The following is a 62,693-nucleotide window of genomic DNA, read 5'->3' as shown; positions in this document are numbered from 1 at the left end:
TAGATTTCTTTCTACTGGTTCTGCAGTGTCGTCTGATTTAAATATTCTGCTGTTAAAAGAAAATTTTGCCTATGCCTTCTTAGGTATTCTGATGGATATGATTTTGAATTTTTTATTTTTTATTGTTTTTATCCTTAGGAGCAGTGCATTAATGAGTATAATCATGTTTTGCCTTTTTTCTTTTCCTTTTTTTTTTTTTTTTTTTTTTTTTTGGTGCAGTACATTATCATCTTTTGCTGATAGCATGGTAAAAGTTACTGTTGACCTGCTTCAGCCTGTCATGCTAATCTCATATTCTAATTAATTGATTAGGTGGTGAAGCATGGCAGAATTATTGGATCTGAAGATGTTAAGCAAACACTGTTTTAGGAATATGCAGGTTATGGAGGAAGATGTCTATAGAGAGTGTGGCTGTAGCAGAATAAATCTGGACAATTATCAGAAGCCTAGGGAAGGACCACGGAAGATGATCTGTTGTGTTAGCAATTTTTTAATTTCTGATTGTGTAGGCTTTTTACAGGTTCATTTTTAAACCATTACTCATTAGATGTATAATGGTCATTATTAATTCCTATTTTATCATAGATAAATGGGAGTAAAAATAAAACATAAATGGATTTATAAGATCATGGGGAAATATATCCAATGCAATGATCTCATATACAGAAAAAAAAAAAAAAAAAAAAGATCCTTGGAACAATATACAGAAATTGACAGCTGCGATATGCTTACAAAACTAGTAAAATATAATGAGTTTATGCTTGGGGATGGTTTTGGTTTGCTGACCCTGTTTGGCATGAAGAATGCATCAAAATCAAGGAAGCAAGAAAAAGAACCAAAATTCCAGAATTACATTTTAGTGTTTACTTTATGTTTCCTTGTTCATTTGGTTTTTCTATGCAGAATCTTCAAGCCGGGTTAAAATATTTTACCTTGGATTTATTTGGCAGTATTTGATTAGTCCAAACAAAGTTAGCTCTTTCCAGTATGGTATACTGAACATAAACAAAGATTATCCAACAAGAAGCAGTCTAAACTTACAACCTTAGATTTATGGAGCTTCAAGTCAAATAACACAAACTACAAAGCAAATACAGCGAGGAATAGGAACACTCAACTATTTATACAAGACAATGAGTACATGTATACATATGTATGGGTCATAATGCAGATATAGACTACAAGGATCTTTGATGAGAAATCAGAAAATGGGTCAATTCCAATTGTCCAAGAAAATTAGAAAAAAGAATAGAGTCACCAAGTTTGTGACATGTACCCCTAGGCGTACGGCTTTACCTATGAGACAAAGGAGGAATCTGACACACTTCCCTGCAATCAAGAAGAATAATGAGAATTCTCAACTTTGATCTTCAAATTCATCTTCAGAACCATCTTCAAATTCATCGTCAAATTTGTTTGCCTGGCTGCTCTGTAGATGATGAAACTGCTTGTTAGGATCTCATGCACAAAAAACCAGAGCATTCTTTGCATCTTTTACCACCTCACTCTTCTGAAGGTTATCTTTTTTATGCCATCACTTTTGTCCTGCATGCAGTTTCTTTCCCTTAGGGACATTGCCTTTTTCCTGGCTTCCCTCAAATGCAGTTGATCAATATATTTCTCATGCACGGCTTTGTTTTTAATCTTCTTTAGAACAGGAGGACTAATAACGGTAGCTCCACGTGAGTCATTCGATAGTGAAAGAAGCTTTCCGCGGGCAGACGAAGAAATTTGTTTGCATCTTTTGTCCAACCCTAGTCCTTCTCTATTCAATTCAGGTGTGGAAAATAGTTTATTCTCCCGAATACCTTGAGCGGATGGATCCAATGTTGGCTCCAAAACAATAAAAAGATCTGCTTCATAATGTTGGTCTGCAGCATACTGTTTATGTAGGAGCTGTTGGACAGTTCTACGTGTAAGATGACTCTTCTGCTTGCTGTATCTCAACGTTTTCGTGTCAGACTCTGAAGCATTTAGCAATTTACTTGCTGAGAGTGACAGGGAGGCATTCGCCACTTTTGCACAGGATCGTGACTGTTGTTGAGCTGGGGTCAAAACCTCAGAATGGATTTTGTCAAAACATTCCTGGGCAGATTTTTCAGGCATCTGCAACAAACTTCCAAGAATTAAAGCCATATCAAGACAGCAGAAATGTAAGCTAGAAAAGGCTGGAGAGAATCTTTATCTATAAAACCTCAAAGTTGGAAATGTAGTTTAAACAATGGCTTCATGGTCTAGTGTGTGAATAATGAGTAGGATTATCAGACCAACATTGACTTGTATGTGAACTCAGGAAAAAAATTTGATACCACAAGGAGACTTAGAAAAGGTATCTGAATCTTAAACAAAATAAGAATAGTAGATTTAAGAATTAAAGGAGGTCAAGCATATTATAAGTTACCAGTCTATTTGTTCTTGCATTTGAATTTCATTTTCCTGCCTGCACTTCTAAGAAACAGAGCGATTGGGTTTATGAACTCAAGCAAGGGGAAAGAAAAACATATGAAATTTTGCGAAGTCCTACCTCCTCTTGGGCACAAATCAGTTCATCATAAGTTCCATCAAACTATAATTGTAGTTCCGTAAAATTTTATTCGGGGACCATATTTGACAATAAGTGCATATTTTCAAAAGAAACCAAAAGAATTAATTTAAACATGTATTTACGATTGCATGCAACTAATTTGACAATTATGAGAGCTATGAATGGAAAAAAGTATAGGCTAAAAGTTATTCTAGAACATTTTTTTCCCAATACAGTAACACAGATATCATTGAAAGAAACCAAATGTCTTTGTCAAAGTAATCAACTGGCAGCATATTGCCATTTTGGCAACTTTCTTCCAGAAATGGGGTGTTGGCTTTGCTGCAAAATAAGCTCTACCCGGCTCCAATTCTTTCTCTGCTGTCCATCCCTGAAACATCCTATGCTCTTCTTCAACTTGGATTTTCTTCCTTTTCGCAGGAGTCTGTTCTTTTTCAGCTTCAAAACCAACACTCCGACCTTCCCCTCCTATTAAATCTGCGGACAGAACATTAATGGTTGCATTTTCACTAATAGGCTTTCCAGGTAAATTTGCTCCTAGTTTGTCTTTTCCATCATCTGAAAGGACCTTTTTGTACAAACAACCAAAGAGAACATTCTAGATGGACTCATTACCCCCGACATTACCAATTCTTGCAGTGTGTTCATCTTTAATTCCTCGACCGGCACTTCTTGTATGCCTCTTTTCAATTTTATACATGTATTGCTCAGACAAATTAACATCCCCATTAGCTTTTCCATTATCATGTGATGGTACAGAACCAGATTACAGCAATGGCAGAAATATCACAACAACCAATATGAATTTAACTACAACAAAATTTAATGGAACAGAGAGTTTGAGAATTCAAAAGATGAACTTAGCTTTTCATTAGTGAACTTCAATAACAACTTACAAGAATAGAAATTATGGATTCAGAGGAGAAGGGGAAAGAGATGAAGGAAAACATGGGAAGGAGAAATGAGATTGGCAATGCCAAATATTCTTACAACCAAATCTGGAAAAATAACAAAAGATGAATCATTACAAAAGTTCCCCAGGCTTATATCATTTCCTAAGCTAACTAACTTCCAATGTGACCAACGAGCTTAAGACACGTGTCCCTCCCAGAATCTTCAACTGCAGTGGTCCTCAACTCCTGCAAAATTTGTAGATTTCTAGTAAAGGCGTGCTCCTGAAATCACGCCTTTTTTAGCTTCTCATTGTTTCACTCTCCACACCTTTGTTTCTGTTTCACGCTTTCTCATTTCTTCATGCTCCTGTAAACTAAAGCTGAGTATCAGTCCCTCCACTCCATCACATAGCTTTCCTCTTTAGAAAAATCTTGCCCTCAATATTGGAACTGAGGAAATTGCCTCTCAATTTCCTCAGCATCCTCCCAGGTTGCTTCAGCTGGATTAGTTCCCCACCAATGCACCAACCACTGTACTGCGGCAGCATTTCTTTTCTTAACTATTCTCCTATCCAACACTGCTACTGGTTCTAGTCTCAAGTGCCATTTTGCATCAACATCTGGCAGCTGCAGAACTGGAGTAATCTGGTTCCCTATCTTCCTCTTCAGTAATGAAACATGGAAGACTGGATGGATCTTAGAACTTGCTGGCAAATCCAACTTGTATGCGACTTTGCCAATCCTTTCCTCTACCATATAGGGCCCATAATATTTAGTTGATAGCTTGGTGTTGCTCCTTATGGCTACTGAACTTTGTATGTAAGGTTGTAACCTCAAGTACACCCAATCTCCCACTTCGAATTCTCTCTCAGTTCTCTTCTCATCAGCACATCTCTTCATCCTCTCCGCAGCTTGTTTCAAGTTCTGCTTTAGTGTAGTGTCAATCGTTTGCCTATCCCTCACGTAGTCTTCAACTGCAGCCACTCTAGCTTGAGTGTAAGGCCCCAAAGCTAGCTGTAGTGGTGGCCTGCCATATAATGCTTCAAAAGGGGTCATCTATATTGTTGTGTGGTAGGTGGTATTATACCACCATTCAGCTAGAGACAGCCAGTGATTCCACTTCCTTGGTTCTAAGTGTTGGAAACATCTAAGGTACATCTCCAAGACCTGGTTCACTCTTTCAATCTGGCCATCAGACTAAGGGTGGTAAGCTGTGCTGAGGTCCAGTTTAGCTCCCAGTAGTGAAAACAGCTCACTCCAAAATTGACTAATAAAAATTCTATCCCTGTTTGATAGCATACTCTAGGGGATTCCATGCAGTTTGGTTATATAATGAATGAACAGTCTAGCAATTTTGGGTGCATCAAAGGGGTGTGATAGGCTCAAGAAATGTGCATATTTTGTGTATCTATCAACTACTAGCATAATGGTATTCTTCCCTTCAGAGTTAGGTAGTCCCTTAATGAAATCCATAGTAACATGACTCCAGGGGTATTATAGGATTGACAGGGGTTGTAGCAGTCCAAGATATGCAACATGTTCATCCTTGCACTTCCTGCATACATCACATTCCAATACTGCTGTTTTTATTTGCTTATACATCCCTGGCCAGTAGAATAATTGCTTGGCCCTCATGTAACTTGCTTGTATCCCAGAATGTCCCCCCAACTGTAAATCATGGAGGGCGGTGATCAACATTTTCCTTATGCTTCCCTCTGAACCAACTGCCACCCTATTATGGTACTTCAACACTCCATTCTAGTAGCTAAAGTTTGGAATATTATCAGGGTTCAGCACTGTTTCCCTGATGAGGTTTTGTACCCTCTTATCCCCTTCATAGCTTTCTATCACTTCATTTACCTATTCAGGGATTACACTGATCATTGTAGCACACTCCAGGTCCTCCCCATCCCTTCTAGATAAAGCATCAACGACCACATTCTCCTTTTCTTTCTTGTAGTGAATTTCATAGCTTAATCTCATAAGCTTTGTTAGCCACTTCTACTGCAAAGGGGTTGTAATTCTCTGCTCCTGTAGGTACTTCAAGCTTAGATGGTTAGTATCAATAATGAAGTGATGGCTTTCTAAGTAGTGCTTCTACTTGGTGACTGCAGTAACTAAGGCCAGTAACTTTTCTCATAGACGGATAGCCCAAGGTTCTTAGGTCCCAGTCCTTGACTGATGAAAGCTAATGGGCTTCTGTTTTACATTAAGACTGCCCCTATTCCATGGTCACATGCATCAGTTTCTATCACAAATGGTTGAGTAAAATTAGGGAGAGCCAATACAGTTGTCCTACACATGGCCAGTTTGAACCTTTGAAATTCCTCTTTTGCTTCTACTCCCCACTTAAAGTTATCCTTCTTTAGCAATATAGTCAGTGGCCCAGCTATGCCCCCATAACCTTTGACAAATCTCCTATAATACCCTATCAGTCCTAGGAATCCCTTAAACTATTTCATATTCACTGATAGAGGCCAATTCATCATACTCTCAATTTTCTTAGGATCAGTCTTCACCTTATCAACTGAAATGATGTAACCAAGATACTCTACCTGCAACTAAGCAAAGGCACACTTGCTCTTCTTAGCATACAACTAGTGTTGGCTTAGAATGCTCAGCACCTCAGTGACATGCTTTACATGATCCTGCAAAGTTGGACTGTATACTAGTATATCATCAAAAAACACCAGTACAAACTTCCTCAGTTGATCCTTAAACACCTGATTCATCAAACTCTGAAATGTAGCAGGGACATTGGTCAAGTCAAATGGCATGACCTTGAATTCATAAAGCCCTGGACTCATGTAGTTTTGGGTACATCCTCAACCTTGACCCTGATATGAAAATATCCAGCCCTTAAATCTATTTTAGTGAAGAATTTGGAGCCATGCAACTCATCTAGGAGTTCATCAATGAGAGGTATGAGATATTTACTCTTAATTGTCTGCTCATTCAATTGTCTGTAATCTACACAGAACCTCCATGTCCCATCTTTCTTCTTTACATGCAACACAGGAGATGCAAAAGGGCTATTACTGAATTGAATGATCCCATTTTCAAGCATCTCCTGCACCGGCTTCTCTATTTCAGTCTTCTGTACATAGGGGCACCTGTAAGGCCTGATCTGGAAAGGTTGGCCTCCTCTTTAAGTATGATGGCATGATTCTAGCTCCTCTCAGGGGGCAGCCCCTGAGGTTCCATAAATACACTCTTAAACTTTTCCAGTACCACCTTAACTTCTGGAGGTATTGCCCCCTGTTCCTGCACTTTATCATCTACTGCACTCACCTATGCTATAACCCCATAGACTTGCTTCCTAGCCCATTTATGCAGCCTGCTAAACTTGATCAGCCTCAACTGTACTTGACTGTTTTCCTCCTTTCAATTTCACTTGTTGTCTACCTTTCCTAAACTTCATACTTAACCCTTTAAAGTCAAGCTCCATGGGGCTGTATCTAACAAGCCAATCCACCCTTAACATCATATCACAACCCCCTAATTTTAGTGTATTAAATTGATGCTGGAACTCATACCCGTGCATTTTCCAGGTTACAGGTTTAACTAGGCTCTTGGATTGCATCCTTTCCCCATTAGCTACCTTAACTACCAATGTATGTTCTCTACTCCCTAGTCCCAAGCTTTTGGCTACTTGTTCATCCAAGAAGCAGTGTGTTTTGCCACTGTCAATTAGTGCAGCGATACCGATTTCCTTTATTACTCCTTTTAATCTAATAGTTTTGTGCTCACTTCCTCCTGCCAGAGCATGAATTGAAATTTTCATATGTTCATCTTCTAGTCTCCCTTCAATACAATCACAGAAAACATTAGGCTCATTCCCTTCCTCCCCAGTTATAGTTTCCGTTTCCTCTTCATCCATTACTATGAAATGCATGTGTGATTGCTTACATACATGGCTAAGTGTGTATGGTTCAACACATTTATAGCACAGTCCCTTTTCTTTTTGAGATTAAATTCACTGGGAGTGATCCTTTTGAACTGGTTCTGGTTGCTGGTTATATTCTTATAATCTTTGGTAGGTAGTTTATTAGAGGTTCTAGGATTGGAGGGGCTCCATTTGGGGTTATTTTGAGATTTGAATGAGGTTTTTTGGAATTGGTGAGTAGTAGTAGGTGGGGATTTATGAATTTTTTGTAGGGTTTTTAGGTTTCTCTCTTGCAGTTTAGCTACTTCTATTGCATCTACTAGAGTTGAGGGTTTAGCCATCTTGACCATGTTTACTATTTCATCCTTTAAACCACTCAGAAAACAAGCTTTGTAATATGAATCAGTTAGATGAGGGAGAGAAGGCATTACCAATGCTTTGAGCATCTCAAATTTTTCCAGGTAATCAGCTATAGAGCTGGTCTGCATCAGCTTGTTGAACTCCTCAATGGCCTCCTCTGGGGTCCCATCACCAAATCTCTCACATAATGCGGTAGAGAGCTCATTCCATGGGATTGTTTCTCAGGTGCAAACGAGTCGAGTCGAGTTGAATTTTGGCCTAATCGAGTCGAGCCTCCAGTTAATTTTATGAAGTTCAAACTCGAGCTTGAGGTCGACAAGCTCAAAATGTCAAGCTCGATCTTAAAAAATAAAAAAATAAAAAAATTTTATTTTTAAAAATAAAAAATAATTATTATTTTATTTTTAAAAAATAAAAATAAAAATTTTATTTTTAAAAATGAATAAAATAATATTTTTTTAACAAATAATAAAATATTAAGGATATATATATGTAATTTTACTATTAAAATATAAAATAAAAAAATATATTCAATCGAGCTCGCGAACGCTTAATGTTTTTGAGTTCGAGCTCGAGTTGATTAGCTTGAACTTGACTCGAGCTCGATATTGACCGAACTCGAGTCGAGCTCGTATTCGAGCCGCTCGCATTCGTAAACAGCCCTAGTTTCTCTGCCACTAAGCACTCCATGGAACCAAGTGTCAGCTTTGTCCCTGAAGTAGAATTCTGCAATTTCAGACTTCATGTTCTCCTCTATACCATTGATTTTGAAGAATTTGTTAGCCTTCTTGACTGCACTTCCTAGTTCAGTTAAATCCTTCCTTAACATCTTATCTGGTGATTTCATCATCCCAATGGCTCGTAATTGAGCTCTGATACCACTATGATGGTACAGAACCAAATTACAGCAATAGCAGAAATATCACATCAAGCAATATGAATTTAACTACAACAGAAATTAATGGAACAGAGAGTTTGAGAATTCAAAAGATGAACTCAGCTTTTCATTAACGAACTTCAATAACGACTTACAAGAATAGAAATTATGGATTCAGAGAAGAAGAGGAAAGAGTTGAAGGAAAACGTGGGAAGGAGAAATGAGATTGACAATGCCAAATCTTCTTACAACCACATCTGAAAAAATGACAAAAGATGAATCATTACAAAAGTTCCCCAAATTTATATCATTTCCTAAGCTAACTAATTTCCAACGTGACCAACGAGCTTAAGACATGTGTCCCTTCTACAATCTTCAACTGCAGCTCATGCAGAATTTGCAGATTTCCAGTAAAGGCGTGCTCCTAAAATCACGCCTCCCTTCAGCTTCTGTTTCACTCTCCACGCCTTTGTTTCTGTTTCACGCCTTCTCATTTCTTCATGCTTTTGTAAACTAAAGCTAAGTATCAGTCCCTCCACTCCATCAAATATCATAAATGCATTTCAAAGTGACTTCATCACAGCCCTTTGGATTGCCACTCACACCTCCATTGTTACACACACCCCCTTAAAGAACATCCTAGTCACCCGCTTTTCTCTCTCAGATTTTTTATTCATGTTGACTCGCTTTCCTATCTTAGATGAGCCGTCCAGCTTAGATTCATCGGAAACAATCCTATTAATATTGCCATCTTGACAAAACCTAGGGGACCGTTGAACAAAACGAGAGCTGTCAACTACTCCACCATTCAATCTTGTCAATCTTCTAGGCTCGCTGCACACATTTGTGGAACTTCTACACCGGGGATTGCTTTCTTTTGCCTTAATCTGAAAGATGGCCTCTTTCTAAAGAATTCCCGTTTGGATTTGAGCAAAGAACTTCTACACACATTTCCACTTTTCCGCACTTACCAAACATAGGAATTCCTTTTCCTTTCCTCGCTGGTTTCCTGGAGGCTGGAACGAAACTGGGCCTAAAAGAACCCAAAAAGAAAGAAGAGGGAATATAAAATTTTTTGGGAATAAATTTTTTAATGCAAAAGAAAATTTTTACAGGATTTTTAAAAATGTTTTGAAAATATTGTCTTCATATTTTAATTTCTAAATTATTTAGTAAGTTGTCTAATATATGTAACCTAGACACACATACTATATAATACATTAGACATCCATAGGAGTTGTCAACATAGCTTATATTTAGTATTACACTAAATTATGAAGTTGACAATCGAAAATATAAATCTTTGTTTTCCTAGTAAACCTAATCTAGCAGATATCAATATATGTACATGCATAAAAATAAAAAATTTACAAAATGAAAAATATATTTCCAGCAAAACCAAAAATATTATAAGAAGCATCTAAGATTTTTTTTATTATTTATTATACTTTAAGATGGTGAAAAAAAAATCTAAAAACTAAAAATTTAAGTTATTAACAGTCCACATTAGTTACTTGGTACAACCTAGAATTAAGTAAATCATATATATATATATATATATATATATAGCAAACACATATATTACTTAGATTTTGACTTCCAATTAATAAATCCTTCCTTTCATAAAGATAATAGAGTACATGGTAACTTTAAAAAGAAGGAAAAAAAAGAGCACATGGTATGTAATCAAGTTGAGTAAAAATTTAGAAACTATTTTAACAAGTTCATACCTTATTCATGTGATATAGTTTACTAAATACAAAAGACGAATTTTTGTAGAAAGACATATATGGAGCAGCAATCTGTATTAAGATTAGATAATTTGTAGTATTTGCATTTCTATCAATACAGTTAGTCTACTTTCATCCATATATATGTGAGCTATGTATTTTTTTGGATCATTCAGGTGCTAAAAGCTCATTACACATGATAAGATGATTATTGATTACTGGATTTCATTCACCAAAGTTAACATTTAATCATTTTGATAATCCTACACTTATTATTAGACCACACCACATGAAAATTGCTTTAAAACGCTTTTGATTTTTTCATATATTGGACAAACCGTGGTAAAAAGTAACTATTTACCACAATAATTAGCCAACCGTAGTAAATAGTTGCAAAATTGGCACGGTATTTTGTTGTGACAAAAGAAACTGTGGTAAAAAATTTCTAATATCACACTTGCCAAAAATAGTGTCAAAAAACGACTTGACTTTTGTTGTCACGCTTTTAGCAACCGTGTCAAAAGAAATGTTCCTTTTAGGTGTTGGGTTAAAAAAAAAAAACTTTTGCTTTTGTCCTAGATAATTGGTTGAATTCAATATATGCATTTGTGTGCCCCCCATAAGTAATTTGATTAGAATTATTAATAAATGAACGGGTAATAAATGCAATATATCACTATAATTTAGTGGCGGAGCCAGAAAAAATTTTCAGTGGGGCAAAAGCAACACTAAAATTTTTTCCTACTCTTTTGTTAGTTTTTTAAGTAAAAAAAATATTCATCAATAAGTTAAAATGAAAAAAAAATTTGAATTTATTTCAAATGGAATTTTGTGACCCACATATCCTTTTAGAATATTAGTTCATGAACCAATTTAAAAAATCACGTAATTCTTTCACTTATTTCATAAAAAAATTTTGGAGGCACACTTAAGATAATATCAAAATTTTATGCAGGAATTTAAGGGGAGCAGTGGGCCCGTACTCCCAGTGCCCCACCTTAAATCCGCCAGTGCTATAATTGATGGTGCAACTATGGATTTCATCCCGATACTTAGGTAGTCTAATTCAATGGTTAGTTTTTTTCTATACAAAAAAAAAAAAAAAAAAATTCATACTTTAATGATTGGTGGGACATTGGTGGTTTCTTGTATCCTACCTTTTGTTCATTAAATATATATTTTGGTACGTATTATTGAGACTGAGAGATTTTTAATGTCCCTTGCGGTATTATATTTTTAAGTTGAATTCACTGTTGGATGGTGAAATAAGTATTTTTTATCTTTAGATTGTAATAGTTTCAAATTTTAAAATATGAACCACAATTATCATTGAGAGGTACAGATTGAGGCACCATTTGGATTGATAGAAAATGAAAAGGGAAGGAAGGGAAAGGGAGGGACTCTAGTAAAAAAAAAAAAGAAAGAAAGAAAAGGAAAGTAGAGAAAAAAAAATTACATCCATCTTGTTTGGCTAAAAAAGGAAGGAAATGAAAGGAAACACCCGGTATGTTGTTTAGATTACAGAAGGAGAAAAATAAAGAAAAACATCATGTGTTAATTATGTTTATGATTGTAATTTAACAAAATCTAATTTATAAACATATTTTATTACTTTACGCTGCTTTTAATTTTTATTTACTAAAATTCATCCTTTTATTCTCGGGAAAACCTATAAAATAATAGTATTTCAAAATGAATCAAATACATTTTATTTTGCTCTTTTTTTTAGGAAAGAGGAAATTATAACAACTACAAGATATAAAAAGAAAATTTGTAAAGTTTCAAATACTATTAAAAGAATAAAGTAGGGTTTAGGTGATTGGGTGGTGTGGAGCTAAAGTATTAGTTCCTCCCGATGCTATATAAACGTCCACAAGAAAGTTTTGAGCTGAAAAAATAAGTCAACTTGAAGTCTTGATAATTACACTTATTATAAAAATTTCTGAAATAATAAAACATAACGTAAAATGTACTTAACAATCACACCTTTTTAATACATTTTGCAGTTGCAACAAAGTTAAAAAATGTAGTAGTCATAAGCTAATATATATTAAAATAAACTTGAATTATGATAATAAACCAAAACTTGAACAAAATTATGACATTTAGCAACATGGGGATAACAAGTGCTCCATTTGAATTAACTGTTTTTGGGAATATTTTTGAAAAATTTTACTATAGCAGAGTTTTTATAGTATATATTGAGACATTTTTAGAATATATTTTGGGATATTTAAAAGTAACAGAGTTTTTAGAATATATTTTGGGATATTTTTTAAACATTAAAAAAAATTTAGACTATTTTTTAAAGTACCTTCTAGAGCACTTTTTAAAATTTTTTTTATAGAATTTGAAAAACTAATTTTTGAAAAATTGATGGATCCAAACAAAGCCAAGATTTTTTGAGAAAAATTTTCATCAATAGTAAGTAATTAGTAAACTTTGATAATTAAGAACTTTGGTAATTTGGCCACTCCGCAAAACCATATGCCCAGCACATGATCATAGATTCAGCTAGAAATTTGGCTTCCAGATCTAATTCCAACTGATTGAAAAATTTCTAACAGCATAGGGAGTGAATTAGACAAATTAAACATTTAACGTGACAATATGAGGAAAAAGCATTTTTTTTTTTTGAAGGGGTTCATTTAAATTAACCCTTAAATTAAATCTTAAACATTAAAGTAGAAATAAAATAAAATTGTCAGCTACTTTATTGATTTCAGTTTCAGCCACAAATTTTTCTACCAATAATTCTAAAATAGTCCAATTTTTTGGATGGGTTTCCTTATCCACAAAATCTCCCTCTCCTAGATTTCCCACCCACACACACTCACACACTTGACAGTACTCCCAACCCAAGCACCAAAATCGAAAAAGGTCCCAATTAACAAACCACCTAAACACCAAAAATGGACGCTCTCTTCCTTAACTCACCCGTCCCAACCCTCAAACTCTCCAGTAAACTCGCCATTTTCAGACCCACCATTTCCGTCTCCGTTTCCAAGCTTCCCATTTCCTCTTCCTTCTCAGCCTCAGCCACGCTTCAAAACCAACAACGGCAGCAAGAAGACGAAAAACAGGTCCTTCCGGCGGTGCAAGAATTCGAGGACTACAACCAAGATGAAACCTACGGGGAAGTTAACAAGATCCTGGGCAGCAGGAAAACCTCTCTCCCAAACGGGGCCCAAGTCATGGAATACTTAATTGAGTGGAAAGACGATCATACCCTCACGTGGGTCCCATCCGAATTCATAGCTAAAGACGTCATAGCCGAATTCGAGACCCCGTGGTGGACGGCGGCTAAGAAAGCCGACGAAGCAGCGCTCAAGAGCCTCATCGAAGCCGGCGACGGACGTGACGTCGATGCTGTCGACGAGGACGAAAGAACGGCTCTGTTGTTCGTGTCGGGGCTCGGCTCGGAGGATTGCGTCAAGTTGTTAGCTGGAGCCGGAGCCGACTTGGATTATCAGGATAAGAACGGCTTCACGGCTTTACATATTGCGGCTGGGTATGTGAAGCCGGGGGCCGTTAAGGTGCTGGTCGGATTGGGTGCGCATCCCGAGGAGGAAGACGATAGAGGACGGACGCCGTTGGATTTGGCGCGAGAGATTTTAAAAGTGACGCCGAGATTGCAATTTGCGAGAAGATTAGGGTTAGAGAGTGTAATTAATATTTTGGAAGGGGAAATATTCGAGTACGCGGAGGTGCAGGAGATATTGGAGAGGAGAGGGAAAGGTGATAAAGTGGAGTATTTGGTCAAATGGAAGGACGGCGAGGATAATGAGTGGGTCAAAGCTGGATTAGTGGCAGAGGATTTGATTAAAGATTTTGAGGCTGGGTTGGAATATGCTGTGGCCGAGTGTATTCTTGATAGGAGAGAATCAGCAGATGAGGGTGGGAAGAAAGAGTTTTTAGTTAAGTGGACGGATACAGATGAGCCCACGTGGGAGCCTGAGGAAAATGTGGACCCTCTTTTGATTCAAGCCTATGAGAAGATTGATCAAAATGGCAATGGAATGAGTTCATAATTCAGACTTACTAATTTCTACTCCACTTATGATCCAATCTGCTTCATTTTCTTTTGTAAGATCTAATTAGTTTTTGTCCACAAGTTTTGGGCTAGGAAATTAGTGATCAATTCAGGACAATATTGTTGTACACGATGAACATGTTATTGTACATTAATTGTTGTTGTTGAGATGAAAGTTGCTGAAACTCGAATGAATTTCTTCAATAGTCAATTTCCAAATTCCCATATGAATTTTAACTGCTTGTTGTGTCCATTTGTTTTCTTTTTCTTCTTTTTTTTTGTTGAATTTGATCAAATGCAGCAAATGGTCACCTGAAATCTTTTGTCGCATGAATTGCTATTTTTTGAAATTTTTGTAAAAAAATATACTATAATAATTTAATATATATATAAAGTAAAAAAAAAATTAGAAAATATATTCATACAAAATATAAAAAATTTTCCTTGAAAACCTACCTTCCAAACAAGGTCATAGGATGTACATGTGATTGTGTCAAAATTGAGCAAACACTAAGAGCACAGGAATCTTACAAAAGAATGCATCATTGTGATCATGGATTTCCCACTAACTAGCTACTAGTGGACCACTAGTGAAAGCATTTGCATTCAAGTCTTCTTTGCAGCATTTTACTGGCTTTGCAGGTTTTGACTTCTGAGAGTTCTAAAACAGATATAGCCAGTTTGAGGAGAAAAAAATTTTAAACATGACCAAGAGCTTAGTAGCTGTTGGCATATGGAAAGGTAAATAATGTTCCGCAATTCGTCTTCCTTTTTCTGCATTTCCCTTATTTATTGTTACATATCTTTATATAGGTTCTTTCAATTTCTAGGAACCTTGATTAATTGAGGGTTAGGTTGTATAATGGAGCACATACAATGCTTAATGTGATAGCTAATAGATTCATGACATCTTCAAAATTGTGGACACCTCGACCGGTTCGGCCAAGATTCAACTTCACATCGACATATCCTATGTATCTGAGGTTAACATAAGTTTCGACTTATTGACATTTAGTTGATATTTGACATGATTGATGTGAGTCAACACATAGTGTAGATCTATTTTTGGTACTACTGCTCTACTCTACTCTATGAGATTAGACTACACAACTAGACCTCATCATCTAGTCCCCTATTTCCACTAATATAAATACTAGTCATTTGTTAAATTACAAGACATGCACTCTAGCCTATCCAAGCTTATACAAGCCAAATACATATCTGACTTAGGTATTGGAGTGATCTCAAGGCGAAAGCCCCGACCTCCATTTTCCAGCGTTGTAGGTGAGCTTTTATCGCACACCGGTTCGGCTCGGCCTCGCGGAACCTCGGTTGCACAAAAACGACGTACAGCTGAGACATTGCTTATGTACTACCAAACTGTGATTGTTTTGTTGGCTATTATATGTTTCTTTTGCCCTTTATGATGGGTGCTGAGAATGCTTACCTCGATCATCGTCAAGGCCGAGATCATCTCACTTCGTCCGTCAAACCATCGGCTGATTGAAGCGAGCATTTGTACTCTCATCAAGTTGGGGAAAGACCGAACTCCTCGCAAGTTGGATATGGTCAAAGCTGGCATCATTGATAGTTGTCTTGTGCTACTCCCTACTGCACCTAGTACCCTGTGCTCAACAATAGCAGAACTTTTCCGTATACTGACAAATAGTAGTGCAATTTCAAAAAGCTCAGCTGCCGCAAAAATTGTAGAACCTCTGTTCTTGTTGTTGCTTCGGGCAGACTTCAACCTTTGGGGACAACACAATGCGCTGCAAGCACTGGTTAATATAATAGAGAAGCCGCAAAGCCTTGCAACCTTAAAACTTACCCCCAGCCAAATCATCGAGCCTCTGATTACATTTCTGGAATCCCCATCTCAAGCTATCCAGCAGCTTGGGACAGAATTGCTCTCCCATCTGCTTGAACAAGAGCATTTTAAGCAAGATATAACAACAAAAAATGCTATTGTGCCCCTTGTACAACTTGCAGGGATCGGAATATTAAGCTTGCAGCAAACTGCAATAAAGGCCTTGGAAAGTATCTCTTTAAGCTGGCCAGAGGCTGTTGCTGATGCTGGTGGTATTTTTGAGCTTGCGAGGGTTATTATTCAAGATGAACCCGAACCATCTGACACATTACTGGAATCAGCAGCTCTGGTTCTCTCTAATGTTCTGCGCTCTAATCCAGACTATTACTTCAAAGTTCCACTGGTGGTTCTTGTGAAAATGTTGCACTCGGTACAAGAGGGCACAGTTAAACTTGCTCTTGATGCACTGATTGTTCAAGAAAAGACTGATGCTGCAAGTGCTGAACTGATGGTCGAAGCTGGTGCTGTAGATCCTCTACTAGATCTGTTAAGATCTCATCAATGTGAAGAAGCCTCAGGAAAACTGATTGAAGCTTTATTTAATAATGCACGAGTACGAGAGATGAAGGTATCTAAATACGCTATAGCACCCCTAGCACAGTATTTACTGGATCCACAAACTCGGTCACAGTCTGGTAGGCTTCTTGCAGCTCTTGCTCTTGGTGATCTCTCCCAGCATGAAGGACTTGCCAGAGCCAGTAGTTCTGTATCAGCCTGTCAAGCACTAATAAGCTTGCTTGAGGATCAACCAACAGAAGAGATGATTATGGTGGCGATTTGTGCATTACAAAACTTTGTCATGCATAGTCGTACCAATAGAAGAGCTGTTGCTGAAGCAGGAGGTATATTGGTAATTCAGGAAATGCTATTGTCTGCAAATTCAGACATTGCAGTGCAGGCAGCTCTGCTGATCAAGTTTTTATTTTCAAATCATACACTCCAGGAATATGTATCAAATGACCTTATTAGGTCATTGACAGGTGACGTCTGTTCTTTTTCTGTTCTAAAAAACCTAGTCCTCTTCCAATATGTCTTCATGATTGATTTTCCTAAATCTAGCTTCAAAAAAAACTTTCTGGGTTGCACTAGGTTCAATCACTTGAAAAACTAGTATTGCAGTTATTCAATTAAGAAACCAGTGGTGACTTGTCAGTTTGACTTGGGAGCAAGAGATGATTTAAAAAGATGACACAAGATCTGGAGTTTTTTTAAGTTTTATAAGTGAACCTTGTTGTTTGAATATGAATCTGCTTTGACTGGCATCTTTTACTTTAAAAGTCCTGGTCTCTTGAAACACTGAATCTTTTTTTGCCTCAAATTTTTTTCATGTATCTGGCTGAAATTAATATCTACTACATGTCAATATGCAGCTGCATTGGAGAAAGAACTGTGGGCTAGTGCAAGTACTAATGAAGAGGTTTTAAGGACCATGCATGTCATATTCACCAACTTCCCAAAGCTCCATATTTCTGAAGCAGCTACACTTAGTATTCCTCATTTGGTAGCAGCATTAAAATCTGATAATGAGGCTGCACAAGATTCTGCTCTAAACACCTTGTGTTTGCTGAAACATTCCTGGTCAACCATGCCAATAGATGTCTCAAAATCCCAAGCAATCATTGCTGCAGAAGCGATACCAATCCTGCAAAGTCTCATGAAAACTTGCCCGCCAAGTTTCCATGATAGAGCTGATAGCCTGTTGCATAGATTGCCAGGTTGTTTAACTGTTACTATTAACCGTGCAAAAAACCTAAAGCAAGTCATGGGAGGTACAAATGCCTTTTGTCGATTAACCATTGGTAATGGTCCTGCAAGGCAAACAAAGGTAACAAGTTTTTCTTTAATAGGTTTGATTAAAAAGGAATAGCTGGCTTTCTGACATATCTTCGAATCCTTATTTTCTGTTGTATGTGATACAGGGGATTATTTAATTGTCTTTTCTTTTTCAATCAAACGAGAGTACTATATAGCTTGCAATAGCTTTCTGAGTTTAATCATGAGTTGTTACTTATGCTGTATGATTCTTTTGTAAATTTCATAGATTAATTTATGCACAGAGTTTTATGACCCTTGTCATGTTATGGGTAATACAGCAATTTTATTGTTTTTATGGGCATAGCAGGGTTTCTTAGTATTTTAGGAATTTTACATAACATCTGTATACAAAAATGCAATTTATAGGAATATAAATTATTGATAAACTTTAAAGGGGTTAAACATATGTCCACATACCACTTTTATTTGCATTCAGCTGTCAGTGATTTATAAAATGCCAAATAGCAAAATGTTTTAGTTCTTCTTACGATGAGTGAGCTATCATTTGTCCTAATGGTGTTACTATTGGTATTTCAGGTTGTGAGCCACAACATGTGTCCAGAATGGAAAGAAAGTTTTACCTGGGCCTTTGATATACCACCGAAGGGCCAGAAGTTGCACATAATATGCAAAAGCAAAAGTGCATTTGGAAAGGTAATTGTCTTCAGTTCTGATTCATATCTAAAATTGTGCATCCCACGTAAGCTGGATGCTCCTCTGTATGGCTTTGTAATAAACAAATCTTAGAAAATAAAAAAGAGCACTTGTAAAGAATAAGAAAGGTGACAGATAATGCAATGACTGCATGATATTTGCTTGGAATGGACAGTAACTAATTTTCACTTGAAAAGGGCAGTGAGAGTTAATTTCTGAGGCAAACTTCCATACTTCTTGCAGTTGTGCTGCAGTTACCCATTTGAAATGTGCTATAGCTGCCAGCAGATTGTAATCAGCCTTTTAGACACAATCCTTTCTTTTAATTGTGTTGTGATGGTTTTTGATATGAATATTGTGTGTATTTCTCAGACAACTCTAGGGAGGGTGACAATCCAAATTGACAAAGTTGTGAGTGAAGGGACATACAGTGGTGAATTCAGCCTGAGACATGATAGCAACAAAGATGGCTCCTCGCGAACAATTGAAATTGAGATTACTTGGTCGAATAGGTTATCAGATGAAACTGTGTGAAAGAAGTTAAATCATCCTCACATGACTAAACACAAAATAGCTCCTGAAAAGCTTTTCAACCATGTTTTGGAGAAACTGCTATATTGCAACCTTTCATGATGCAAATGGATGTTCGCTGGTCAGTAACTGAGTATGCATATTGGCAGAATGATCACTTTGGTAGCTCTGGTAAATTTCTGACCTTGAAAAATGCAAATGGTTGAAATATTTTTAGAGGCAAAGAAAACGGAGAGACTTTATTATGTTGGGGTGGAGGGAGAGAGAGAGAAGGGGGGGGGGGGGTGGAGGCGAAATCATCGCTGGATATTGCAGTAAGTTTTGTTGTACAGTTAACCCTGTAAATGCTGCTATATGTATGTTCACAGAAGAATAGCATAATTGCAAGGGGAATGAACTTTGACCTCAACAGCTCTTTTTCATGGCCAAAGGGGTCGCAGCTGTTTGCTTCACTTTTGTATACTCCAAGATATGTTTCCAATTAAAAGCAGCAGTAGTTGCAAATGTAATTATGCAAGAAATGAGGTGTCAAATTTCTATACCACCTGTATATGGTCTCCAGTTTGTTCTAAACTGCATTATTTTCTCTTCAAGGCTAATGTTGTGTCATGAACTCTCTTAGATGGTTTTTCAAAAAAAAAAAAACTCTCTTACATGCTAATGTTGTTGAAGTCTTTCTTTTGGGTTCTAACCTTAGCCTGATAAAAACTCTGAGGAAGGTCATTTCGATCAAGATACAAGTGTAGCACTGATTTTGCACTTTTTTTAAAATTATTTTTCTTAATCTCATACTCCTCTCAGAACCAGATCAAGCTAACAAAAGTGATAGAGGCCTAATAATAATTTTAAAAAATGATAAGAGGCCTAACGATAATGACCAACCCTGGATTATTTGCTCAACATTCAAGTAGAAAGTTTGACTTGGCTAACTAATTGCGATAGCAGTACATCTAATTTAGCATACACTCCATTTTTGGTTTAAAACTAAGAACATAAAAGCAAGTAGTTTGAACTTCGTAGTAGTTATGTGCCAGTGACAAGGGGTTAGTATTTCGAAATATTTCGATGTTCAGGTGATGAAATCGGTTCTATTCTCAACCAATAGAAACAAGAAAAAAGAAACTATTTAGGGTCTGCCAGCTGATGGTATATGACGCATTTTTTAAGAAGAAACAGAAATTGGTATTCAAGGCATCGTCATCCATTCCCCATTAAAATTGTGCTGGAATCAGTATAAGAGACGTTGAATGCACCACTAAATGGTTCTGGATTGCATGGTCTAAGAAAAGCATAATTCACGTACTTGCATTACAGATACACGAGAACCAGACGAGCAATTGTAGCACCTGAAAGACATTCTATGAGATGAAAATTTCCTTCATTGCAAATATCCAAGGAGGAAGCTTAACTATATATCCCTGACTATACATGTTCATTGCATTCAGCGCCTATGCAACAAAATCACAAGAAGCAGTTGAGGTTTAGCCTCACTTGGATGCAGAATTGGAGGGTGTGATGCACAAGATATCTATTTTGCAGCGGCAACCACAGCAGATCGTGCTTGAGCAAAAGCAGATATAAGTGATCCAAGCTGCAGTTTATCATTACAGCCAAAGCTCAACCTGTACCTGCACAATGAACGAAAATGCAATTTGAGTAACAATATTTGCATCAGTTCAACAGCCACGGTCAATCCATCAAAAGATTCAGTAAAAGAGGCTGAATACATAATCTGTTCTCGAGAATGAGATGACCCACTTAATGTGAAGCCCATTTTCTATTTTTTTGACTCCCAGAAATCATGGCAAGGATGTTTGCCTGGTAAGATAGCAGGGCACAACAGTGCCAATTTAAGCAGTCTACTTCAAGCCAGGTCTCCAGCCCACTCAAGGAATTTGTTATAAAGCCACATCATGCCTATCCTTGGTGACAGACACTACCTGCTAGTCGCATCTGAAATCTCTGTCCTACCCTCCCCACCACCATCTCTTTTGTAAGATAAAAGCTAGGATATAATAGTTCAAAGGATGGGGAAAGTTCAATGTTTGAAGAAGACCGTAGTCTAGAGCATCAAAAGACCATTTGAAGAAATAACCAAAATAATAGATAGTGATGCATCTATGTTAATAAAATTTCTATTTCAATGTCTAAACCAAAATAGCATGAATTGATTCTGCAAGACAAGGTTGCTTAAAGACATACTACAACAAAAGTCAAAGGCAAGCAGCATAGAAACCAATTAATATTTGCTGCTATTGTACCTAGGTAGCATCCAAGACACTTCTAACATAGCTTAGGACGATTCATTCATTCCGAAGTTGCATTAAGACTACTCAACCAATGAACTTCATCTGCAAGTGGATATAGTCTAGTTTGAAGTTATATTGTATGGTAAGATACTTTGAACCCTATCAATTGATCAGCAGAACTTGTTTTCTCAACAATTTATGCCTTGAACTTTCTAAGAGAGATTTCCAGTCTTAAATTGGGGGCTAATATACCAGTAAAATCAGTATTCTAACACCGAGTACCACCAACCTATTCCTTCCTAGCTTAGCTTTTGGCAAATACAGTATCCTGATTGTTTAGCTTTCTCTTTTCTTATTATTTGTTTAATTTTTCCACACGGCTCAAATTTTAGGTAAAAGAATGCACATTATTGACGTTGAATGAGTACCAGTTTAGGATCATTTAACTCTAGTTTTGTGCTTTCTTCAGAAATTAGCATGTGATTGCTTCAAGGACCAGAAGAAACTGAAGTCGTGAACTTGAAATTTATTTTTATTGGGACTTGAAACATGAAGTTGCTAATTCACGCAGGACTCATGAGATGAAGACTATTTAGCAAATCGTTTACGTAAGGAAACCCACAGCACCAAGTTGTATAATCTAGAAAATGCGGTGTACATTCACAGAACTGAAACAGAGTTGATACATACTCAATGTCAGCCATTTGATTTATCAGCTGAACTCGAACATCCGATGGCAACCTGATCCTAAAAACAAACCTGGAAACCAAGCCTTAACGTTAGCGAAGGAAATTTACTATTAGGTGGACATCTGAGAATACAAGTAATGACATGGTTAGTACTGACATGGTTACTTCTCTTATAATATCCACAAGGGCCAAGCCCTTTCTCGTCTTGATCTCAGAAATTTCTGGACACAGTTAAGTGTCACAAACACAGGAAAAGAATTCATTTGAAAGGAAAAAGTAATTGATAAAGCAAATTGACTTCACACAAAGACAGAAGGATACTCCTCCAGCTAACTGCAAATGGCTCATTCAGGAGCCAGTGTGAAATCTGCTCGATATCTCTAGGCAACGGATTCCCAGTGCATAAGTACACAGCTTCTTCAGTTATTTGCTGGGAAGCCATATGCGTTGACTGCACGGACCAGGAAACTTAACAGAAATGTGACTTTGAAAAAAATTTACATGCCATTAATTTAGAGAACAACTCTTGCAAGTCAATAATAAGAGAAATCAAAATTATCCACCTAGTTTAAGAATGCATCAGGCACAAGTTTAGATTAGATTATGTTATTGCAAAGAAACTACTTAAAACAGATCCACTACAGAGGCACATAGAGCTGATGGTGCCCACTGCTATTTCTATATGTCTAGCAGCAAATGAAACTAATAATTGTTTGTGCAGTCATTGAGTTGAACAAGCATTATTGAATGTCACATGATCTCTAGTTTAATATAACTTCTGACTTATAATTTGGTATTTGAATAAGACATGACCAGGTAGTTCTTGCATTGGGAAGTGAAGAATCATCATGCATGACCTAACAGAGCACACAAGAATCAAAGAGAAATATAGTTGATTTCGACTTTGATAAAAAAACTTTACTGTCCAACTGAAGTTTTTTATTTCATATTTTTTTAACCCACAAGCTGAAGCTTTTGAACAAGAAAATGTGCAAAAAAGAGGAATTGCAATGCAAATTTCATAAGCAAAAGGAAACACAGTAGGCAATAGCTGAAATAAGCTGTTCCTCAATTCTTTTGTGGCAAAACATTGATTTTTTTTTTTCATTTTTTAATTTCTGGCAAGATTTGAATTTTACAACCTACAATTCAGATCTGTGTGTCTGAGGAAATGAAACAACTGAATTATTGAAAGGTAACAAGAACCTGCAAAATATTCAAAGCCTTTCTCATATCTCCATTGCAAAGCCGTACAAGAGCCTTCAGGCCACTGTCAGTTACATCAAGCCTGAAACAGGGAACTCCTTATCTTAGAAAGCTAAAGCAAAAGTAATTCCAGTAATTAAAAACTGAAATGGCATTCAACACCCTTTTTTTGTTACTTACTATCACCCTTTCACAACATTAATGTTTCTCAAAAACCAAAAAAAAAAAAATCTCTCTGGAGTAAAAAGAGAAATTTGCACTCTCTATTCCAAGCTAGTTAGACAGCACAAGATAACAAATCTGCAGAATTTGTGGAGCATGTCTGGCTGACACCTTGAAATTAATCTGCTGATGTTAACTGGTCTAATTGTAGGATACAACAAATATTAAAATTGCATCCATTTACTCTCAGTATGTTGCATCTTTCAAAGTCCAGAGCACTTCAAGATAGCCTTAAAACTCAAACATTTTTGACAAAATAAACATAAAAATAAATGCACAGCACCATGGTATGTCAACAAACAGAGAAAGGCTTTTCAGGACTTAAACTAATTGCTGTTGCCTTGGCATCAATTCACGCCATTTGGACACCACCAACCACAATGTCTACATACTATTATGATCCATTCTATCTACATGAAAACCAGTATGCACAAATTATATCAACTTGTGACTGTCAATTAGTGAGACAACATACAATTCTGCATTGGTATGTTCATACAAATGGCAAAGGCTGTCAAGTTGCCAACATAGCAAAAGAATGTATGGATTTCCTTATAGTCATTAATCATCATTATGACTTTTCAAAAAAAAAAAATCTTCCATTTTTTAATTTCCTGCTTTTAAGTACACAAATATGAAAGTTTTGCGGCATTAGCAGCACCTAGAGAGGCTAGGTCTATCCTGCTTTACCTCTCCAGGTACATGCTCTTATTTGTGATAGGACCAGCAGTTGGTTGGAACTTATCATTCTTACTAATCTAAAGGACATGACCTGCCATTGACAGTTGGTCCAAAGGGATCTCCATGGACTCAGAAATATAACTTCGCAACTTCCAGTTATCTGAAGGAAAACAGTAGTATAACAGCCACAAATAAAGAACTATGAATAAGATAACTTAATAGGCTTTCTTCATGTTCAAAATTGAGTGAAAAGATTAGAGAATCAAGGGCATAAAGAGAAGCAGGCAACAAAGAGCAACAGAGAAAACACGTGCTGAAGGTAGACAGTATGACACTAGAGAGTGACTGACCAAGATAGGTTAGAGACCCATGAAAAAGACTCGTTCACATTATCAGTAGCAAAAATGTAATACCCTGTTGGTGCAAAGTAGAACATTGACTAGGAGAACACAGAAGGGAAAAAATGTGAGAAAAGTGTGAAGAACCTGAAGAAATGTGGCAAGAATGAAATGTAAGTCTTGTGAGATGGCAAACTATGTGAGTAATTATTCCATAATATACATTATTAAAATCCTTCTCCATACTTTCCATTAGAAAGTAAGGTAATTTCTTATCAATTTATTATTAAATATATCTACATTGTGCACAGCAAGTGCTCCAACCATTTCTTGTACAATAGGAAGTTAAACAGAAAATCACTACTAAAACTACTCGTACAGGTGCAAAAGGCACAAACCAATCATATTGCCATCACTTAGACATGAAAGTTAAAGACAACCAATCACCCGTTACACAAGTAGAAGATAGTAACACACAGGTACTAGTAGACAAGTACTTGAAAGACCATTAAAGATGCCAAAGTAAACACTACACCAGAATAGGGGGCAAGAAAGAAATATCCAAGTCTGCACATGCATAAAATTACCTTGAACAATTTTATACTCACCCTTCAGCCTTAATAACATGGTTAAGCCGCTCACTGACATGATAAGTTTCAAGTGGAGCAAAGCGGAATCGTGTACATCTCGATTGAACTGCTGGAATAATCTTGTTGACGTGATTACAGATTAAGGCAAATCTGGTGTTTTTGGTATATTTCTCAATCACTGTTGAAAAAACAAGCACGGATGTTAAGACCCAAAGAATCAAATGAAAAATAATGTACAATCGATAGCTTCTTGCCTCGACGAAGAGCAAATTGCGCATCTTTTGTCATGGCATCAGCCTCATCCAACAGCACCAATTTCACAGAAAACTTCACACTGCAAAAGAGAAGTGATTGGGTATATTATAGCTCCTCTAGAGATTAAGAAGTGTACACACTATTTCCATGGTTTATTAACATGCATGGATCAAATTTAGGATTTGACTACCAAAGACATGTTGATTTTCAACTTAGACTAGTAAGAAGTTTAATCTGGAATCCAACTGCAAATCATGACAAGTGCAGCTGTAGGAGTATGAGATGTAAATGCAGAAAACTGAGGATTTGCAATGAGTCAGGCAAAGAGAAGTACAGCCTGCATTAATAGTCTCATGATACGCAAATGAAAGAGCTTCAATTGAAAACAAAAATTGGGCCTTTTGAAGCAAGGACACCTTCTATCACAGTATAGGCTATTTAAACTTGACCAAGATTACTACCACGTGTGAAAATTTGACCCTTTATTTTCTTGGCACAGACAAGAGCGTTTCGATCAGGCTATACAACTCGCAATAATGCAAATATTCTCAAACAATTCAACCCAGAAATTTTGATGTTTCTGAACTTTCACGTAGACTACATATAAACATTAACATGTACAAAAGAATATATATAGATACACAAGCCTACCCAAAAGAGATGCTTTGAGTGCTAGCAAAGTCCTGAATCTGTTGCCTCACCACATCAATCCCTCGATCATCCGATGCATTAAGCTCCAAAACCATATTATGCATTTGTGACCCATAAAGCTTCCGAGCCAGGGCCAGAACAGTTGATGTCTTTCCAGTCCCAGGTGGCCCATAAAGCAGCAAATGTGGTAATCTATTAGTACTAGCAAGCTTGTCGACTGTTTCACGAAACACCCATAAAAATCCATTCTTTTGATAATAGGTCACCTCTACCCATATAAAAACAAGTGCAGGAAAGCAAAAACAAAACTTTTGAAGCAAAATGAGAAATTGTTGGCGGAGTTCTTTTCAACTGCAAGAGTAGAAATAGCATCCTAAATCACACTCAAATACCCAATTGTTTAAACTTTGAAGTGTCCACCACCTAAATTTAAGCAAATCACAGTAATCAAAGCCTACACTCTTTCATACATAGCGAGATATCACACACTAGTCATATGCCCATAAACTGTTCGATGAAATGCTACAAAGAAGCTAATATCTGGATAAAAAAAAAAGAAAAAACAAGAGAAAGGGCAGCAAAAATTATAAAAATCCTCAATGGTTCTTTTTCTCCAAAATTTTCTCGTTAAGTAGAGAAAAAGAATTTGATAATGGAAAGTGAATCTTAATCTCACTGGTGTCAACTATATCGCGATGAGCGGCGACGTCAGCAAGGGATTGAGGGCGGTACTTTTCGACCCAAGGTGTGGCTTTTGGGCCAGTGCCAGTGGAGACGATAACGTTCTTGCCCTTGTTTTTCACCGTGGTGGTGACAATAGCGGCGGTGTTGGTGTTGTTCTGGTCATCGTCGATTTCCATGAAGGAGATTTCCTCTGCCATTGTTTGGAGCTCTGAAAATTTAGAACTATCTTCTCACTTTACCATTGTCTTGAAAGAATATATTGTGGTCTTTTATTTACGTATTGGCGCCAAATCCCAACCTTTTTTTCCCATTTTTTTTTTAAATTAAAGTTGGGTAAAAAGTCCCAAACATCCTCCAACTTTTATCCAAGTAAAGTTTTAGTTCTCCAACAATTAAAAGAAAAGTTTTGGTCCTCAATCTAACAAAAGAGCATAGTCGTGGCCTTTTCCGTCAAGTCAAGTAGTTGAGATCGACGGAAAGCATCATCACATGAGACACATGACCGAATATCAAGGGCATTATAGTTTGTGCACGAGTGTTTACTAAATAAAAATAGTTTGACCATGAAAAATCGCACAATGGGACCTCATTGCTCATTCCTATCAATATAAAATTACTCATCCCATTTAATGAGGGGAGATTAAAGAAGAACTTGCTATTCTTTTCTCCGGAACAAAAATAAAAGTTTCTTGAGTGCTCTCCTGCTTTCCTTAGGAAGTATAATCAGTTTAAATTAAGGATACAGAAAACCTTAGTACCCTATTGTTGTAATGAAATTCATGAGTGAACAAGCCCCAGACCTTGGTAATTGACACAAGTTTTGACAGTGGAATTCCTATACAGACCCCTCTAATCCCTGCGATTGCGAATGCTGATACGATTGTAACCTATAATCAAACGAACTAGCAAATCCTAGGAAGGTAGTTGGTGCCACAATCAAGAGTAATGTCTTGATTGATAAATCGGATGAACACTCAAAAAGATTCTAAAGTGTTCAAGGGTACTCAAAGAGCCAAAGAGAGTTTTCTCTCTTGATAATTTTTTGGAATAAATTTCGTATCTATCATTGAAAAGAAACAAAGCTTTTATAAGTCTTTTACATATTGAAATTCTAATTAAACTTGGAAAGACTCACGACCCTACTTATCCCTAAGCAAGCCGAACATGATAGGCCTTATAATGGACGAATCTAAGCTTATATAGCTGATCCATTTGCTACTTTCTAATGACTAAAAACCTGATATGTTTGGATACCCCAAATTTGGATAATTTGGTTGGAAAAACAAAATCTATGATTTGGGTTTCTGACAACATGTGCCGAATTGAATTTTGAGAATCATGAGCAATTATGGCTTTCGTATACCTTCTGGTGGATAAGAAATGTCCTTAACAGCTGCGGGTCCCACACTTTGACCCACCACCCATCTCATTTGCCTTCACATGTTGGATATATTGGCCGGCACATTGAGATTTGGGATTAGAATTCGAGGACTACAACCAAGATGAAACCTACGGGGAAGTTAACAAGATCCTGGGCAGCAGGAAAACTTCTCTCCCAAACGGGGCCCAAGTCATGGAATACTTAATTGAGTGGAAAGACGATCATACCCCCACGTGGGTCCCATCCGAATTCATAGCTAAAGACGTCATAGCCGAATTCGAGACCCCGTGGTGGACGGCGGCTAAGAAAGCCGACGAAGCAGCGCTCAAGAGCCTCATCGAAGCCGGCGACAGACGTGACGTCGATGCTGTCGACGAGGACGAAAGAACGGCTCTGTTGTTCGTGTCGGGGCTCGGCTCGGAGGATTGCGTCAAGTTGTTAGCTGGAGCCGGAGCCGACTTGGATTATCAGGATAAGAACGGCTTCACGGCTTTACATATTGCGGCTGGGTATGTGAAGCCGGGGGCCGTTAAGGTGCTGGTCGGATTGGGTGCGCATCCCGAGGAGGAAGACGATAGAGGACGGACGCCGTTGGATTTGGCGCGAGAGATTTTAAAAGTGACGCCGAGATTGCAATTTGCGAGAAGATTAGGGTTAGAGAGTGTAATTAATATTTTGGAAGGGGAAATATTCGAGTACGCGGAGGTGCAGGAGATATTGGAGAGGAGAGGGAAAGGTGATAAAGTGGAGTATTTGGTCAAATGGAAGGACGGCGAGGATAATGAGTGGGTCAAAGCTGGATTAGTGGCAGAGGATTTGATTAAAGATTTTGAGGCTGGGTTGGAATATGCTGTGGCCGAGTGTATTCTTGATAGGAGAGAATCAGCAGATGAGGGTGGGAAGAAAGAGTTTTTAGTTAAGTGGACGGATACAGATGAGCCCACGTGGGAGCCTGAGGAAAATGTGGACCCTCTTTTGATTCAAGCCTATGAGAAGATTGATCAAAATGGCAATGGAATGAGTTCATAATTCAGACTTACTAATTTCTACTCCACTTATGATCCAATCTGCTTCATTTTCTTTTGTAAGATCTAATTAGTTTTTGTCCACAAGTTTTGGGCTAGGAAATTAGTGATCAATTCAGGACAATATTGTTGTACACGATGAACATGTTATTGTACATTAATTGTTGTTGTTGAGATGAAAGTTGCTGAAACTCGAATGAATTTCTTCAATAGTCAATTTCCAAATTCCCATATGAATTTTAACTGCTTGTTGTGTCCATTTGTTTTCTTTTTCTTCTTTTTTTTTGTTGAATTTGATCAAATGCAGCAAATGGTCACCTGAAATCTTTTGTCGCTTGAATTGCTATTTTTTGAAATTTTTGTAAAAAAATATACTATAATAATTTAATATATATATATATAGTAAAAAAAAATTAGAAAATATATTCATACAAAATATAAAAAATTTTCCTTGAAAACCTACCTTCCAAACAAGGTCATAGGATGTACATGTGATTGTGTCAAAATTGAGCAAACACTAAGAGCACAGGAATCTTACAAAAGAATGCATCATTGTGATCATGGATTTCCCACTAACTAGCTACTAGTGGACCACTAGTGAAAGCATTTGCATTCAAGTCTTCTTTGCAGCATTTTACTGGCTTTGCAGGTTTTGACTTCTGAGAGTTCTAAAACAGATATAGCCAGTTTGAGGAGAAGAAAATTTTAAACATGACCAAGAGCTTAATAGCTGTTGGCATATGGAAAGGTAAATAATGTTCCGCAATTCGTCTTCCTTTTTCTGCATTTCCCTTATTTATTGTTACATATCTTTATATAGGTTCTTTCAATTTCTAGGAACCTTGATTAATTGAGGGTTAGGTTGTATAATGGAGCACATACAATGCTTAATGTGATAGCTAATAGATTCATGACATCTTCAAAATTGTGGACACCTCGACCGGTTCGGCCAAGATTCAACTTCACATCGACATATCCTATGTATCTGAGGTTAACATAAGTTTCGACTTATTGACATTTAGTTGATATTTGACATGATTGATGTGATAATTAGTCAACACATAGTGTAGATCTATTTTTGGTACTACTGCTCTACTCTACTCTATGAGATTAGACTACACAACTAGACCTCATCATCTAGTCCCCTATTTCCACTAATATAAATACTAGTCATTTGTTAAATTACAAGACATGCACTCTAGCCTATCCAAGCTTATACAAGCCAAATACATATCTGACTTAGGTATTGGAGTGATCTCAGGGCGAAAGCCCTGACCTCCATTTTCCAGCGTTGTAGGTGAGCTTTTATCGCACACCGGTTCGGCTCGGCCTCGCGGAACCTCGGTTGCACAAAAACGACGTGCAACTGAGACATTGCTTATGTACTACCAAACTGTGGTTGTTTTGTTGGCTATTATATGTTTCTTTTGCCCTTTATGATGGGTGCTGAGAATGCTTACCTCGACCATCGTCAAGGCCGAGGTCATCTCACTTCGTCCGTCATACAGGTCGTGATGATGTCTCTTAGACATGACCCCTGGGTCCGGCCAGATCTCTGGTCTACTGCATGGATGACCTCTGTACCTTAGGCATTTCACTTCAACTGCACGCTGATGATATCAACCTACCTGACACAATACAGAACCAGTGCTTTATCTGAAAAGCACCTGATGCTCTTAATGGCTACTGCAGAGGACTCCTCGTCAGCATGTCCAGACTGTTACAGTGTCAGAGTCAGACCTCCTGGTGTGGGACAGAGCCGTAATGGGCAGGACGTGGGTCCTACTAGCATAAGCCCACCGTCATGTCCTCCACTCCTGCCCTATAAATACCTCCCATTCACTTCCAACAAGTAAGCATACTGTTTATTCATACCCGCTCTTATTTTCTTGTTCTCTCAATATACTGACTTGATCGTCGGAGTGATCCTAGGGGAGAAGCCCTGCCATTCACTTCGAACAAGCGAATTCATCCCACCTCACTTGAGAGAGGACTGATTCAGGTCGGTTCTGCTACCCACTAGAAATTATCTCTTCAATTGGTGCCGTCTGTGGGAATGAAATTACTGCTAAATGAGACCTACGCGCTCCAGAAGCAGGAGAGTTCCCTCAACCGGGGCTGAGCAAGTCTCAGCTGCTCAACAAGATCGCGTCTTAGAGGAACAAGGGTCCTCGAGAACCCAACCCGCAAACGAAGACGCCATCGCTAGGATGGCCGAGTTTGTAGCAGACAATCCCAATATTTTTGAAAAACTAGGGAGGTACTTCAAGAGGTAGGGAAAAAAGAAGGCTGAATCCTCCAAGAGGAGATCGACGAAATCACTTGAGGTGCCCTCAAGTGAGGACTCTGACGATGGGCATCTCTCCCGGAGTACCTTAAGGCGCGCCTCTTCCAAGGTGACCTCCAAAATTGCCTCTTTTTCCTTGGCGTTTTCCCGGGGTTTACTGGGAAGATGAGTTGAGGACGCACCTCGGCGCCCTGAGGGGCTAGCAGCCGACTACATGAGGGTTTCGCCCTTTACTGATGATATCAATGGGGAGCGAGTTCTCCCTAATTTTAAACTTCCGGTACTGCAGCCCTATGCTAGACGAGGTGACCATGAGAATCACCTCCGCGCCTTTATCTTGACATTCCGCCTCTGCTGCGTCCCCAACGCCGTGATTTGCCAAACCTTCCCCATCTTCCTGCAAGGGACCGCCCGAAAGTGGTTCTGGAGCTTGGAACAAAGGAGCATTTTCTCACTGGACGAGTTGGTGGACAGGATTATTCACCGCTTTGTATCGTCTCGCCCAGTCATGAAAATTTCAGCCTACCTCTTGAACCTACAGCATGTTCCTGAGGAGTCACTGCGCTCATATATGTAGAGGTTCACTGAGAAAAATGTGCAGATACCTGATCAAAATGAGCAGGTAACCATAGATGCCTTCACCAACGAGTTGATCGCAGGAATCTTCCACACCGAGATACATCGGGATTACCCCTGTTCATTTCGAAAATTCTGGGAACGGGTAGACCGAGGAATCAGAAGTAAGAACCTAAACTGCATGAAGCGGAAAGCCCAAGCAGCCCATGTTGGGCAAGAGTCCCGAAGGAAGAAAGAAATCGGCCTAGCCGAACAGGTCCCCACCTCGTCGAATCCTTTCCGAGATTGTCGGAGCATTTTCGATAGGATTGTGAAGGGGAGGTCGTCCATCTTGGACGCTGAGCTAACTCCCCTCAACTCCAGTCGGTCTCACATTCTGGCCGTAATGAGACAAAACCACCTCGATCGAGTCCCTCCTGAGATCTTGGGTAGGAGAGAGAAGAGGAACCCCAACCTCTACTGTGCCTACCACCGGGATGTGGGGCACGAGACCGAGAACTGCAATGACTTGAAGAAAGAAATTGAAAATTTGATCAGACAGGGATACTTGAAGTAATTCGTCCGCAAGGATGGGAGCTTCAACCGAAGTGCCTCCCACCGAGATAACCGAGACCTCCGCCGAGAGGACAGGCGAGGCACAAAGAGTCATTGTTGTGGGCCCGAGGACCATAGGGAGGACCAGCGACCTTCACGAGACGGGTTCCCAGGCTACGACCCTAACATCGCGGGGGTCATCAATACATCGGGTGGTCCGACGGGAGGAGACAACCAGAACTCCCGCAAACGGACCTACCGTCAAGCCGGTCTGGAGGCTGCCGAGCCGAGTTCCAAGCTATCCGAGGTGATCACTTATGGTCCCAGCGATCTTGTTCCTACCGCCTCCAGCAACCACGAATCCCTCGTGATTGAAATTCTCATCAATAATTACATAGTCAAGAAGGTCTATGTCGATCCCGACAGATCGGTAGACGTCTTGTACTACCAAACCTTCGAAAGGTTGAAACTGACCAGAGAGCAGCTCACTCCTGTCAGAACCCCTCTCGTTGGATTCGGGGGACATGTGGTCTACCCAAAAGGGATGGTGTCCCTGATGGTGATTGTTGGCCATTACCCCCACTGTCAAACTATACCCGTTAGCTTTGCGATCGTCAAAGCAGATTCTCCCTACAACATGTTGATAGGTCGTCCCGCGCTCAACGTCTTGAAAGTTGTGTACTCTACCTACCACCTGAGTTTTAAGTTTTCGCCACCTGCGGGGGTGGCTGAAGTGAGCAGCGATGTGAACGCGGCCAAAGAATGCTACCTCGTCACCATCCAAACTGTTGTCACTCCCCGACCTGAGTCAAGAGTTGAAAGGAAGAGGCCAACTGTCCTTTCCATAGACAGCATCGATTCTCAGAAAATCGAGAAGCCTGGCAGGCTTAAGCCCGGGAACGAGGTGGAGGTGGTGATTTTGGATGAGGTGAGACCTGACCAGATGATCCCAGTGGGGACGAGTCTCCTCTCGCCCCTCAAAGAAGAAATGATCAACCTGATAAAAGACCATCAAGACGTCTTCGCGTGGTCTACTGATAAAGTGGTCGGGGTGTCCTCCGAACTCATGGTTCACTAGCTTAACGTCAATCCACAGGCCCGTCCTGTTAGACGAAAACGTAGGCACTTCGGCCCTGAGCGCAGCAGAGTTATATCCGAAGAGGTCGACAAACTCTTACTCACCAGGACGATCCACAAAATCTAGTATCCCACCTGGTTGTCAAACCCCGTCATGGTCAAAAAAGACACTGGTGGATGAAAAATATATGTAGACTTCACTGACCTTAATAAGACTTGCTCCAAAAATTGCTGCCCGCTACCGAGGATAGACGCCCTCGTTGACTCGGCGATGGGACATGAGATCCTTTGTTACCTAGATGCCTTCAAAGGGTACCATCAAATAGGAATGAGTGAGGAAGGTCAGGAGAAGATAGCGTTCTACACCGATCGAGGTGTTTACTGTTACACCACAATGCCGTTCGGGTTAAAGAACGCCGGGACGACCTATCAAAGGCTAGTCAACTATCTCTTCAAAGATCAGATCGGCCGCAATATGGAGGCCTATGTGGACGACATTCTCGTCAAAAGTATGACCACTTCGGCCTTCTTGTCAGATGTGAGGGAGGTCTTCAGCATCTTGCGGGATTCAAAGATGAAGTTAAATCCTAAGAAGTGCGTCCTCGGCGTCATTTCTGAAAATTTTTTGGGGTATTTGGTTTCCTGCCGGGGAATCGAAACTAACCCCGATAAGGTCAAGGCCATCCAGGACATGTACCCACCTCGAAACTTTCGAGAAGTTCAGAGGCTAAACGGGCACCTGGCCGCACTGAACCGCTTCCTGTCTCAATTTGCTGAGAAGGTCTTACCCTTCTTTAGGGTGCTGAAGAAGGCCGACCAGTTCGCCTGGATTGAAGAATGCCAGCAAGCTTTCGACCAATTGAAACAATATTTGCATCACCTTCCTACTCTCGCTTCACTTCGACCCGAGGAGAAACTGTACCTCTACCTCTCCGCGTCTGACGAGGCTGTCAGCGCTGTGCTCATCCGAAATGAGGGTACTCAAGTTCCGGTTTACTATGTCAGCAGAGCTCTCCGCGAGCTAGAAACTCGGTACACCCAAGTGGAGAAACTCGTGCTAAGATTAGTCCATGCGGCTTGACGGTTGAAACTTTATTTTTTAGTTCATCCCATCTCCGTTAGGACAGATCAGCCTATTCGGCGGATACTGGTGCGTCCCAAGGCTTCCGGGGGCCTCACCAAGTGGACTGTCGAATGAGGAGAGTACGATCTGTCGTATGAGCCACGCACTGCCATCAAAACTCAAGCATTAGCAGATTTTCTTGTCGAACTCACCTTCTCGGAGAGCCGAGACGCCACTTCCGCCACCTCCGACCTGTCCAAGCCGCATTTATGGACGTTGTATAAGGACGGATCCTCTAATGAAGATGGCAGCAGCGCAGGATTGCTCCTGGAGGGCCCCCACGGAGCAGTATGCTCATACGCCCTCCGCTTCGACTTTCCAACCACCAATAATGAAACCGAATACGAGGCCTTGATTGCAGGATTTCAGTTAGCCCGCAAATTTAGTGCTTAGCGGATCCATGTCCGCAGCGACTCCCAGATTGTAGTGGATTGAGGCCGAGTCTCTAAGGACCATCACAGGACTGGCGGTCCAAAAATTCTTCTGGAAATGCATCATTTGCCGCTTCGTGATACCTCAGGTCATCATTTCAGATAATGGGAAGTAGTTTGCTGAGAATCCGTTTAAAGGTTGGTGCGAGGACCTCGACATCAAGTAGCACTTCATTTCGATCGGTCACCCTCAGGCCAACGGGCAGGCTGAAAATTTTAACCGCACTCTCTTGCATGGCCTTAAGATCCGACTACACCAAGCTGAATCGTCATGGGTAGAAGAACTCCCCAGTGTCTTGTGATTTTATCGGACTACGTTGAGGTCAGCCACACAGGAAACCCCTTTCTCCTTGACGTATGGCTCTGAAGCGGTCATTCCGACCGAGATCCTGACACCTAGTCCCCGGATTGCAACCTACACGGCCAAGGCAAATGTAGAAGCAATACTGATAGACCTTGACCTCGTCAAAGATAAAAGGGATGCTGCCTCGGCCCGGATTGCTTCATACAAAAACACCCTGACCCGTTACAACAATGCCCGCGTGAAACATCGCCGATTCCAATCAGGAGACTTGGTCCTCAGAAAAACTCAGTCAGCAGAGCTGAACCGCAAGGAAAATTATCCCCTAAATGGGAGGGCCCCTATCGAGTCATGGAATCTAATTTGAGTGAGTATTGTAAGTTAACCTACCGAGGTTCTCTAGTGCCGAGAACTTGGCACGCCGAGAATCTTAGATTGTATTATGCTTGAGAACTTCAACGAATTGTTAATTGAGCCACTTCGTTATTTTTTAATATCTTGATACCATACATTCGCTATTAAAAAATAAGAGGGATAAGCAGGAGACGAAGCGAAAAAGTAAAAGAGTCGAGATGAGAAGAAATAGAAAGTTCATTTCATGAAAAGGAATATTACAAAAGGAAGAATATAAGAACCGACGTCAGGAACGCTACTAAGCACCTCTCACCTCGGTATTCCCTTTGCCCCCACTAGCCTAGGCTCCGGTCTCGGCTCCCTCTTGGCTGGTCTTCTCACCGACCTTTCCACCGCCGAGGTGAGCTCCTTCTTCCTCTTGCCCTCGCCGGTCTTCTCGCCGGCTTCCTCCCCGCCGGGTTGAGTTTTTTCTTCGTCTTCTCTCTCCTCGAAAACCTGGTCAAACTAGGACAGCCATTTATTGAACTCGTCCCGGATTTCGGCCAAGTTTCATCCAACTTGGCTACCTTTGGCCATCCGATCGCATAGTTCCTTGGAGTTCTCGTTGTAATGAGCCTTGTTCTTGAAGGATTCTAAGGTTTCGGATGAGAGGTGATGAGCGATCTCGTCGATAGCAGAGGTGTAGCCAAATATAAAACTCGGCATGGTCAGCTCCCCGAGGTCTTTGGTGAAGGTCTCGGGCCTCCACAGCCGAGGCCCCAGCACCCTCGAGTGCCTGCTCGTGGGATTTCTTCACCTCTTCCCCCATTTTCTGCTCCTCTTCGAGAGCCGTGACATCTCAGCAACAAAAGTCGTAGAGGAAACTATTGCCACAATGAGGCTCTGGATCACCTCTTGAGGAGTCAATTTTTCTGTAAACTCCGCATCCCTCGGCAAGTTGGAGAACATAACCAACTCCTGGGCTGCACGAGGTTGGATACACCGGTCATTGATTGAAAGCTGCCAGTTCGGACACCAGTGCTCGCCGGGGTGCGTCTTGTCTTTCTTGGGAAATCGAGGTGCGCTATGGAAACGATTCCACAACGAAGACCCCGTGACCGGCATGACCGAGGACTTCAGCTGCTTGTCTCGGCCATGAGGAGGTAGAGCAACTGTGACTCCTTGAGTTGCCACCCCTTCTGGTGCTGATGAGGTGGACTCCGTAGCTGCTGCAGCCGAACTGCTTTTGGCTGCGTGGCCAAGGTGCTCTTGGCCACCTTAGCCATGACAACTGGCCCTTGTGGTTTCTTCGTTGGCGGTGGTGCCAATGTCTCGTCCGAACTCTTTCTCTTCGGCCTCTTGGCCACCTCTGCCGAGCCGTAGGTTATAATATCGAATAATTTAACCACTGCATAAGGAGCAAACATTATTATTTATAATAGTCGAAGTAAAGAGAAGGCTAAAAAAGAAAAGTTACAAGGTTTCTTAAATCTAGTGGAAAAGAAGGGAGGTTTCTCAAGGTCGATCACGGCTCGGCTATTCCTCACATCAACCAACACAACCCCATTAGTTTCTGGAAGCCCTTCTCGTCATGATCCCCTGGGGAAGGGTCGGCTTTCGACTTAAGGGGCCTTCACTAGAAACCCTAAGAGAAGTCCTCAGCTGTGACGAAAACGAAGTCGCGCTTCCAATTTTTTATCGAAGTGGGAGCGCCGACCACGAGTTTTGAGATAAAATTGTTCCAGTTGCAGATGTGGAACCACCCCATATCAGTCCCATGCGCCTTGAAGGTGTAGTACCGGCGAAAGAGATTAACTGTGGGGGTCACCTCTTGATGTCGGCATAGCATCTCCAATCCCACCAAAATACGGACCGCGTTAGGGACCAGCTGAGTGATCTTGATGTCGAAGTGCCGAAATACATTCCTGAGAAATTTCGACGTCGGCATCCTCAGCCCAGCCTCCAGCTGCTGCAAGTAGATCGCCACTGTGCCCATTGGGGGCCTCTCGGCCTAGTGGTTCGGCCCAGGCGGCCTGATGACGTATCCCGCCCTGATAGGGTATTTCCTTATCACCTTCTCAACCCTATCTTTTCCGACGTGACTCCTGAATTTCGGCATCTTGCCGAAGTCAATGTTGGAGAGGTCCCCTGGAGCGACCGGCTCCAGCACACCTTCATCATGGGGGATTTTGGTTCCGAGATCATCATTGTATATGACCTCAGAACCGCCCTCACTCATCTCAAAAGATTCCAGTTCCGGGGTGATCTCGGCGATTTCTTCCTCGGCACTGGACGATGACTCCTCAGAACTGGACGAGGTCTCGCCTTCTGAGGGGTCGGGCCTTTCCTCGGCTTGGTAGTTCGGCGTGACAATTTCTTTGTGGGTTTTAGCCATTCTAGCCATGTATGAAAGATGAGATGAAAAGAAAAATACTTACTGTTGACTAGGAAATCGGACGAGAACGAAGACTTCGGCTGTGATCTCGGCTGAAGGAACTGATCTCGGTAACGCTCACAAATTTGCAAAAGTATGATGTAAATATAGAAAATGATAGGTAGTGCTGTGAAAAAGACCCCCTATTTATAGGGGTTAGAGGGAATCCGAAGAGGCGGCAAGAATGTGAAGAGGCGGCAACATTAAAATTCAAAAGGACGTGTTTCCCTCTCTCCTCATTAATGCTCCGTCCTTTCAACTGACACACTCCCTACATGTAACCTCCCACTACTCCACTTCGCATTGATACCCGTAACCGCCTCGTATACCACTTCCCTTCGACTGACCTGCCCACGTGTCACACCCCCGCATCTTCCAGAACAGGTTCAAATACTAGAATCTGAACGTTCTCGGCACAAGGAAGTCTCGGTACCTCACGAGCCCCTGTGCTCTCGAGGCTTGGAGGGTTTATTGAGGATGCTCACCTCGGCCACCGTCAAGGCCGAGGTCATCTCACTTCGTCCGTCATACGGGTCGCGATGATGTCTCTTAGACATGACCACTGGATCCGGCCAGATCTCTAGTCTACGGCATGGATGACCTCTGTACCTTAGGCATTCCACTTCGGCTGCACGCTGATGATGTCAACCTACCTGACACAATACAGAACCAGTGTTTTATCTGAAAAGCACCTGATGCTCTTAATGGCTACTGCACAGGACTCCTCGTCAACATGTCCAGACTGCTACAGTGTCAGAGTCAAAACTCCTGGTGCGGGACAGAGCCGTAATGGGCAGGACGTGGGTCCTACTAGCATAAGCCCACCGTCCTGTCCTCCACTCCTGTTCTATAAATACCCCCCGTTTACTCCCAACAAGTAAGCATACTATTCATTCATACCCGCTCTTATTTTCTTGTTCTCTCAATATACTGACTTGATTGTCGGAGTGATTCCAGGGGAGAAGCCCCGCCATTCACTTCGGACAAGCGAATTCATCCCACCTCACTTGAGAGATGATTGATTTAGGTCGGTTCTGCTACCCACCAGAAATCACCTCTTCATGTGCAAAGTTAGTAGACACTAAGCTCTCATTTTTTTTCCTTCAGGGCTTCTGGCAATTTCAAAATTCGAACGCAGAAATGCCCCAGGTTACTCTGTTCCCAATCAAGATTTTGTAACTTGTGAATTTATTAAATTAAGATGGCTATAATAATTTAATAATGAAAGTGACCTGATTTCCGATAACAGATTGAAGAATTGCGGTTAAATTGACACTTTACTATATTATGTACATTATTGGGTTTAGAAAATGGTGAAATTTACTAAATGATGAAATTTCATTATTATGATATGTACAGTAAATTTTTATATTTTTATTTTTATTTGTCTCAGGCATTTTACTTATTTTGGTTCTAGCACTTGATTCACTAGTATGCCAAAGGTAAAGAGTGATTTGGAAAGTCGTAAGGGTAAATTACATATAGCTTTCCTGCGATTTCATCTATTGCCACATGATCTCCCTAACATTTCAAAATATCCATTTCATCTTCATATGATTTTATGTAAAGTGGAACTTGACGGAAATAACCTATGTAACATCATTAGTTAAAATACAAAGAGTGCCCTTATTTAAATGCTAAATTAATTGATACTTAACCACCTAGTATAAAAATATATGAATATTATGTGGATAAATGCAAAAATTATAGGGGGTAAAGTGGATAATCATAAGAGGGTTACATGGATATTGAGATTTTATCACACGCGCTTTTAAAGCATGTATGGTATAAGAATTTTACACCGATTCCACTTATTAGAATTTTGACCTCGGGTTTGGCCCAATACTTTTAGATGGTGATGATATAGGTCATGAATTTGCAAAGATAAGTTGGGAGGTGGAAGAAGGGCAATCGATGGGATGGAAGAAGTATACTGAGAGACAAAATGGAAAGGACTACAAGGATAGGAAGAAGATGAAAATATTGAGCGGAATAGATGGGTTGTGAGGCTTGCATGGTGGCAGGAAGGCAAAGGATTTCAATGATGGGAAGATAGGGTTGTTAGATAAGAGAAGGACAATAGAGAAATGAGGATAGGATCAGGAAATGAGAATGGAGGAGATAGGGCCAGGGATGGGTCCCTTCACTTATAATTTAATAAAATATAATATCTATTTATTTGTCATATGAATTGAATAACATGATATTTTATAGTGGAAAATGATGATTTGTTATTATCAATTTATTATGATAAAATGGTTATTTCTTGTGTTAGTTTACTTAGTTTTTTTTCACATATCATAGTTGTTTACAAAGAAATAAGAGCAATTAGTTTAGATTTTATATAATACTAAATATGGAGAAATGAATTCAAAAGATCAAAACAATTTTTAGCATTATTTCATTTTCAATTTTTTTACTAAAAATTTAAAAAATTATTAGTTAAATCATTATTAGTGTTATACATATAGAAAATATAAGATAAAGTATAGAAATTGTTATAATAGTGGATTAGCACGGGGACACTCGCAGGGTAGTGAAACTGGGTCTAGCTGGGGTAGGGACAATGGTACGGGAAGTGGGGATGGACAGGGGCAAGAGTAGAGTTAGAAGGTTAGCCGAGTATGGCTAAAGAAAATGAGAAAGTAGCAAAAAAATGTGCACTTACAGCATAAGATAAGTAGCGAAAAGGGGAATGAGGAGGAAGGTGATGATATATGTGTTTAGCGTATCTCTCGAACTTTTTATAATATGTTTTGTTATCTTATTTGGGTATTTTTCTATTTATTTTTAGTGTTTTCTTTTCCTTTTTTTAAATGTAGTTATTTGAACAAAAAGTTATCTAATACCAAATCTATAATTTAATTTTTTTGGTATCCGAAGAAGCACAAGTAGTTTAATAATATACTAAAATTTGGGGTATAATATAAGAAAGGAAAGGAATTTTTTTATGATTAGGATAAATTTTTATAGGCAAGCACAAGAATATATGATAATTAAAGATCATTTTAAAGAATTTTTAGAGTTTTTCCAAGTTGATGAGTGTGTCATTACATAGCTTCCATGATTGAAAATTTTTTGTCCTTTACTTTCATTTAAAATAACATATTTTTATAGAAATTAAGAGTAAAGCTGATACCATCTTCGTTTGGATTAGTTAATTTTTAGAATGTTTTTGAAATATTTTACTATAGCAGTATATATGAAAAACATTTACTGTATACATGTTTTTTGAAATGTTTTTGGAGGAATTTTTGTAATATATTTTGGGGTAACGTTTAAAGTTAAAATATTTTTATGGTACCTTTTAAAAATTAATACTACCATCCACAACTACGACCACCATCCCCACCCCGCTAGGGCTATAATCGAACCGAACTGCTAGTGAGCGGTCAAAAACTTGACTCGAAATCGGGTTGACCGAGTTCGAGTACCTCGATAAAGAGAGCGAGTCGAGTTCCAATATCCAGAAGCAATGCTCGAAAGCTCGTCGAGGCTTATCGAACTTTTTAATTTTAATTCTTTAATATATTATTATTATAAAATTACTCTTATATCTAAAAGAGTTGTTGAATTTACAAAATGTTTCAGATCGTATAAAAATTTTTAAAGGGCAATAGTGTCTTTTCACTAAAAAATTGTCAAGAAAATGAAAATTTCTAACTCGAGCTCGATAAGGCTCGCATTGACTCGAGTCCATGTGAGTCGAGCTCGAGTTCTGTAAGCAAGCATTGAGCTCGAGCTCGAGCTCCAATAATACCACACACTCAAGCTTGAGCTCGAGCACTCTTCTTGTATGTCGAGTCGAACTCGAGTATGACGATACTTGAATTTAATTCGACTCGATTACATCCCTATCACCCACCACCCCCTCCCTCTTCATTCTTCTCCTCCTCTCTCTTCCCCTTTCTTCTTCCTCCTCTCCTTCCCTTCCCTCCATCCCCCAGCCCTCTCCTTCCCTCAATTAGATCGAGGGGGAAAAGGGAAAGAGAAAGAGGAGAGGAGGAAGAGGGCCCACTCCTCCCCCTCTTGATCTGGTGGAGGAGGAAGAGGAAGGGGAAGATGGAAAGAAAAGAGGGAAGGAAAGGGAAGAGGAAAAGGAAGGGGGTGGTGGCGGTGATGGGTGACGGCAGTGGTAGGGTTGGTTGGTAATAAGTGAAAATTATTGTAGAAATTTTTTTTTTTGTGTATAGAGTTGTTTTTAATATGTTGTATGGGTAATATGTTTTTTAAATTATTTTTGTTTGTGTATTACTGTGTATTATAAAACTATAGGTTTTGAAAAATAGACTAATCCAAATAGAGTAGCACACGAATTTCTACCCTTTCATCAAAATAGGATAGTTTCTATCCATATTCCTCGTAAGTTGACATTTCAAGGGATTTCTATGTATGTTTTTGAGCAATAAGGAATTGTCCTGACTTTCATGCAAACAACACGGTATTTTGCAGGTATTATACAATAAAAAGGAAAAGAAATGCAATATCTTGGAATACAACCAAAAGCTGATTTTATAGCCTAGACTTGTGGGCTTCGCGTAAGAAATAAAATTTTAAAATCAATACCAATAATTTCAGCTGGCACCCGTTTTAGAATTCTAGACTGCTTCGGTTTCCCACTTTTTTTCTTTTGGGTAAAGTACAAAATGCATTAATAATAAGATAACCATTTATTACACTGAGAAGCATATTAAACCAATGTCTGTCCTTCGTTCTATGAAGTATCCAAGCCCCAATTACATTAGCAGATCTTTCGCAAAGCATAAAACCCTAGGAAAAGAATAGAAGCTCCATTTGCTAAATGTCAAATTTGGTACATTAAGATCGTAATTAATTAGAAAAACACTATATTACATGATTTAAATTTGTAAAAAAACATGGTTCATATTCCTTCGAGTTTGACACTTTTCGCAAACATCTTCTTGTGGTTTTACCCAAAATTACGGAAATATAATTTTGTAAAACTAAATAAATTTTGATTAGACTTATTACATGTTATATATGTAAACCATGATTTCATTTGGACAGTTTACCATATTCTTAGGTACACACGAAAAGGATTTGTAAACATCATAGTTGGTTCTTATTCCTTGGATACTTTTCTCAGACACTCTCTCTTTTCGTTCATTCCTCCCCATTCCACAGTTGATCTCTCTCCTCAGTGGTTTGCCTTAAAAAAAGTGAGCCACTACTTCACGTAGGATGACTTTATTGGATTTGGGTTTTTAGTTTTTTTTTTTAAACTAAATTCTTTTTTTTTTTTTTTGGCAAAAACCCCGAGACCGGGGGACGTGTGCCGGTCCTTACTTTTTATTCAACAAAATCAAAACTTCCAAGGGCCTATTACATGCTTCTGCTACGGCAACGAAAATGAGGAAAAGAAAACTTGTCTAGATGTAAGCAAGCCTTAGTCTTTGCTGGAAGTTGCCGATGCTCCGTAAACACCACATCTGCACCCAGGCTAGCTGAAGCTAGGATGTGTAGTCTATAGCCTAGGTCAAATAAGATTTTAGAATTTGGTAGCTTTACTTTGTTTTCAATGAACCTTCTCTCAATTTGGATGTGCACAGAGTTGGATAAAGCCTCCTCCACGAAAAGTTTAGACCCCATTCAGATTGCATTTTTTGGGGAATTTTTGGAGAAAATTTACTATAACATTTTTTAAAAGAATGTGATGTATGTTAGGTAAAAAAATAATTAAAAAATGTGGAAAGAAAAAATCTCACAAAAACTTAAAAATTTTTTTTTAACAAAAAATGCAATCCAAGTAACACCTTAGAGTTGATTAATCAATAGTCAATATATAGCTTGTACTCCGTTGACATAATTTTTTTTTTTTTTGGCATAATGAAGAAATTTCACAAAGAGAAAATTGCAGTTTTGGTACCTAAACTTTGACGCACGAGCGGTTTTAGTCCCCAAATTTTGGACGAAAACAAATTTGGTACCCGAACTTTCAAATTTTGAGCACATTAAGTACCCTTGACGATTTTTTCCCAAATTATTATCGAAAAAAGCCATATGACAGTCACGTGTCCGGCCACAATTGTATAAAAAAAGGCCCAAAAAATATCAAATGCCATTCTAATACTAAGTATTAAATTTAAGGACTAATAGCGTAATAAAGAAAAAATCCAAGGACTAAATAACATCACATGAGTCAACAAAACCCAAGAACCGATACAAATGAGCTCCAATTCCAGACAAATTTTGTGACTTGATTCTTAGATTAATTTACCCCGAACAATGTTATAACTACATATCTACCACGTACTTATGACTCGAACACATAATTGAAATGTATAATCAACAAACATGAGTGTTAAGGATGGACCATTCTTTCTAAAAAGAAAACAACTTGTTTGAATATAGCTCTTGATGTGAGAACCATATTAATGTGTAATTTATAAGGAGCTGTAAACAACTTTGATCCTGAAGCCTGTTTTGACCTCATGGTGGTGATTATTGGAGCCAAAATGATCCAAAATTTGCCCTGCAAGAAAGAAAAAAAAGGCAACGTTTAGAGCCCGTTTAGATTGTAAGTTTTTGAAGTTTTTATAAAAAAACAGAATACTATAGTAATATAATGTATATGAGATAAAAAAGTATATAAAAAATTAACCTAAGGAATTTTTCTGCGAAAGTTCACAATCCAAACACACAGTAAGTATTCCTATAAAATCTATTAATAACTGAAAGACACTTTTAATCAAACCCCCAAAAGCAGTTTCTTACGGATAAAAGAAAGGAAACACGCACGTTCCAATAACATCTGTTAATAACTGAATACTTTTAATTGAAAGATAGCAGCATGTCTTTGACATTGAGAAGTACCAAAACTTCACGTAAACGTCGAATATGGAATAGTCAGTGAACTGAAATGTCAGATACAAGAAATGTCAAGCTTATTCGGCTAACCAAAGACATGGAAAAATAGAAGACGCAAATAATTTTTCTTGTTATTCTAATCATTTAGCAAATGGAAATGCAAGAACGTGAAAGGAACATTGGCCCAAGTTTGAAAGCATAAATAGCTGTAGTTTATCTACTCCAACCTACAAATTTCTTAAGTTTAGTGTGACAGCTCCAAGTTGTGCCTGGCTAGTAATTACATGAAGATGGCAGCCGCTGGCTTCGTTGCGATTCTTGCCATTTGTTTGGCTTTAGCACCTTCATTTTCCTATGCTTACGATGACGCTCCTTTACAGGATTTCTGCGTTGCTGTGCCTGATGCATCTGCAGCTGGTAAGTCCGATTCCATACTACAGATTCTGAACACGTTTTATTTGGAATCTTAACATTGTAGCTTACCTTGCCGGTCCGCATCAAATCATGGTTCATATTAGATCATGCCAATTTGGCCCAATCTGAATTATCTACTTTTTCAATATTAATTTTCTATACACTAACAGCGTATATATTGTCGAATTTTGAATGCATGATAACTAATTACATTCTGAATTTAAAACTCAAATTTTACACATATCATGCATTCAATTTTACTAATGTATGGAAGATTAATCCTTTTTTGTTTTTAGGTTGATGTTCTTGAAATTTGACAACACATTCATTTCCTACTTTAACAATGGGATTTTGTCAAAAATAAATAAATAAAAATCCAAAACCACTAATTTCCAAAAATTTTACAAGGCAAGTTGCTTAATCCGTTTACCTCAACTAGTATATATACCAAGAAAAGGTCAGTGCTTTCAAGATGGATAGTCTGCTGCACCAGTGGCTTCTTTGTGCTTTCTGAGGCTACTTAGCAAGTACATAGACTGTTACTACCGAATATTATCGAGAACACCAGTACTGCTATTATTATCACGGTTATTCTCATGAATTATTGCATAGAAAATATATATATATATATAAAACAACTTTCTATTATTTGTGTCCACGCACGTTAAAAGTAATCCTGTCTTCGTTACTCTAAAATTTCATAATAGGTTTATAAACAACATTTCCACAATATCAACAGTTCAACACGCCATGGCATATAATAGTCAAGTAACGATCTTCATTCACACATAATAGTTTTTTGTAATTTTATGACAACCAATTCAGCAATTTGCTCTGTGCAGAAGGGTGTAAAAAGGAAAGAAGAAAACCCCTTCACCATTTGATGCATACATAATATGTTATACATGCAAATTATCAGCTCTTTGAACCATACAGCAAGCATCCAACTTGTTATAACCCATCCATGGTTTTTTGTTTTCTGTGTCATTCTCCATCCTGTTTTTGTATTTTATGCTTATTTGATTATCGAACCATAAGCTGCGAAATTAAGATAAATCCAAAGTTACAGAAAAGTGTAAAACACGCACAATTTTTGTGAGCGTCTACAAAATAGATGGGAGATTCATATTATAATGTTAGTGATAAAGAGATAGAATAACGATAGCCTTAGATGTATTAGTCACAGTTGTAGTTTGCGACTTTCCCTGTTTTCTTTCACATGGGTGATTTATCCTCATCTTTTGTGCAGTGTTCGTGAATGGAAAGATCTGCAAGAACCCAAAACAGGTAACTAGTGACGACTTCGTCGGAACGGGCTTTAATGTTCCTGTAGACACCAACAACTCTCTTGGATCTGGATTTAAGCTGGTTGACGTTAACGTAGTGCCCGGCCTTAACACTCTCGGTCTCAGTCTACTTCGTGTAGACTTTGCACCAGGTGGTGTCATACCTCCTCACACGCATCCTCGTGCTACTGAGGCCGTCGTAGTAATCGAGGGCACCATCTATGCTGGTTTTGTCACCTCCAATCCAGCTGATAACACGAAAAATAGGTTATATGCTAAGATTTTGAAACCAGGAGACATCTTCGTCTTCCCGATTGGCCTAGTTCATTTTCTAAGAAATGTGGGGAAAACAAAGGCGATGGGGATTGTGGCTTTCAATAGCCAAAACCCTGGTACCATCACAATTGCAAATGCAGTTTTCGGGACAGAGCCACTTATTTCTCCTGAAGTTCTAACTAAATCATTTCAGCTGGACAAGAAGGTGATCGAGTCCCTCCAGTCAAAGTTCTAGTGGAGACATGTTTTTGTCATCGTCGGAGGACAATCCTTTGTGTTTTGTTCCCCATCCAAATTAGACTAATGCTGGATGTGTAATTTATAAAATTTTTTTTTAGAGTTCAACGTCTGTATTTCAATGAAGTTTCTTGTATTCTGTGCTTGAAGGATACAAGATAGGAGCTAAACCTAGTGTTAAGTTGTTTGTAAAATTTTAAATTTGTAGGAAAAAGTTTATGCAATTCATGTTATTTCATCATCTGTTTTCTATAAGCTTTTTCCTAGACTATTTTGATTTTGATCTTTCATTCGATTTGTGCACGACTAATCAGTGTAACAACCAGTGTATCCAGAAATGTGTACTATAGCTGACAGGTTGTCGATGCCTATGTAATAATAATAAAAATAAATTTAATTGCCAATTAAAATAACCAAAACCCGGTTTCAAGTACTGGAGTAGGGACTCTAGGTGTGCAATGAGTTACTTGATTCACCCTGTTCCCGAAAAGTTTGCTTGATTCGATATACCCGAGTGGGATGGCTTTTTCACAAATAATTATTAATTTGTAAACAGGGCAAGTAGGATCGTATCCTCAAGAACTGGGGATATTTGTCTCTTTTGAAATCCAAAGTAACACGGGGGATGTTTTTGTACAAAGAATGACAATTAAAGCAATTCAATTAAAAATAAAATAGCCAGCTAAAAATTAAATGACAATTCACTAAAATCAGAGTAATAATAATTAAAGGTCTAGCCAATAAATAACTTCAGCAATGGTTCACCTAATTGATCATCAATGCAAAGGCAATTCCAATTATTCACTAATAAATAGGCTATAACCGTCAAACAAGTGATAACAGTCAACCCCTCCTTACTGTGTCGGTGATTAAGGTACGCCCGTTAATCACTGCTTTAATTGAGAAATAATCTTATGTACACCCGTAAGATTTAATTCCCCAATTGCCTTACGTATTAGAGGAGCCCTATTCTAACCAAATAACGCAGTACTAGGGTTATTTTAGATTAGCCCTCGTATTCCCCTGACACAAACTCAATCATGTCAGTTGTCACTATTTCAAGGCAATTAAACAATTACGGATTTAATGCCCTAATTAACAATATGTTACTAAATCAATTCACTATCCGGATCTAAGACAATCAATTAATTAAATAACCATAACCACTATAATCGGAGAATATGCAAATACCAATAAATAAGAGGAAAAGATAAAATTAAATCGATCTCACAATTTTTAGGCGAATCAAAACATCCGTTATTCCTTGACTAGACAAAGGGAATTTAGTTTATCCCTGATGCAAAAAACCCACACAAAATTGTAGAGAAAGCAGCAGCCATTGTCCTTCGAAATTGGGAAAATTCAATTCGTCCGAATATTGAAAAGATAGCAAAGCTACAAAAGGTGATTGATTGTTTTCACTTCGTTTGACATACGAAGAAGGAAAAGAAACTACTAAGAGCTAAAAGGAAGAAAAGTCAAAAGCTACGCTAAAGAAGTAAAAGTCCTCTGCCCAATTTCTCCTATCTAAATCATGCTTCTTCTTTTTTTACTTGCGGCGGCTCTCATGCAAGAAGAAGACTCCAGCCTCCTTTTCGTTGTTTAATGCTGTCTTCCGCAAATTACCAAAAAGGCTGCGTCTTGATGTTCCAAAATGCCCTTGGACGCTTGCTACTTGAATTTTTTCCTGATGACTGCCAAATTGGCATTTGTTATGGTATTTTCATTCTACTCCTTGTAATAAATGCAAATTTTCAAAAGTGAGTAGAATCCAACAATTAATCCACATCAGGTCAGGTAATAGGGGAAATTAATAATAAAATAAATGATAAAATTGCAACCTATCCATTCCCCCCACACCTAAACCATGCTTGCCCTCAAGCATGATAACAGCAAACAAACGCCAATATTTGGCAATGGCTATTGTTCTATCTACCATATTGCCAAGATACTAAGAAAAAACCATATATCAAGTATCAGTGATCAAAATCCGAGAAACATTACCCCGGTTAGGTTCTAAACCACAAACTTCTTCAATTCCAGGTTAACTAATCTAAGAAAAAGGAATGGCGTACAACATTTATCAGCAAATGGTCCAACTATTAACCAAAATCTCAACATTAAATCCATAAATTGGCAAACTGACTTTTATCACACATTAACACAACCTTCACTTTTTTTTCTTTTTTTTCTCAATAGCACAAAAGACTTAGTCTCTAACCATTGGAGCCTTTTGACGCGAACTCCAACATTTGCCAGATGAGGAGCCCGGTTACTCAGCTCCTATCGCTATACGACCACGTACTCATAGAAATTACTACTTTTTGACGCGAGAATCGACACTTTAGGTGAAGATCTCCGGTTACTCAGTAGTAACAAATAGCGGAGTACAGTCAACCTTATTTACAGCCAAATAACACAATAACTCAAAATAACACCGCAAAAAATAAAAATAGCAGCAGTTAGCCCTATTTTTCTCAAACATGGAGAACTAAAGTTAATATTGAACCAATTCACATGAAAATGCCAACAATCCTTCCCAATGCCTAGAAAAGTTAACCAAGATCTCAAAAGAGTCAAGCAATCACCGATATTCACCAAAGAGATGTTCTTAGATTCAACCACATTAACTAGATACACTTTTATTAGTAAAACTTGGCAATAGTAGAATTAGAGTCAACAATCCAACATCAAACTTTGGTATTCACATGAGAGCTAAGTACTAAGAAGTACTAAAAACTAGAAACACTAGCACCCTATCTACTCCCCCTCCACAACTAAACAATACATTGCTCTCAATGTAGCAAATAAACAACAAAAGCCAGAAGAAAGGCAACGGGCCTTCCTTGAAGTCGGGGTCACAGTGGCGGGTTAGGCGGGAATTGAGCAGTAAGACCCGCATGGTGCACAAACACTGCCAAATTCTGCGCCATGAAATGCACGTTGTTATCAATATTGAGTATCCGAACCTCCAAATTCTGAACCTACGTCCGGAGTTGGTACCATTCAGCAGCCCCTGGGGGTGGAGGAGGCGGAGCAGACGCAGATGGGTCGGGATCATCGCCAGCAGGGGACGAACGGGCAAACGAGGATCGAGGCGGGGCGCGAGGCGGTCCCGAGGGAGTGAACCGGTAGGAACCATTGACGTACTCAAGAACTCCCATCCTCTCCAAGCACTCTGCATTCAGGAATTTCATATCAAATGCCAAATGAAGGTCGTGATCCTGTAGATTAAGAACCCCAGTTGTACTGCCAAGTGTGTGATGTAGGATCCGAGAATCAGGGGTTTGTTCTTTTTTGGCAAAACGGTCTTGAACTATGCCGCCAACCAACACCCCAAGTTGACGTTGGTATTATTTTTCATACTCCAGATGAAGAAGATCTCGGGTTGAAAGAGTATACCGGAACTGTCCTTGCGACCAGAGTAGCTGTAAGCTAAGAGTTGCTGAACATATCGGACACTAGGGTCCTTAAGAAAAGAGCTCCTAGATCTAGAAGGGTAATAGCGGTGCCTGTCGACAGACATGTCTCTCCACACATCGTGGTAGGAGGATAGAAATGGCTCTACGTAATCACAGTCACTCTTAGCGTATTCCCTAGTCTCAGCATATGCCGGAGTAATGAACCCAAATGCCAGATTAAGTTGGGTAATGAAGAAATTGAACTCCTGAACCATTAGCCGAAAATTGGGTAATGGGGGTCTGAGATGCAGCACTGGAGTGCTCTTCTCTGAGTTGTCTGGTCTCTTTCCTTGTTCTGCGCGCAGTCTTCTCTGTTTCGGGGTCGAAAATTAATTCACCTGAACGAGAAGAACGAGACATACACTTGAAAAATACTAAAAAATTAGAACAAAAATGAACTTAAAAAGAAACAAATAACTAACGCCAATCCCCGGCAACGGCGCCAAAAATTGATAGATTGTTGATGCCTGTGCAATAATAAAAATAAATTTAATTACCAATTAAAGTAACCAAAACCCGATTCCAAGTATTGGAGCAGGGACTCTAGGTGTGCAATGGATTACTTGATTCACCTTATTCCCGAAAAGTTTGCTTGATCCGATATACCCGAGTAGGATGACTTTTTCACAAATAATTATTAATTTGTAAACAGGGCAAGTAGGGTCGTATCCTCAGAGATTGGGGATATTTGTCTCTTTTGAAATCCAAAATAACACGGGGGATGTTTTTGTATAAAGGATGACAATTAAAACAATTCAACTAAAAATTAAATAGTCAACTAAAAATTAAATGACAATTCACTAAAATCAGAGTAAAAATAATTAAAGGTCTAGTTAAGAAATAACTTCAACAATGGTTCACCTAATTGATCATCGATGCAAAAGCAATTCCAATTATTCACTAATAAATAGGTTATAACTGTCAAACAAGTGATGACAGTCAACCCTTCCTTACTGCGTCGGTGATTAAGGTATGCCCGTTAATCACTGCTCTAATTGAGAAATAATCTTAGGTATGCCCGTAAGATTTAATTTTCCAATTGCCTTATATATTAGAGGAGCCCTATTCTAACCAAAAAATGCACTACCAGGGTTATTTTAGATTAACCCGCGTATTCCCCTGACACAAACCCAATCATGCCAGTTGTCACTATTTCAAGGCAGTTAAACAATTACGGATTTAATGCCCTAATTAATAATAGGTTACTAAATCAATTCACTATCCGAATCCAAGACAATCAATTAATTAAATAATCATAAGCACTGCAATCGGAGAATATGCAAATACCAATAAATAAGAGGAAAAAATAAAATTAAATCGATTTCACAATTTTTAGGCGAACTAAAGTATTCGTTGTTCCTTGACTAGACAAAGGGAATTTAGTTCATCCCTGATGCGAAAAACCCACACAAAATTATAGAGAAAGCAACAACCATTGTCCTTCGAAATTGGGAAAATTCAATTCGTCCGAATATTGAAAAGATAGCAAAGCTACAAAAGGTGATTGATTGTTTTCACTTCATCTGACATACAAAGAAGGAAAAGAAACTACTAAGAGCTAAAAGGAAGAAAAGTCAAAAGCTACGCTAAAGAAGTAAAAGTCCTCTGCCCAATTTCTCCTATCTAAATCATGCTCTTTTTTTTTTACTTGCGGCGGCTCTCATGCAAGAAGAAGACTCCAGCCTCCTTTTCGTTGTTTCCCCCAATACTGTCTTCCGCAAATTATCAAAAAGGGTCGCGTCTTGATATTCCAAAAATGCCCCTTAACGCTTGCTACTTGAACTTTTTCCTGATGATTGCCAAATTGGCACTTGTTATGGTATTTGCGTTCTACTCCCTGTAATAATTGTAAATTTTCAAAAGTGAGTAGAATCTAATAATTAATCCACATCAGGTCAGATAATAGGGAAAATTAATAATAAAATAAATGATAAAATTGCAACCTATTAATAGCTCATTTTCTTGAGCATTTACTTTCATTATATTTAGGAGGATCAATTCCACTTTATAACTTCCAAACTTGTTTATCATTCTCACTTGTACTCTAAACTTCAATATCGGACACTTTACATCCTAACATCGTAGATTTGTTCCACTTAATTTAATCGATAGGGATAATTTCAAAACCCTCTCTTGAAATTTCTGACACTTTCACTGACCTCCCTTGAGATTTTAAAAATTACACTAACCTCCCTTAAACTTAAGGTATTGGTAACAGAATCAGTCCAATTAAGAAAAAGTACTATTAAAAGTATTTTGAGGAGTGAGATGATAATTTTCTTCCATATATGCCCTTTTCTAATTGTTCTCAAGTTGTATTAGTAAAAAATAAAATAATTAATAAATGTCAAGGGATATATGCAAAATTCGAAAATATGCAGCAACTGTAGACACCAAATTTTTGTCAATTTTTAATATTTTATTGAATTTTTTCAATTTAATGAGATATTTATTTTCTTGCATTTTAATGCGTATTTTTTTAGGTTTGTTTTAGGAAAAGAAAAAAAACAACAAAAAAAGAAAATCAAGAAATCAAAAATCATCTTAATTATTTTGTTTCACCAAATGCACTATTAATCCATTTTTACACTCACCATCTATTCACCTTTTTTTTTTCATTTGGGACAAAAATTTATCATTTGAGAAAAAACTACTCTACTCATTTCTTTGACTTTTGACAACTACTCCGGACTAAGCTCTCGGCTTTCTCTTGGCTCTCAACTGGGAAAAAGAAAAAAAGAGAAAAACTCTCTCCCCCTGGGCTCTCTCCCCAAAAGTGGAACAAAGAAAAAAGGATAAAATACACTAAACCCCCTTGTAGTTTGGATTATTGTCATAAAACCTCATTGTTTAAAAATTCCCAAAGAGCCGCCTCATGGTTTGGACTAATTTGGCCAACGAACGGAAATCATCCAATTTGACGAAATAATATAAAATTCCTATATTAACCTTGTTTTCAAACTATACCAAAAGTTAGTTCGGGTTTAATTTAAGATTTTAAAAACTTTCTTGCTTCATTTAAGAAAAAAGTAAAATTCAGGGGTTAATTCAATAAATTCTAAAAATTTGTCGTCTTCTCCAACTGGACGATGTTCAAATTTCAGAACCCATCTCCTTTCTTTTTGTTCTTTTTTTTCCTTTTCTTGTTTTCCTTTCCCTTCCATTTTCTTCTCTTTTTCTTTCTTTCTTCAGTCCAACAATTGTCACCTTGCTATCACCGCGATCGTCACCATCATTATGATTGTCATGGTCATTACCTTCATCATCATCTTTAGCACCATTGGATCTCAGATTTCATCTAAATTCATGAATCTTGAATTGTCTAAGGAAAAAATTAAGAGACCAAACTAAAATTTCAAAACATTCTTCATCTTCTGCGGATATAAAGCAACTTTCATTATTTTTCTACCGCTGCCGCCACATCCATCATCGTCTTTGTGGGTTTACAAACAGACTTTATGAGTCAAGGTGAAAATTTTCAAAGTTTCTCTTCTTCTCTGCCTATTATTATCATTTACAGATCTTGCGGCAGCGCTGCCAGTAGCTACCACCAGTGGTGGAATTTAACAAAAATTACACTCTCAAATCCAATTTCAGTGTAGATCATGATTATGATATCAGATTTGACCAAAAACAAGCAAAGAGTAACAAACATAGGCATGTGAACAAGCAAAGAGTAACAAACATAGGCATGAACAGTGATAGACAAAACTATAAATTTCAGTCCAAAAACAAAGTAAAACCAACAAATTACTATATAAAAACAATCCTTTGGACCAGTAAAATGGTTATATGACACCAATTATACACAAAAAGTTAGATATTTGCATGGATTGAAAGAAAAATTGTGAGGCTGCCTTGATTCATATCTCAAATCCATTTGGATTTCAGCCTGCCTTACATATCAGTTGGTGACCACGATGGCAATAGTGATGGCAACAAATCTGGTTACCAAAGAATGGGTTAAGGGAAATTATTTAAGAGATTAAAGGTGTTGCTGTAAGGAGAGTTCTATTGGAGAAGAAGCCAACGCTTGACATGAACTTTCCTAAGAATCCCCTGGTGCTGCAACAAAAGATAAATATAAGAAGGAGAAAGAGTGGTCGCAGTGGTCGTGATTGTGAGGGGAGTTGGTGTTTTGGTGCACCTGCTGTCTCTGTTTTGATTGCGGGAGGAGGAAGGAGATGAAACGAAAGAAAAGAAAAAAGAATAAAAAGCAACCTTCTGATTTTGGGAGAAGGAAAGCAAAAGAAAGTGAAAAAAAAAGAAAGAAAAGAAGGAGGGTATAATTGGAAGAAGAAATTAGTTTTTATGCAGATAAATCAACGTGACCAATTTTACTCACATATTAGGCGAGTGTGACTCACTCTCCGTTAATTTGGATGTTTTTCATCCAAATTCCAGATTAGTCCATAGTGTAAGGAGGTTCAATGTGTGTTTTCAAATAATGAAGAGGTTTTATGACAATAACCCAAACCACAAGGGGGTTTAGTGTATTTTACCCAAGAAAAAAAAAGTACTCTCCACTCCCCTCCCAACAACTCTCGGCCCTCTTTTCTCCAAAAAATTTTCAATACAACTCCACACACAAAACACTTCCTCAATTCCCTCTCTTGGCCTCCTCTTTCTGAAAACAAAGAAAAAAAAAATCTTCCAACACACCCCTTGGCTCACTCACGGCACTTTCACTACAAAAACACACACATCACTCCATTTTTTTTTTCTTCTCTTGGCTCTCAAATGCACCTGTCCTCGGAGCAAAGAAAAGTGAAGGAAAGAAATGAAGACAGCAAGCAAACAAACGGTTGAGGCTTAGGAATTCATTCAAAGTTTTAACCAAGAAACTCCACTTTCATTGAGGTATTTTTCAGCTTTTTTTTAAAGCATATTAGATACATTCTGGTTGTTTAATTTCTTTTGCTTTTGTTGATTTTTATTGTTGCTGTTGTGTTGTTAAAACTTTGGGATAGGTCACAAGAAAGATTAAGGGAAGGAAAATAATTCTTGTGTATACATGCCAAATGTTTGAAAAAATGTCTAAATAAAAACGAATTAAAGGAGTGAATTTGGTGTGCATGTTTTGCTAAAATAAATGACCATTAGCTGGTATAGGTCCGAAAATGTTTGATTATCCAAAGTTTTTGGAGTTTTTGAGCCTTAAAAGCATTGAAGGTTTTTTTTTTTATTTTTTGGATTGTTTTTGCTTTAATTTTGCAACATTGTTGTTGATTTTCATTAATTTCAGCTCATAGTTGCATTGTAGGATTTGAAGAGGTGATTTCCGGTTAGGTTGCCGAGCTGACCTAATTCAGCTCCCTCTTACAAGAAGTGAAATTAGTAAAAGGGTTTGCTAGTCCGAAGTAAGAGGCGGGGCTTTGTCCCCTGAAATCACTCCGACGATCAAGTCAGTTTAATGAGAGAAAATAAAGAGTAATAACAGGCACGAATGTAACAGTAGTCTTACTTGGTTGGAGAGAGCAAAGCGGTATTTATAGGATGGGACTAGAGGGAAGGACAGTGAGCTTAAATTCATGGGACCCACAACCTGCGCATTACGGCGCTGTTCTGCACCTGAGGGTTTTGTCTCTGACACGCGGCAGGGTCTCAGGCTTTATGCCAGGCAGCCCTGAGCGTTCCCAATAAAGAGTCCCTGTAGTCACAGTTAAAGTAGTGGCTCTTAATAATGTGTCAGGTAGGTTGACATCATCCGCGAGCGGCTGGGATAAAGTGTCTACTTAGAGTAGAGAGACCGAGGTCACCAAATCTGCCGTGATGAGATTTTACTGAGGTGAAGGGAAGAATCACGAATATGTGACATCACTTCAGGTAGGACGACTCGAGGTGACCGTCCTCAATAAGCCCCCTAAGCCTCGGAAGCATAAAGCCTCATCAGGTTCCGAGGCTTCTGTGTCGGGACCGTTCAGATCTGGAGGTAATTATGGCGAGTCATCGTAAATCGTGCTGGGCAATTATGTAGCCTGACACATGGGCAAGTCAACTGAAAGGACGTGGGGTGACAGGACGGTCATGGGTGACTAAAACGACTCGAGGTAGTGGGAGGATACATGCAGGTAATGTGTCAGTGAAGAGGCAGAGTCATTAATGAGGAGAGAGGGGCACGTATTTTTGAAATTTAATGTTGCCACCTCTTCGCATTCCCCTCTCCCCTATAAATAGGGTCCTTTTCACCATTTTACTTTTTACCATTCCCTTTCTGATAACAAAACTATAGCAAATATCATAGCAGGTATCCGGGATCTTCTTCCTCAGCCGACATCAACCCTGTTAGGTAGCCGAGATCTCTTTTCTCATCCAACATCGACCCACTTTAGCAAACAGTAAGTTTCTTCTTTTCGTCCTTATATACTTATGGCTAGAATGGCTAGCACATATAAAGAGACCGTGAAACCGAGCTACCAAGCCGAGGAGGGGCCCGACCCATCGAAAGAGGAGATTTCGTCCAGCCCTGAGGAGTAAACTGTCGAGACCTCCCAAGCAGAAGAGTCTCCCGAGACGAGTCAGGGGGACTCCGAGGTCCTATACAATGACGACCTCGGAACCGAAATCCTCCATGATGAGGGAGTGTTGGAGCCAGTCGCCCCCAGAGATCTTTCCACCATAGATTTCGACTAGCTTCTATCGTTCAGAAGTCGGATCGGTTTGGCCGAAACTAATAGGATAGTACGGAAGTACCCATTCAAGGAGGGGTATAGCATCAGGACACCCGGGTCGAACCACTCAGCCGAGGGGCCCCCAATGGGCACCGTGGCCATCTACATGGAGCAACTAGAGGCCGGGTTCAGGATGCCCACCACGAGGTTTTTTTGAGATGTACACCGGTACTTTGGAGTTCGGATCACTTAACTCGTCCCGAATACCGTCCGAATCTTGGTGGGGTTCGAAATGCTCTGCCGAGAACAAGAGGTGACCCCCACGGTCAACCTCTCCTGCTGATGCTACACTCTCAAGAGCCACGGAAGTGACAAGGGGTGGTTATACATCTGTAACCGAAACAACACCATCCCAAACCTCGTGGTTGATGCTCCCACCTCGATAAAAAATTGGAAGCACAACTTCGTTTTCGTCCTAACCGGGGACTTCCCATGAGGCTTCCAGTAGAGGCCTATCAATGCTAAAAATGACCCATTCCCAGGGGATCTGGACGAAGAGAGTTTCCAGAAGATAATGGAATTGGACCTCCGAATCAAGAGTTGGAATTATCCCATAGCGGTGCTGGTCGATAGGGGGAATCAGCCGAGCTGTCGTTGATCCCGAGAAGACCCCATTCTTTTCTACTAGACTTACAAAGCCTTGTAAATTTTCTTTCATAGTCTTAGTCTTTGCTTCGATTATTCTAAATAATAATGTGTGTTTCCTGAGCAGTGGTGAGAGTATTCGACATCATAACATCTGGGTCGGCAGCTGTGGCCAAGAGGCCGAAGAGGAAGGCTTCGGGGTGAACATTTGCGCCACCAAAGAAGAAAACTACTCAAGACCCCATTGTCAAGACTTCGGTGGCCAAGAGCACCTCGGCTGCGGCCGCCACAGAGTCCACCTCGTCTGTACCAAAAGGGGTGGCTACCCAGGGTGTCACTATCGCCTCACTTCCCTACGGCCGAGGCAAGCAGCTCCAGTCGTCGGTTGCGTCGGTCACCGGGTCATCTCTGTGGAACCGTTTTCACATCGCACCTCGGATTGTCCGAGACGACAAGAGGCACCCTGGAGGTCACTGGTGCCCGGACTGGGAGCTCTCGGTCAATGATCGTTGCACCAACCCGCGCGCGGCTCACGAACTGATTACGTGCTCCACATTGCCATGGGATGTAGAGTTTACAAAGAACTTGACTCCTCCTGAGCTAGTCCAGAGCCTGATGGTGTCATCGGCTTCCTCTACGGCTTTTATGGCCGAGATGGCGCAACGGTACTTAGACTTGCTCGATCAGAAAAGATCCGGCAAGTTGCAAGACAAAATCTCCAAATTGGAGAAACAACTTGTCGTGACCGAATCCGAGAAGGCCCATCTCTAAGAAGAACGTGACCGCGTGGTGGCCGAGAAGGAGAAGAGTCAAGCCACTATCAACTATCTCAGGTCTGCCTTAGAAGAGGAGCAGACGAGATCCGAGGAAGAGAGGAAGTCACACCAACAGACGCTCGAGAGGGCCGACTCTTCGGCTGTGGAGGCCTTCAGGAAGTCTGAGACCTTCACCAAAGACCTCGGTGAGCTGATTCTGCCGAGCTTCATGTTCGGTTACATGTCAACTATAAATGAGGTGCCTTGCTCCTGACTCTTGAAGACTTGGAGTCCTTCAAGAACAAGGACAACTATAATGATTATGCCAAGGAGCTCTGTGATCGAGTTGCCAAGGGCATCCAAGCCGGGAAGAATCTATCCGAGATTCGGGAAGAGTTCAACCGGTGATTGTCCGAGATCGAAAATGACGTGGAAGGGGAAGAAGACGCCGAGGAAGGTGAGGTTGGTGGAGAGGAGATAGGTCTTGAAGGGATCGGAGGGTCCAAGGGGGGCAATGGGAATGCCGAGGCGGGAAATGCTTAGGAGCATTCCTGACCTCGATTTTTGTAATCTCTTGTTTGTAATATTCAATCGAATGAATGAAAGTTTTTCTTTTTCTCATATCGGCTCTTTATTTCACTTCATCTCCCTACTTGTCCCACTTATTTTTTAATAGCAACCGAATAACACTAAGATATTAAAAAATAACCAAGTGACTGAATAGCCAACAAATCATTAACATTCTCAAGGATAATACAGTCTTAGATTCTCGGTATACCAAGTCATCGTCACAGCAGAACCATCTCGGTAGGCTAATTTACAATACCCACTTAGGCTAGATTCCACAACTCGGTAGAGGCCCTCCCATTTTGGGGCTAATTTTCCTAGGGGTTCGACTCGGCTAACCAAATTTTTCTTGAGGACCAGGTCTCCTGGTTAGAATCGGCGGTATTTAACACGTGCGTTGTAGTAGTTGGTTAGGGTGTTCTTGTATGAATCTATTCGAGCTAAAGCCGCGTCCCTTTTCTCTTCAATGAGGTCGAGGTCCAGTTGCCTCTCTTTTTCGTTTACTTCGGCAGCATATGCTGCTACTCGAGGACTGGGAGTGAGGATCTCGATTGGAACAACCGTCTCAAAACCATAGGCTAATGAGAATGGGGTTTCCTGCGTGCCTGACCTCGGTGTGGTTCAGTAAGACCATAGGACGCTGGAGAGTTCGTCTCCTCAGGAGTGTCCAGCTTAGTGTAATCGGGTCTTGAGACCATGCAGGAGCGTCCGGTTAAAATTCTCTGCCTGTCCATTGGCCTGAGTATGGCCTACTGAAGTGAAATACTGCTTAATTTCGAGCCCCTCGCACCAACCTTTAAACGGATTGTCAGCGAACTGCTTCCCATTGTCCGAGATGATGACTCGAGATATTCCGAAGCGACAAATTATACACTTCCAGAAGAACTTCTGGACAACTAGGCCAGTTATACTCCTTAGAGGCTCGATTTCGACCCATTTGGTAAAGTAATCCACAACTACCACGAGGAAAGCGTAGCCATCAATAGCTTTAGGAAAAGGGCCAATAAGGTCTGTCTCCCACTGCTCGAAGGGCCAACGTGAGCTAATGGGGACCATGAGATTGGTAGGCTGATGGTGCTCGGGGGCATGGTATTGGCATAAAGGACAGTCGAGGACAAGGTCCTGAGCATCTTGTCGGATGGTAGGTCAGAAATACCCAAGAAGTAAGGCCTTTCTAACCAGCATCCGATAGCCGAGGTGGGATCTGCACAGGCCATCGTGTATTTCCTGGAGGATGCGGTGTCCTTCCTCGGTTGAGATGCACCGCAGCCACGGATCGAGGTAGGACCGTTTATACAGCTCGCTTTCCCGGAGTGTGTACCGAGCAGATTTTCGCTGGATTCTTCTCGTTTCGGCTCGATCTTTGGGAAGAATTTCTTGGCTCAAAAATAGGATGAGAGAGCTCATCCACGTGTCCCCCGATTGCACAAGATAGGCCATTTTCGCCAAGTATTCCGGTTCGGCCAACACCTCCACGAGAACTGTCTTTTTGAGGGTCGAAAACGAAGTGGAGGCTAGCTGTAATAGGGCATCAGCTCGCCTATTCTGTGATGGAGGTATTTTTTGGATTTCGAAAGACTCGAAATATGCAGTGAGTTGTTGAACTTTAGAAAGATACCGTTGCATGGTTTTCCTCCTTGGTTTCATATTTACCAAGCATTTGGCATACTACAAGTTGGGAGTCACTATAAACCCGAATTCGCCGAGCACCGAGTTTGCGGGTTAGCCGTAGTCCCGTAATTAAAGTCTCGTACTCGGTTTCATTATTGGTCGCAGGAAAATAAAATCGGAGGGCGTATGAACACACTTCTCCATGGGGATCTTCAAAGAGCAGTCCGGTTCTACTGCCATCACTCTTAGAAGACCTGTCCACATACAATGTCCATGGCTGTGGCTCGAGCAAATCTGAAGTGGCGTCTTGGCTTACTGAGAACGTGAGTTCGACCAGAAAATCTGCTAGTGCTTGAGCTTTTATTACTGTATGGGGTTCGTACGACAGATCGTACTCCCCCAGTTCGATAGCCCACTTAGTAAGGCGTCCGGAAGTCTCGGGACGTACCAGTATCTGCCGAATGGGTTGATCTATCCTGACGGATATAGGCTGTGTCAGGAATTAGAATTTTAACCGTCGAGTTGCGTGAACCAACCCAAACACGAGTTTCTCCACTTTGGTGTATCGGGTCTCCGGTCCGCGTAGAACTCGGTTGACGTAATAAACGGGCACTTGAGTACTCTTATCTCGGATCAACACTGCACTGACCATCTCGTCTGCCGCGAACAGATAAAGGTACAACTTTTCTTCGGGTCGTGGTGAAGCGAGGGTGGGGAGGTGATGCAAGTATTCTTTCATCTATTCGAAGGGTTGCTGGCACTCCTCGGTCCAGGAGATTTTGTCGGCTTTCTTCAACACCTTGAAGAAGGGTAAAGCCTTCTTAGCAGATTGAAACAGAAAACGGTTTAGAGCGGTTAGGCGGCCATTTAATCTCTGAGCTTCTTGGAAATTCTGGGGTGGAGACATGTCTTGGATGGCTTTCACTTTATCGGGATTAGCCTCGATTTCTCGACGGGAAACCAGGTATTTCAAGAATTTTTCCGAAGTGACAGCGAAGACGTACTTTTTCGGATTTAGCATCATCCTGGCACCTCGGAGAATGTTGAAAACTTCCCTCATATCGGATAGGAAGGCCGAAGTTGTTTGGCTTTTCAGGAGGATGTCATCCACATAAGTCTCTACATTGCGGCCGATCTGGTCTTTAAAGATGCGGTTGACTAGCCTAAGGTAGGTCGTCCCAACATTCTTTAGTCCAAAGGGCATTGTTATGTAACAATAGACACCTCGGTCAGAGTAGAACGCCGTCTTCTCCTGATCTTCCTCACTCATTCCTATCTGGTGGTATCCTTTGAAGGCGTCTAGGAAGCGGAGGATCTCATGCCTCATAACCGAGTCAACAAGGGCGTCTATCTTTGGCAATGGATAACAATTTTTGAGGCAGACCATGTTAAGGTCAGTGAAATCCACGAACATTCTCCACCCATCGGTGTTCTTTTTTATCATGATGGAGTTGGACAGTCAGGTTGGGTACTGGACTTTCCAGATCATCTTAGCGGGCAGGAGCTTGTCAACCTTTCTGAAACTGACTTTGTCGCGCTCACGGCTGAAGTGCCTTCGTTTCTGCTTTATCGAACGTACACGCGGGTCGACGTTAAATCTGTGTATCATGAGTTCGGGAGACACTCCCACAACTTCGTCTGCAGTCCAGGCGAAGACATTCTGGTACTCCATAATCAGGTTAATCATTTCTTCTTTAAGGGGCGAGGGGAGACTCGTCCCCACCTGTACCACTTGGTCGGGACT

General features: G+C 39.6%; 6 protein-coding genes across 6 annotated transcripts; 5 read left to right on the top strand and 1 right to left on the bottom strand.

Moving 5' to 3' along the window:
- Positions 1 to 13,092: 13,092 nt before the first annotated feature.
- LOC113748787 (signal recognition particle 43 kDa protein, chloroplastic-like) lies at positions 13,093 to 14,535 on the top strand. The gene has a single exon (XM_027292337.1). The coding sequence runs from the start codon at positions 13,204 to 13,206 to the stop codon at positions 14,320 to 14,322; it is 1,119 nt and encodes a 372-aa protein (XP_027148138.1). The 5' UTR covers positions 13,093 to 13,203; the 3' UTR covers positions 14,323 to 14,535.
- A 1,228-nt stretch (positions 14,536 to 15,763) lies between these two features.
- On the top strand, positions 15,764 to 19,790 carry LOC113750751 (protein CELLULOSE SYNTHASE INTERACTIVE 3-like). Its single transcript, XM_027294692.1, has 4 exons — positions 15,764 to 17,171; positions 17,562 to 18,016; positions 18,544 to 18,660; positions 19,033 to 19,790. The coding sequence occupies exons 1-4, from the start codon at positions 15,764 to 15,766 to the stop codon at positions 19,192 to 19,194; spliced, it is 2,142 nt and encodes a 713-aa protein (XP_027150493.1). The 3' UTR covers positions 19,195 to 19,790.
- A 580-nt stretch (positions 19,791 to 20,370) lies between these two features.
- On the bottom strand, positions 20,371 to 26,987 carry LOC113748630 (replication factor C subunit 3-like). Its single transcript, XM_027292120.1, has 9 exons — positions 26,749 to 26,987; positions 26,073 to 26,289; positions 25,421 to 25,500; positions 25,185 to 25,344; positions 23,336 to 23,417; positions 22,451 to 22,580; positions 22,287 to 22,350; positions 22,131 to 22,199; positions 20,371 to 20,819 (listed from the first exon to the last, which is right to left on the bottom strand). The coding sequence occupies exons 1-9, from the start codon at positions 26,951 to 26,953 to the stop codon at positions 20,720 to 20,722; spliced, it is 1,107 nt and encodes a 368-aa protein (XP_027147921.1). The 5' UTR covers positions 26,954 to 26,987; the 3' UTR covers positions 20,371 to 20,719.
- A 1,149-nt stretch (positions 26,988 to 28,136) lies between these two features.
- LOC113750750 (signal recognition particle 43 kDa protein, chloroplastic-like) lies at positions 28,137 to 29,379 on the top strand. Its single transcript, XM_027294691.1, has 2 exons — positions 28,137 to 28,155; positions 28,238 to 29,379. Exons 1-2 carry the CDS (start codon positions 28,137 to 28,139, stop codon positions 29,164 to 29,166), a joined length of 948 nt encoding a protein of 315 aa, XP_027150492.1. The 3' UTR covers positions 29,167 to 29,379.
- Positions 29,380 to 31,663: 2,284 nt separating this feature from the next.
- On the top strand, positions 31,664 to 33,637 carry LOC113750749. The gene is made up of 3 exons (XM_027294690.1): positions 31,664 to 31,939; positions 32,027 to 32,503; positions 32,594 to 33,637. Exons 1-3 carry the CDS (start codon positions 31,664 to 31,666, stop codon positions 33,635 to 33,637), a joined length of 1,797 nt encoding a protein of 598 aa, XP_027150491.1.
- An 11,711-nt stretch (positions 33,638 to 45,348) lies between these two features.
- LOC113750046 (germin-like protein subfamily 1 member 7) lies at positions 45,349 to 47,537 on the top strand. Its single transcript, XM_027293962.1, has 2 exons — positions 45,349 to 45,503; positions 46,750 to 47,537. The coding sequence occupies exons 1-2, from the start codon at positions 45,371 to 45,373 to the stop codon at positions 47,295 to 47,297; spliced, it is 681 nt and encodes a 226-aa protein (XP_027149763.1). The 5' UTR covers positions 45,349 to 45,370; the 3' UTR covers positions 47,298 to 47,537.
- The last annotated feature ends 15,156 nt before the right edge of the window (positions 47,538 to 62,693 follow it).

This window comes from Coffea eugenioides, chromosome 10 (assembly GCF_003713205.1).
Source record: "Coffea eugenioides isolate CCC68of chromosome 10, Ceug_1.0, whole genome shotgun sequence".
In the NCBI taxonomy this organism is placed as follows: Eukaryota; Viridiplantae; Streptophyta; class Magnoliopsida; order Gentianales; family Rubiaceae; genus Coffea; species Coffea eugenioides.
Note: the sequence above shows the minus strand (reverse complement) of the source record. Positions and strands in the feature narration are given on the sequence as shown.

Bases quoted from the DNA above. Each gene is read 5' to 3' on its own strand.
- LOC113748787 (XM_027292337.1), top strand. From the start codon at position 13,204: ATGGACGCTCTCTTCCTTAACTCACCCGTCCCAACCCTCAAACTCTCC.
- LOC113750751 (XM_027294692.1), top strand. From the start codon at position 15,764: ATGCTTACCTCGATCATCGTCAAGGCCGAGATCATCTCACTTCGTCCG. The intron at 17,172-17,561 runs GTGACGTCTGTT...GTCAATATGCAG, and splicing joins CCTTATTAGGTCATTGACAG to CTGCATTGGAGAAAGAACTG. The intron at 18,017-18,543 runs GTAACAAGTTTT...TTGGTATTTCAG, and splicing joins GTCCTGCAAGGCAAACAAAG to GTTGTGAGCCACAACATGTG.
- LOC113748630 (XM_027292120.1), bottom strand. From the start codon at position 26,953: ATGGCAGAGGAAATCTCCTTCATGGAAATCGACGATGACCAGAACAAC. The intron at 22,351-22,450 runs GTATCCTTCTGT...AACTGTGTCCAG, and splicing joins ATTTGCAGTTAGCTGGAGGA to AAATTTCTGAGATCAAGACG. The intron at 22,200-22,286 runs GTCAGTACTAAC...CTTGGTTTCCAG, and splicing joins ATTATAAGAGAAGTAACCAT to GTTTGTTTTTAGGATCAGGT.
- LOC113750749 (XM_027294690.1), top strand. From the start codon at position 31,664: ATGAGGGTTTCGCCCTTTACTGATGATATCAATGGGGAGCGAGTTCTC. The intron at 31,940-32,026 runs GTATCGTCTCGC...TCATATATGTAG, and splicing joins ACAGGATTATTCACCGCTTT to AGGTTCACTGAGAAAAATGT. The intron at 32,504-32,593 runs GTGGGGCACGAG...TTCGTCCGCAAG, and splicing joins ACTGTGCCTACCACCGGGAT to GATGGGAGCTTCAACCGAAG.
- LOC113750046 (XM_027293962.1), top strand. From the start codon at position 45,371: ATGAAGATGGCAGCCGCTGGCTTCGTTGCGATTCTTGCCATTTGTTTG. The intron at 45,504-46,749 runs GTAAGTCCGATT...TCTTTTGTGCAG, and splicing joins GCCTGATGCATCTGCAGCTG to TGTTCGTGAATGGAAAGATC.